The sequence below is a fragment of the Anabrus simplex genome, chromosome 11, assembly GCF_040414725.1.
Source record: "Anabrus simplex isolate iqAnaSimp1 chromosome 11, ASM4041472v1, whole genome shotgun sequence".
NCBI classification, from domain to species: domain Eukaryota; kingdom Metazoa; phylum Arthropoda; class Insecta; order Orthoptera; family Tettigoniidae; genus Anabrus; species Anabrus simplex.
In genome coordinates, this window is record NC_090275.1 from 16,371,077 (window position 1) to 16,443,165 (window position 72,089).

A 72,089-nucleotide genomic window follows, 5' to 3' on the forward strand; every position below is an offset into this window, starting at 1 on the left:
TGGGAAGAAGGCGACAGTGGCCTTAATTAGGATATACAGTCCCAGCATTTGCTGGGAAACCACGGAAAAGCATATTCAGGGCTCTCCACAGTGGGGTTCGAACCCACCATCTTCCGAATGCATGCTCTCACACCTAACCGTACGGCCAACTCGCCCGGTACCTGAATTTTAAATGGACTATTCAGTAGATGAGCATTATTCTTCTTGCCAAGTCATAGAGTTACGTCAGAAAGAGCATCTAGCCGTAAAACTGGGACAAATTAACTGCCGATCGCAATAAATTGAGAAAAAGGCCACGAAGATGCTTCTTCTTCTTCTTCTTCCTCCTCCTCCTCCTCCTCCAATACTCCATCTGCTCAATATGTCTCCTTTTCTTCTCCTCGAACCATTTTGAGCCTGTCTTCTTTCTCCCCGGCCTTGGACTCCTTCCATTTTTAACACTTTCTTTCTAAAAATCTCTTCCTCTCTGTTACTTCTTCTTCCCTTATGTTGTTTCTTTCCAAATATTTCTTGACTTCATGAATCCAGATTGCTGCTCCTAATATTTGAAGATATGTTTGGTTAACCAGTTGTCATCCATTCTGTATAAATGTCCAAAAAGTATCAATCACCTCTTCCGCATTGTATCTATTATGTTTTCTATATTCCGATATATTTCATCATTACGTCTTGATTTCCAAAGTTCTGTAGTTCTTATCGGACCGAGTATTTTCCGTACAATTTTTCTTTCCAGTCCTTCTGATTTATTCAGCTTGTAATTCAGTACAATATAGACATTCATTCGCGTATAGGCATTCCGGTTTGACTACTGAGTTGCAGTGTTGTACTTTGAGGTTTTTAGATAAATACATTTGGTTGTAGATATTCCTAGTTATACCGTATGCTCTTTCCATCTCCTGAATCCTTTCTTCTATAGCGGATTTTTCCAAACCATTTTCTTGAATTGTTTTTGAATTTCTTTACCTTCCTTATTCGATCAGTTTCTGTTATTAGAAATTCTGGAGCATTGTTTATATTTATCATACATTTTTCTTTTTTCTGCAGAAATTCTTAAACCTGTTCTGTTGGCTATTTCTTCCAAAGGATTGATTTGGTTATACTTATTCTTCTGCTTCTTCTTATTACTATTATTAGAACCTCCGTGACTCAGCCGGCAGCAAGACGGCCTCTCACCGCTGGGTTCCGTGGTTTAAATCCCGGTCATTCCATATGAGATTTGTGCTTGACAAAGCGGATCCGGAACATGTTTTTCTCAGCGTACTCCGGTTTTCTCTGTCATTTCACCTGTCCCTGTCATTCATTAGCCAATGCCCCTGAAGAGTGCGATAGGCTTCGGAAGCCAGCACAATTCCCATCCTCGCTGCTAGACGAGGGCTTCATTCATTCCATTCCTGACCCGGTCAATGACTGGAAACAGGCTGTTGATTTTCATTATTATTATTATTATTATTATTATTATTATTATTATTATTATTATTATTATTATTATTATTATTATTATTATTATTATTATATTTGTCGGCTGCTTGGATCAATTTTAAACGTACTGGCCTTTGCTTCAGATGGACCCGAGTTCGATACCCGACCGGGCCAGTGATTTTTAACTGCTTGTGAGCAATTCCTCTAGCTTAGGGACTGGGTATTTATGTTACTTTTAAAAATTTCCCTTCATCTATGTACAGTATATCTCACTACCTATCACTACTGAGGCAAGTTATAATGAATATATTATTCGAACCACTGGTTAGGTAAATTCTCTGATGAAGGGGAATTCCCTCCTTATTCCCCGGTTAAATCCTATCCTGCACTTTTTCGCGAGAAGGCTAGAATTACCGGTTTATGTGGCAAAATTGCGTTGAGTTCAGGCATTAAATGGACTGGTACCCGAACAGCATTAGGAACAAGTCATCGAACAATACTACTGTACCAAAATGGCAAAGAAACGTAGGTCTGCAGAAAGGTGGGCGGCGAACGGTAAGCCGGAAGAACTACCAGGAAAAGAGGAGGAGGAAGAACAACTCGAGGGAAAATTATGAGCAATAAATCGTTTAAGTATGCATATCTATGTTTCACCGAACACATTCCTTTCCTCCCGTGGCCTCTCGCCAATACAGTACGTCAGTTCACACATGTGAATGATGCGGCTGATAGCATAGAGAGTGCGTGACGTCCAAACACTCGTTCGTCTTGAAGGAAAAACATAAGAAGAAACTGAAACTGGTTGGAGAGTGTTATAAAGTGGTTGGACCATGACGTCATGGGAACGTCACGCTGTGCTTGCTGCTTGAAGCTGCGCGCCACAGTTCTCAGCCTACTCCACGCGCCGCGCGCGTGTGTTGTTTCCCTGAGCGCTAGAGTCTCTGCACAACGAAGCGACTCTCACTACGGCAAACAAGACTACATCTGCTAACGTGTGTGCTTGTCTCTCTTACGGTAAGTCACATTTCATTAACTAAATCTTAATTTTAAACCAACCAGGCGTGAAATAATATATAGAACAAGAGGTTTAAACAAAATGTTTAGTTGGTAAGGTTAACTTACTATGTTTGATCTCATTGTTGACATCGCAGAATCCCGGAAATAAGTACAAAACGGAAACTACCCGTCTGCCGCGGTATTTTCGAGTTATTTACGATGTCAAACCGCTCTATTTCCATAAAACTAGATAAGAATATGTAATCATGCGTAGATTAAGTTTTTTAAACAATGAAAGGACACAAACTTGTAAATGAGAAAATCTGTTTATAATTGATTACGATCCAACTTAGATCGACTCATGTTTAGACGAAATTCTCTTATTCCAAGTATCAGATTGTATTAATATTTCCTTGGTGACAATAATGAATGGACTAGATCACCTAACTGTGTATTGTGACACGAACAACCGTTCCACGTGTGGACCTGTTTTATAGTCAGATCCCCTTCGAGACCTCAACCCTGAGTACAGCGATGTGTTACTGGTTTCTCTGCTATTCAGTAGCAGGGGTGTATTGTGCGTATGAAGGAGGAGGATTATGTGAAAAGCTACAAATACGTTGTCAGAAAAGTTAACCGAGGTGCGATTAAAATTTCGACCCGACCAGGAATCGAACCCGGGACCTTCAGACCTGGGCGTTGATAATTTAAATCACCGAGCGGGATATAAAACAAGCATTACCAAAAGAATAAAAATCTTTGTGCAAAGTAAATTGCGTTAAAATGCGAAATTTCTTAGTCAACATTTAAAGATAATTTATTCCTAATCGGAGCACTATAGTTATTAAGAAAGACATTTTAATGGGGTACTAGAAGACTACAATAATTGTTTGTACGTCGTATGAAGAGTGAAAAACAACCCTTTTCTCTGATGTCATTTATAAGGTAAACAATAAAAACTGAGGCATTGTGTAATATTAGTTAGCTCAGCAGGTACAGAAGTAGATGCTGATTCTTCAAACCTTCAGGAAACAAAGTCAATAAGGCTTCGTAGCTATTTAACTTATTTTATTCTTGTTCTTATAATTACTTGAGGTCGGTCCTAAATCCAGTTTTACTGTCGGATGCCCTTCCTGCCACCAACCCTATGTGGAGGTATTGTACCGTATAAACTGCTGCGTGATGTTTCTGTTGTAGTTGGTCTATACCTGTTTGTCTTAAAGCACACCCCCATGTACAAACACCCAGCGATCTCTTCAGACGCGGCTAAAATTCTGTCCCGGCCGGGAATCGAACTCCTGGTTCTCTGAACAGAAGGCCTCCATGTCGACTATTCAAGCAAAGTGCAGGACTAGTTCTTACTACTTTACGCCTTATAAAATGAACTGTGTCTAGCACTCAAGGCTGTCGAGGTAATAATCAAAACAAACAAAATATATGTTTGTTTCCGAGAAATAAGGAGAACAAAGTTAAGTACAGTTTAGATCACGGACTTGAACAATTCTATCACCCTCTACTTCTGTACCTGCTGAGGTAACTTGAATATTAAACAATACTAGTTTTTTTTATCGTTTACCTCGTAAAACACATCTTAGAATTAATTGTACCGTTAGACAAGGAAATTAACATGCGATATTCCAATTTTTATTGTTCAGGTGTCTATATTTTGTTGTACCGTTAGACTGTGGGTGGAGTTGCTGTAATAATCTACATTTTCGGTTGCGCAGCTGCAATATCCGGAAGCTCGGAAGACCTTATCCTTCCCCTCCACGGAGGTCATACTGAGTTTCCCCACGGTTCATTCCACGTCACTTGCGACAGCTGCATATTTTACCTTACTTGTAATTTAGGGGGGAAATTTCCCTACCTTAACTTCGAAATAAGTATAAAAATAAAATAACATAATTCAAACCAAAATCCATTAAGAATTCCGCGTAAGCTTTCTGATATAATGTGTTTTTCGTGTACAATAGAAAGGCTGTCATATACTTATAAATTAGACTGTTGACATTAAAGTTTAACTGTTGGGGCCGTACTTCTGCCGGGATCAGAATTACGAACAGTAGGTCATGAGTGGTGTTGAAATACCGTAAAAAATGACCTTGTCGTTTTATATGACAGAAGTCAAGGACTCGAGACCCACGACTCTAATGGCACCTGAGTATGAAATGAAGTGAGATTAATATTGGGAGCGGTTTACTGTAACTTGGAATAAAATGTTATCCCACAACTCGATGGGCTTGATAAACTCAATTCGGACCAACCTCTGTAGGCCTACGCCCAGTAAGCGAGTCACCACAAACACGGTCAAGGTCACAGGTCATTCTACCGCGGGCGAAGCAGTGGAAGAATTCGAGATATCTTATACGTAATAATATTGAAGAATAAAGTAAGAATTTCAGCTCACTAACTAAAATTATATATTTATTCTTCTAATAAAATGAGATCGCGTATCATCCCGTGTTTTTTCTTCAATATGCTTGAAGTCACACCGACACCGATAGGTGTTATGGCGACGATGGGATAGGAAAGGGCTAGGAGTGGGAAGGAAGCGACCGTCGCCTTAAATAAGGTACGGACTAGGTGTAAAAATGGAAAAACATGGAGAACCATCTTCCGGGCTGCGGTCAGTGGATTTGGAACTCACTATCTTCCGAATGCAAGTTAACAGCTACGTGTTCCTAACCTGTAATATCCCAAATAATAATATATAAGCATACTGAGAGAAATTTCAAAGTATTCATGAATATGACAAACAGATTCGAGCAGGGTGACATGGAGCGCTACATCAAAGCAGTTTATGGACTGGTGATTAGGACCCGATTGTTTAGGCAGTAATATGTTAGAATGCAAACTAATTTTGTTATTAGAAATGTCGTGTAGCTCTTTTTTCAGTTATGTTGCAGGAGTAACAAATTCTAGGGCTTCTGGTGGCCTTACCCCTTATGTTTATGAAAGTCCCATAGCATAACTGTTGTGTAGGGTAGACTATACTTGTTACCCGCTTTAATAAATTTGCATTTTCACCTACTGGATTACTGCCTAAAAATTCGGACCCTACCGATGACCCAAGCAACAAATCTTTACCTACGACGGATTTTAACTTTACCCTTATAATACTCAACAGTTAGAGGAACATACATGTTTTCAAGAAGTATCCTCGGGTTAGTAATGACCCTCGGAGCACGACTAACGCGTCGATGTTATTAAGGATATTACTCCCTGCCGTAATAACACTTTCTGGCCCGGTGAGAAAATCAATGACAAACTACCTCGCTCCTCATCTTGTCTAGTGTGTCTCATTTTGGAGCCGCCACTGGAGTTTTGGAGCGGTATTTCTTTAATCACATAACCACCGGTGGTGCTATTTGAAGATACAACCAACCTTCGGGCTGATGACCTGAAGAGTATAAACAGAACACTAAACCTTAGAATGCTTACATTTTCCACATTGTAGGTACAATTAAAAACAACAGGTTCGTTCACAATAAAATAGATTTCACAAAATGAGATTACGGAGCATATGTGATAATTAACATCCTTCTCGCATAAATACATCCTAAATAATTATGAATGCGTATAAATAACAGATAATTTTCACACTATTCTGGAAAGGGAGGTTGGGAAAGGGGATAACTTGTGTTTTCTAGCCTCGTCTTTTAGATCGTTACGATGGGAAACACATGAAGTACACTGTGAATCCTCTAAAGGATCTTTTAGACGAGTTAATATTGTCGCAGTAAACCAGCTGTGGTATTAGATCCAACAATTAGTTTTGAAAGGGATCAACTCAGGCATCTGAAGTCAACCAGTAGAAGAGGTTCATCTACGAACCCCCTCTACTGTACCTCTCGGATCACTATCATGTTCCACTGAAAAAATACTATTATACATGGGCGCCCGCAGGAACATTAACGATTTTCTTGAATATAAAAACCAATATAACGTCAACAACATTAAACATTAAATTGTTTACAGAAATTTCCGGTTATAACAGATGCTAGATGACTGTCAGTACGTTCAGTTTATGAAATAGTCTGGTAGGATATTAAACAATTGAACCTTTTTAGAATTCCAGGGGGGCAAGCGCCCCCTTCCCCCCACCCCCCGCTTGATGTTATAAGACTACTGTTCTGCAGTAGGGGTGCTGTGCCACTGTTGACCTGGAAACATACGAAATCCTTGAATTTTCTTTAACGTGTGCAAATGACATCGCCTTAAACATGATTAAGGTTTCACTTAAAATTCTCCATCACCATTTGTATTTCACGTGATAGGGAGTCAATCCTACTACTGTGGTGATTTCTCTCTAAAGAATAAAACAAGAAAAGATTTGACAATTTGTTGTATACCTCTTATTACAAAATGACAGTAATACTAAATAAATATCCTTCCGTAGTCGCAAATAAACAATATTTTACATTTTTAGTCACTTCATAGAAAACGCAGGTGAATATACACTAATGAATAGTCCTTGAAAAATAAAAAAATAAATAGAAACACGTAAGTAACTTTTCTCTTGTCTGTACCGCGCGAGTTTACTACTATAAATTGTTTGGAGTCCACAATTTTTTGAATACTTAGTTTTATATTCAAGGAAATACAAATTCTTCGATTACTCCTTTATTTGTTGTCAGTGAGGTTTCTTCGGTAACGATTCTTTAGCCTCTTCATAAGAGTGAAGCTCTGTTCACTGTGTTGCGCGGATTGCCCATCAAACTAGCCACGGCTGTGGCAAATTAGAGTGTACCATGACTGAATTAGAGACAGTGCATGTCTTGGATTCAAATCTGCGTGTGGCTGAATAAATGAATTAATGATAACAGCCTGGGCTTACTGCGACTGGAGCACAGACATCGTAGTGTTATGTGAGAGTTGATGTCTGTTCAGTGAATTGTTTTTGTGACTGAGATGTTAAAAGAAATAGATAATGTAATGGACTTATAACGACTGACTTTTTCCATGCCTTATCCCACTGAAATGGGGTCGGTTTTTCTGGTAAATCTCCTCCAATAACTTCGTCTCGTACTCTATTGGTACTGCGCTGAACGTGACTGAACTACCTCAGTCGATTTTCCCTTCAGTTTATCAAGGATTTTATTGTTGCTCCCAGATTGGCGAGTGGTGCCTAGTCTGGTTACTCCACGGACCCATCGGATCTCAGCCACATTAAGTTTTAACATAAATATGTCTTCCGAAAATTTATGTAACGTAACGCGACAAAATGTGTGACAGAAGTATAACTATAGCAACCGAGCAGGCAGTGATGTAAAGTATTGTTACCTAGCAACCGAACAGGCAGTGATGTAAAATAATGTTACCTAGCAACCGAGCAGGCAGTGATGTAAAGTAATGTTACCTAGCAACCGTGCAAGCTGTGATGTAAGGTATTGTTACTTAGCAACCTAACCCAGCACTCCGAACCATATAGAATGGCTGGACGGACTATCCTTTTGTAGATTTTGCTCTTCATGTGAAGAAGGGCCTTCCTGTCATATAGAACTCTGATAGGCGCCCGCCACTTCATCCAGCCACTATCGACTCGATCGGTAATATCTCTGTCGATGTCTGCATTATCCCGTATCACTGATCCAAGATATTTGAAAGTATTGATTTTTTGCTACCTCCTCATTCGGAAGTTTTAATCCAACCTGACCATCAAGATCACTCATGAAGAAACTGTAGTGGAGTCCGGTCTAGTCCTGCTTATCTTGGGCCCATTTATTTGTAACATATCGTGCCAAGAGTTCAGAATATGCTGTAGAGTCCCTGATTTTTCAACCATAAGCACTAAATCATATGCAAACGCATTTGTGAACAAAATAATTTAAACTTTATATTCTGTAAAGTTATTAGCTTTTCTTTTTTGCAAATATATATCTAACGGCGCCGAAGTTAGAGGAGATTGTCAAGAAAATTGATATAGCCTACAGTCTACGCAGGAAGGTTTACGAAATGAAATCAATTTCAGGAAATATAGACTAATATTTTAACCGACCCATGTCAAGAACTGAAAATGCCTTTGGTATGGCTATTCTTAAACATAGGAGAATATGGTATTCGCGCGAACTACAGGAGAGGGGGGGGGCGTAGATGGCATGTACCCACAAGGAAGTCGTCGCTATTTGTTTAGATGAATACTTGAAGCTATTCTGTGAGAAAAGAACGCATTATATCAAGTGATCACTTTATATTATACGTGACGTCTATATCGCTGAACATTCTTATGCTGATGAGGAATACCAAGGAAGGCATAGCGTTTAATAAAGCTGCAGAAGATCGATAATAATAATAATTAATAATGTTATTGGTTTTACGTCCCATTTCGGTTTTCGGAGATGCCGAGTCGCCAAAATTTTGTTCCGCAGGAGTTTATTTACGTGCATCTAGGGACAGGGGGTTGATATATCTGAGCACCTTCAAACATCACCGGGCTGAGCCAGGATCGAACTTGCCAAATTTGGCTCAGAATGCCGGCTCCTCAACCACCTGAGCCACTTAGGTGGCTGTAGAAGATCGTGACCGCTGTGGACAGTTCTTATGAAAATGGAATTCTTTTTTCCAAAATCCCAATAACAGCGCTATTATGAAACCTTGCTGTGAAATCAATAGATTTGCACAAAGTGCTTACTCAGGAGTGCTATGTCCACCTGTACATCAGAATTTCCCTTCTCTACTCCGCGCTGTTTAAAAACTTTCCTACAATCGGCTACGAGTTAAGATTCCGTAAGTGGTCCCAGGCATGTTTCGTGTTGACCGTGAGATAATGAATTCTACTAACGTTTAACAAACTGCTAATGAGTTCACTGACCGGAGATCGGTACTGCTGTATGTCGGAGGTAAACATCAACTTTACAGGCTAAAATGGAAAATTAAGGTAAGTTTACACGTGTGAAATACCATATCATAACTAGCTAAGGGTACCCAGTGTTGTACTTGGGCGGGTACGGACCGGCATAGATAAAATCTTGCGGTTAACATACAGGCAAACAATAAAATATATTATTCAAAATACTTCATTCATCTTTATTAAAAATGGATTTATTCCTCGATGTTTGGAATCGTTATAATTAGGCTAGAGTTGTTATGAGACGGCGGATTTTTAGGCTGTAATAGGTTACAATGCAAACTAATTCGGTATTTAGGAAGTGTCGGTTCTTCTGTTATATAACGAGGGGTTCTGACGGGCCGTACCCGTAAAATTTATGCAAAATTCGTAGCATAACCGTTGTCCAGGCAGTTCTGTATAGGCTTGCTTGTTACTCGTCTATCCTCTTACGGCCTAAAATTCGGACTCCATTAGGTTGATTTTTTAGTATTGGCAATTATTTATTTTCTAGATCCCCAGCGTACATTCAATTTCGTAGATATGACAAGCCACCAGCGTTGGGTTCAACCCGGAAGGCTTATGGATACCGTCAGCGCTGTCTTATTTCCGAATGATCGGAGAGAGCGACCGATTGCCTGCAGAACGTCCTGTTCGGAAGCGAATCCTACGCAGTGGATCCTTCAGCTAGGAACTGGGTCGATGTCGCAACGCCTCAAGAATTCCGCTGCTGTAATTCGCTTCTTTCAAAAATTGTCAAGGCGCCGGGCTGTCAGGTTGATACAGACGGAATGTATTCATTTAGATCGGCACGCGTACGCAGCTTACAAACTTCATCTCAAACCAGTATGAAAAACATCTACAAAACACGGTGTACATTCCGAAGACATACTGCATGTGTGCGAAGACTCATCGAATTAACAGATATCCATAAGCAGATACTCCAAGATTTAGGTTATACGCTACTACAACAGAATGGAGGAATACAGTAGAAAATTGTGAACGTATAGTACGAAGTGAGCTTCATTCAACTTTTCAACTGTTGCCAAAATAATATTTGGCCAAATCTGTCCATTCGAGAGAAGTAGTGTATTTAGCCGCACAGTATATACTGTATATTCAAACGTTCGTTTATCTCTTCAGGAAAGATATTTCGACATTGCTAATAATGGAATTCAGTCATTTTAAATTTAGCAGTGGCTATTTTATATATGAAACTGTTGGCTAGCAGAGATCAGATTCGAATCCAGCCCAAACCAACTACATGATGTCAACGAAGAAAAGAAGAAGAAACTCTACGAACCTACTGCCCCCCCCCCCACCTACTGCCAGAAGTATGGTTAAAGAAATATGGCATTGGGGTGATGATAGCAGCCAGGGAATGATACAGAAAAGCCGTGTCCCTTTCTCTCTGTGGCTGGAACGGATTTAATTATTTATAAAGAGTGCCTATAGTATGCTTTGCCGCTTTTAGCAGCCTCCTCGTGGTGGAATTGTTCCTTCACTTCTGAATAAATGTGTATATATATAAATAAGCGTAATAGATGTCACAAAAGAAGTATGGAGAGAGTCCATCTGGAGTCTCCTCCGACAGGATGCTAAGTGACTTTATAGTAACTACAGTATAACCCCTATTATTTTTCTACTCAGGCACTGAAGGTACCCACAGTATTTCAATACTATAAGTCCCATGTCTTAGAGTCATGATTTTTTTTCCGCATTAACGATAAGCGCGACAAGAAATATTTTGAACCGATTTTGAGATATATCAACGAATCACAGCATTCTGATTAAGAAATTAGTGATTTTGTTTTCGCGAATTAAAGCGGCAAGGCCAGTTTAAAACGAAATTCAATTTTGCGATAAGTGCGAAAATTCAGCTAAATTCATGGAAAATTAAATTTGTATTCCAATATGAAGGGAAACAGAGACAGAATAAGGATTCCTCATTTCGACAAAAGTATTTCTTCGTATTAATATTATATATCCCTTCAGTGGGAGCGAACCCGCGGAAGGGGCTTATGCCTGTTTCTTAATTCAGTAGCTGAAGAGTGATTTTACTTATTGATAAAGCTACAGCACACAACACACTATTATTTGTATTACAGAGGGTTATTCCAAACTTAGCCCGCCGTAGTGTTGAGCTTCATTCGTCACTATGAGTAGGGTAGTTATTTATGAAAGAATGTGGATTTCCCAACCTGTTTAAATAATAAACATCCCTTGCTGGCAACTCGCAACAATCAACAAGGCTTTTGAGGTAATTAGCTAGTTCTGAGAACCCAGCAGTCAGCGAAGATGCGATAACAAGGACATCCTCCTTGAAGTTTGGAGCCTGTTTATAACTCTCGGCAGTCAGTAGGCCCACGATGGACGGTTGAGTCGTAAATAGAGTAGTAGTAAATTATTTAGTCCCAGGAACGATATTATTTCTTAATATTGAGGTCAGCGTGTTTTGGTTACTAGAATTGGAATATGCATTCCGTATGTGTGTGTGTGTGTGTGTGTGTGTGTGTGTGTGAGTGAGAGAGAGAGAGAGAGAGAGATTATTATCGCCGTTGCTGGTCTTTGTATAACCTTTTGCTACGAAATAAACTTGTGACTTTCCTTATCAGGAAAGGAGGGGCCCAATTTTCAATTATTGCGGGGGGAGAGGGCCCCGTGCTTCTTAGCGCCGCTACTGAATCCCTTAATAGTATGGCCATGTAGGGTGAAGGAGTAATTTGTTATGTAATCTTGATTAAGGCTATATACTGTAGTTCTAATCAAGATTGCATAACGAATAGTGAATGGTTATCAATATTGTTTCTCTTTATCTTTCACATAAATAATTCACAAATCTCACAAATTGAGCCTTTTATGAATAATTTTAGGAAACGATTAATGCGAAATTAAAGCGACGCAGTCAGACCTCTATCGCGAAATAATGGGAAAAAATTATGCCCCTACTCATGTGCATTCAATATATTCAGTTATCTTGAGAACAGTTGTTCCAAGGGAATTTAGAAAACTCGGCACCTATGCAATGGGGGCGGGCCTCCTAAAGAACAGCCCCCCCCCCCGGCGGCATGCAATTATTCGAAGAAAGTTAAATAGACTCTGGCGTGTGATATCTGTTACGAGTATGACCTCGACAAGATTTCCTTCGTGGCCACTTAAGCGCTGTTGCGATTGGAATCTTTAAAGAGACACACATCATGAACAGACACACTTTGTTTTCATAAGAACGTAAATATCACAGAAAGCCTCAAGTTATATAAGTGAGGAGTATGATTCAGAGGGTACAACTAGATCTCTGGTTTCAGGAATGTATTGTGCAACAGACTCCGCAGTAATTCTTCTGCGAACGAAAACTGGATTGTTAATCGGACCACACCCAAATGTACTGCATGTCCTCCATTGGAGCAGACACTGATTACCTTTCACCAACAAGACTGGAGTTTGAATCTCGGCCATACACTTCCAGGACTGTACTCTAGAATTACACGTTCGACTGTCTTGCACTTTCCGTCCAATTAACTGGCCGTCGTCTTGGGAGAACAGAGCGTTAGGAAATTCAGTCAAGTATGTCACTGGGCTGGTCCAGCATTTAATTCGTTTTCCAGAGGGCTCCAAGACCAGGGGCCTTCATTACCGGAACTACACTGCCCCAGGGTTCACGCTAGAAAATAAGCAACTCGTAAAAATACAGAAATGAAAACTTACATTTGTAGGGATACAAAACTAAATAGTTGGAAACACTGTCATTTCCTTACGAAGAGAAATGTGGAGGTTTAGAAGTAACTAGAATCTCCCAGCCAAGAATATACCTCTATGGAATATTACCACGAGCTCTACGAATTACAAAAGTTCCTGACGTAATTTCAGTTAATTATGTCTTAATTGCCTCGTTGGAGGAGTTTCACCAACAACAAAGAAAAACGCCACATTCTTCATTTATGAGATGATATATCATAAACAACTTACATAAATAAATAAGTGTAGATGGCGAATGCTAGTGTTCATGAATGTGTGCTTCATCATGCAGACAGGTGCACTCATTCTTGCACTGTCAGATGATATAGCTGAACATGGCGCGATTCGAAAGCAGGATTATTACCTTTCATATATATTTTTTTCTTTTCTTTTTGCTAACCAGGGCAATAATTTCGTGTGGTTATTTCTAGCCGAATGCATCCCTTGTAAGGGAGATCCTCCGAGAAGGCTGGGCGGCATCTGCCATGTGTAGGTAACTGCGTGTTATTGTAGTAGAGGATAGTGTTAATGTATGGTGTGTGAGTTGCAGGGATGTTGGGGACAACACAAACACCCAGCCCCCGAACCATTACAATTAAGCAATGAAGGTTAAAATCTACGACCTGGCCGGGAATCAAACCCGGGACCCTCTGGACCAAAGGTCAGCACTCTAACCATGTAGCCACTGAGCCGCTAATCAGGGCTGAATGGCTCAGACGGTTGAGGCGCTTGCCTTCTGACCCCAACTTGGCAGGCGATCCTGGCTCAGTCCGGTGGTATTTGAAGGTGCTCAAATTCGTCAGCCTCGTGTCGGCAGATTTACTGGCACGTAAACTAACTCTCGCAGGACTAAATTCCGGCACCTTGGCGTCTCGAAAAGCCGTAAGAGTAGTCAATGCGACGTAAAAACAAAAAAAAGATTGTCTTCTTGTTTAACACATCGCAGCCTTTTGGGGTCGCAAGGATGGTAGCGGCCGTGGTCTTAATTACGGTACATCCTGGTGTGAAAATAGGAAACCACGGAACAATATTCAGGGTTGCCTACGTTGGGATTCGAACCCACCATATACGCAATGCAAGCTCTCAGCTATGCGACCTTAACTACAGCCAACTTGCTCCATCCTAGCGAATAATAATAATAATAATAATAATAATAATAATAATAATAATAATAATAATAATAATAATAATAATAATAATGCTACCGTGTGCTAGTATTTTGATTTGATATTATTTAACCTGCCTGCATGTCATTTTCTACATTCCGTTTTTACTCTACAAGATATCAGGGAAACGGATCTCTATTGGGCGATGTATAACCGAGTATCTTCAAGTAAACACGAAAATGTGTCACCAGAGATCTTTTACATTCAGACATGACATGGAGAGTCGAAAGGACTTTTTTAAACCCTTCAAAAATCAGACTACCTCTAGTGGGCTTCGAACATGCGTTCTTGGGATCCGAAGGTCCATTTCGCAATGCAGACAGAAGTTTAAAACACAAACAAAATCAATGATTATATGAATACTTCACGTTATTAACAATTTGTGAGATATTGACTCAATTATTTGAAGCAGACGAATATCATAAACGGACGAAGAAGGTGAAGAAGGACCTGGAAGAAATGGGAATACAAGGAACGGAAATCAGCACCAGGGATGCTTACAAGTCGAGGATCAAGGCCATGAAGATGTTCCAAGAAAGTCAGATCCCGTAGTTGAGCGCCGTGGGCAGAAGAAAGCAGGAGATTGCAGAGTGAAAGGATGAAGGAGAACAGGGCGAGGACTAAAGGCTACCTTACACGGTCAATATTATTGAGTCAATATCGATATTGATCAATGTCCGACTCGTTGGCTGAACGGTCAGCGTACTGGCCTTCGGTTCAGAGGGTCCCGGCTTCGATTCCCGGCCGGGTCGGGGATTTTAATCGCTTCTGATTAATTCTTCTGGCTCGGGGACTGGGTGTATATGTCCGTCCCAACACTCTCCTCATCATATTCAGACAACACACTACACTACCAACCACCACAGAAACACGCAATAGTGCTTACATCCCTCCATAGAGGGTTGGCGTCAGGAAGGGCATCCGGCCGTAAAACAGGGCCATATCCACATGTTCGACGCAGTTCGCACCCGCGACCCCACAGGTGTGGGAAAAAGCGGCAGGAAAAGAAGAAGAAGATCTATATTGATCAATATATTGACCGTGTAAGGAGCATATTGAAACAATAATATTCAAGAAAATAAAATCCGTCCGATTTTTATTGAACGCCCGTCATTATATTGAGGCTGCTTCAATATTATTGCCACGTGTGAGGGGTATATTGCCATATGGTGCAATGAAACGTCAGTCAGTCTGTAGACGCGGAAGAGGTTGTTTCTATTTCGTGCATCACAGGTTTCTTCAACTATTTCATTTATGGTAGTTGCAGCCATGTAACATGAAAATTTCAAATCTTCAAAGCTGTTGCCTGTTGCTAGAAATCTTAATGTGACTGCAAGTCGATCCGCCGGTGAAATGGCCTTCCTCGTAACCGTATCCTGCTTTATTATAAATGGTGAAACCAATGCAACTAGGTGTTGAAACAGCTGTTCATCCATTCTTAAAAAAATTCTGTAGTCATCTGGCTCACTGTTGAGTCCCCATATCCATGACTCGTACGTCTATTTAACCAGCTTTTTGTCCACACCGTTTTTTGCCTCCTTTTCCTCTTCTTGGTGACCAAAGCTGACGCGATTAGAACCGGTAGATCCATCCTCCCTGACTGCACAATTGAAACTGACACTTTATTGATCAATATTATTGAGTCGTGTGAGGGCTACAGCTTTTTTACCAATATTGCGTCAATAATATTGATCGTGTAAGGCCCGCTTAAAGTAAAGAAACACACGAAGCTGAATTAACGTGGTCCATAGTCGGCAAAAACAAAAGAAGAAGAAGAAGAAGAAGAAGACCGGGCGATACCTATTTTTATTTTTTAACCTTTTTTTGAACAGGCACACACATTAACAAAACTTTGCTAGTAATAGGACAATTCAGCCAAACAACCCGTCTGTATTGTTCTTTGTTCATTTAATATATTTCTCACTTTTGTTTCCAGATTACCAGCCTCCCTCTAGCTCCTGCATTCTAGATAGATAAAATAAACAGCAATTTCCGTAATTTGTCTGTACTTCAAGAAGCAGAGTTTCCTGTTAACTTTTTGACATCACTTCGGGGAAATCAGAGACCTGAACACTATAATACAATTTTATTTTTAAGGAATTACTTACCGGTAATAAAAAAAATGAAAGCCTCCGTGGCTCACGCGGAGTTCCGTGGTTCAAATCCCGGTCACTCCATGCGAGATTTGTGCTGGGCAAAGTAGAGGCGGAACAGGTTTTCCTCCGGGCACTCTGGTTCGGCAGCCGGCAAAATTCCTATCCTCGCTACTAAAGGGGTCCTTCATTCATTCCATTGCTGACCCGGTCAAATGACTGCACTTACACAAACAAACAAAAAGAGCAAGCTACCACGTAGCTATAAAGCTTGCATGGTCGGTGGGTTCGAGCCCTACCGTCGGCAGTCCTCCCAACAAATACTGTAACTGTATCTTAATGAAGTGAATGGCGACATTTTTTTTTATTTGGCTACCAGGCTGTGCCCATTTTGACAAGACTATATGTTACAAAATTAAAAAAACAAGACCATCAAAGACTTACAATATTATAAGAATAATTGAGTCCTTCGTTTCAAGATACACCGGAAAATAAACAAGACAAATAGAACACAGACTAAAAAGGAGTCAAACTGATAACTGCAGGTCTTGTCAAACTACGTATTAAAGCCCATGCGTTTGCTTGTTTAATCCAGCCAGTAGAGATGTAGTCTTGTTGGTAACGTAATGAGTAATGGCATGGGGACTTCCTTGTCGGTCTTACCCATTTCCCATCCCATTGTCGGAGAAAACCAATGAGAGTTAGTCGCTAAATTTTACAGGTGTTTCAGTTTTGGTCCAGTCTTTTGCCAGGCCCGGTGATAGGATTCTCGGGCCCCTGGGCAAATGACGGGTGCGGCCCCCTAAACCCTGGTTACTCAAGCCACCCCCCCCCCCCACTTAATTTAGGCCCGAACTGCGAACTTGCAGGTTATTCTATAACCAATACTTACCTGATTATCAGCACCTTGAGGCGGAGTTTGTACCAAAGACTGGTGTAATAATGGTGCAAAACCGGTGCAAACCTGGTGTATTTGTGGTGCTGATTTGGTGCAAAAGCGACAATCAATGCACCGATTTAACACCAATGAAAGATGCACCACAATCACACCACATATTTTTTTGACATTAATTTACACCATTTGTACACCAACTGCAAAAGAAGTGACATATTGTGCCACAGTTGCACAAAAAATGAAATACATTCATCAGACAATTTCTGCACGAAGTTCGCGCCAAAAGTGCACCAGAACTTTTTTTTTTCAACCTTCTTCATTGACAACATCACGGTTGAACCAAATTTACTTCAAAAATGCACCAAAGTCACATCAAGAATTTGGGTGCATTTGTGGAATCACCCTTGTGTCATTTTAGTGCAAAATTTGTGAAATTTCTTTCTTATTTACCCCACAAATATAATGGTTTAAAATTGGTGTAATCTTGTAAAGTAACCTTTGTGTTGCTTTGTTGAAAAATTAGTGCGTATTCTTTCACATTTACCCCACAAAATTAGCATAAAATTAGTAACAACAACAACAACAACAACAACAACAATGCTCCTATATTTGCCTTCTCTGCACCCCTTGTCACGGCCCTGTGTTTTGCTCAAGATTCGAATTATGTTACAGCATTCGGGTGGTTTTCCACTGCACGTTCCCTGGAACTTAGCATGCAAGCCACAATCGTTCGCCTGCAGTCAGTCACAAATTTATAACCAGTACGGATAGCAGAACCACACCCAATGAACAAAGTTCACAGTCCTAAGACTTTCAATTGGAACAACAAAGCTAGTCTCCGGAAGAATGAAGCGGGCTATCGAGAACGCACAGTGAGTTCTCGAGTACACACAAACAAACAGAAACCTTAAGCTTAAGACAAGCTACTTGAACTAATCGCCAAGGGTCAGGCGGAAAGAACTTGTAGTGTGTTGTGGGTGAGATACAACACGCAACAGCACCTCAAACATGGCGTACTTGAGTGCGTTCACCTCTCAGAGAAACAGGCAACAGTAGTCCTGACATGCAACATTAGCGCTGTGGTTTAGACTCCGGACGTACAGGTTCGAATTGCGGTGAAATTTTACAGCAAAATATGACGTGACGTCAACAAGGCAACCTGCCAAAATCCGAAAAGAGCCTGGAGGGCCCTCGTCGACCTCACAAATGTCTGGGATAAGCTTAAAAAAGAAAGAATAAACGTATTTATTTAGATTTAGTGGAATTCCATTTCGTTCCCAAGTTGTTTCCAAGAAGTTCTCGCCCGTCAACTGGAGATAGGACTCTGTTACTCACACAGTTCCGAGGTTTGCTTTAAACATTCTGAGCTCTGTAGTTCCAGTGAGAACATCTGCTCTAATAGGTTAGGGGCAACCGGTGGACGGTATTCTCTAAACTCCATCAGCATAAGGAAGGCCAAGACTCAGAAAAAACTTAGCACTCTTATTACATTTTCGCCGCACCACGAGAAAGCATAGACTAGTGGGTTTAGAGTACTGGTTCTTTGGTTGTTAACCTCTTTGTAACCTCTTGCGACAAGCAAGGGGTACTGATGATAAGGCATCTTTTGACTCCGCCTTCAGTTCCCATTAATCGAAATAACGAGTGAATCCACAAAAATACGTTAAGGCCCATGAATTGTCCACGGAAAGAGAAATGCGATGCGTGCTGTTGTGTGTGTCTACGGAGTTTTTTTTATAAGTTAGATGAATCTTGTGTCGAGTTTTTTCGCCCGGTTGCCCTTCCTGATGTTAACCTCAGAGTAGTTAATGACATGTAATAAATGACGTGATATACGACAGTAGGAAGGGAGAGGGTGAAACCCCTTGCTGGCACATAGCCTAATTCTGTCGAATGGTACCAAGGCTTAACGTCTCCATCCGACTGACGAATCATCATCAACAGAGTCATATGCGCTCACTCCACATGAACGCTGCGAATAGGTTTGGAACTGAATCGAGGATTTTGACATACAATCTAGTGATTGCAAATTGTGTACCACCAACTCTCCTACCCCGCTGACCAAAATGCTGATGGAAAATTATTTTCGACCACCGGAAGTCGAACCTGGTGACATGGTGTCAGATTATAGTGACTTGACACTTTAACGATCACGGCCATCAGGCCAGAAACATGATGTATTACATGGATTTGTTTCATTTTCTTTAGTATACAGGCGTCTGTAAAATACCCTTCAAAATGTACACTGCTCGCTTGAGTGGCTCAGAGGGTTGAGGCGATGGCCTTCTATTACCAACTTGGCAGGTTCAAGCCTGCCTCAATCCAGTGATGTTTGAAGATGCTCAAATACGACAGCCTCGTGTCGATAGTTTTACTGGCACGTAAAAGAACTCCTGCGGGACAAAATTCCGGCACACCAGTGTCTCCGAAAACCCTCATAGTAGATAGTGGGACGTAAAACCCCTACTTTATTATTATTATTATTATTATTATTATTATTGTTATTATTATTATTATTATAAAATGTACACAATATAACAAAGTTGTTGAAATATCTTCCTTCATGGTCTACATAAAATCATTGTGACCCTTTTTTCGTATTCGAACTGGACATAATCACCAAATTAACGAGCGAGTAAGGGCCCCATAGCTGTGTGCTTACATTAGGGAGATGGTAGATTCGAATCCCGTCCGTAGCCCTGAAGATTGTTTTCCGCGGTTTCCCATTTTCACACCGGGCAAATTCTGGGGCTGTACCTTAATTGATGTCACGGCCGCTATCTTTCCACTCATATCCCTTTCCCAGCCTTACGTTGCTGAAAACCTATGTGTTAGTGCGACGTTAAACCACTAGCAAAAAAGTCTGATTTCCCTGTGGAAAAATCAAATGATCATAAATATATCTCTCGGTCGTGGCCATCCTTTAACGGTCATTAATTTCAGCTGACTGCCAGCCATAAGGCATAGCCTGCACGGTTGCTGGGTAACAATACCTTACATCATAACCTGCTCGGTGGCTGGGTAACAATACCTTCCATCATAACCTGCTCGGTGGCTGGGTAACAATACCTTACATCACTGCCTGCACGGTGGCTAGGTAACAACACCTTACATCGTAGCCTGTACGGTTGCTAGGTAACAATACTTTATATCACAGCCTGCACGGTTGCTAGGTAACAATACCTTACATCACTGCCTGCACGGTTGCTAGATAACACCATACATCACAGCCTGCACGATTGCTAGGTTATACTTCCGTCACACATTGTGTTACAAAACATTAATTCGTTAAACAAATTTTCGAATGACTCACATACTTATGTCAAAACCAAAGCATCTTTGTGATAGGGGTACGTGTTAAGGCAGTGATACAATACAGTAGGCCATGACCTGTGCGATACAATGACGTTATTACACGGTGTCCAGGTAATACGTAGTTTTTGGTGTTATAGTAGTAGATAAAATATATCTTGCTGCAAAACTTGCGAGTACTAATATAAGAAACCACACCGCCGAATGCTCGCTATGTGTCGAAGTGGTAGAATAAACGGAGAATGAATAAACAATTAACGAAGACGATTGAACACAAAAGTAACCACAGTATTCACTCAACAGCTGGCCCTTCTTTCCGAGCATACGGATCAGCAGAGAGAGAGAGGATGGTCGGCTCCTTTGCTTTGTGAGAAAACAGGGCTACATTCCTCGAAATGTATACACGGTGAGCCCACATGAAGAGCCATTATTTGTTTTGAAACTTTAATGACAATTCAAGGTCTAGGGGGAATAATTTTAACTCCAGGATTTCCTCTGCGCTTCATTGCAAGGCTACAAGCGATGTACTAAGAGATGTCATGTCAAGGGGCGACCTCAAGTTCCAATTTTACTCCTCTACTGCGAGCATTTTGAATAAATATTTACACATCACAGGGCACTGATATTTTGACGTCCTGAAGGAGGTGTTAAAATTTAATAAAGTATATAGTAATACAAGCTAAGGTCGATTCTGAATATACTCCAATAATTCAAGAAATTAAACTTCTTTTACAATGTCGCCAAAAATATACGTCCTCGAAGTGATCGTTTAGGAGTGATATCTGTATATAAGCTGGAATGTAGGGGTTGTTTCGTATTAATGTTGGAGTCAGGAATTCTGGGTGAAGTCTTGCCATTTTCGTAATTTTTTAAGATTCCTTGATGACGTCATGCAGGATTCCAAACAACACCCGAAATTATTCTGACACGTATACGAAAGTTTTAACATTTCCAGAGTGGCGTACATGGTACACAATATGATGTTAGGAGTATTGATGCATAGCGGTGTCCCTAAGCCTACTGTAGGGATCTCTATGAAGGAAGTCCATTTCTGTACATGATCTTTGAGTACTAAAGTTTTGACCTAAAGAAGAAACATAACGGCAAGGGCGCATGTCCGGTGTTGGTCCCCCATCAACGGTTTGTATAGACGATTTTAATGGTAAAAACACTTCTTATCAGACAAAGTAGGGCTCCCCCATACTACGAAATTCAGCAATAGCCTCAATTAAGCCGAAAGTTGAAGAACTAATGGGCCCGGAAAAGTTTCAAATTTTGAGTCTTGGATGGCTCTACAACGATAAAAATAAGAACAAATTTCGATAATCACTTCCGGCCTAAATGCAGTTCAGAAAAACAGCAGAAAATCGCTTGTTTCTTTACTCGTTTTTTAATTTAAATCCTAGACAAATTAACTCATTTACGTAATGTGTTCCTGGTTCAGTACCCTCAGATGTTTTTTTATATTCTATAAAATGCCCACACCGAATGTATTTAAAAGGGCTTAAGCAAAACTCTGCATTGACTCACATTAGCGCTCGTAGTGTTAGGAAAAGGCACCTGCTAATCTAATCGACCAGATAACTGTCATTAAGAAAAGGTTTATAACTATTAGGAATAAATGAAGAATATGTTCTCATACTTTATTAGGCTTTACTTACTGTAACATTCGTAGCTCATGTCCCTAGGATGTTAACAATTTTGAGTTGCTTGCCTGAAGGGCTAGAACTGTGGATTTTTGATGACCACCAGCCACTGAGGTGATGGTGGTGGTTGTGGTGGTTACTGTTTTAAGAGGAAGAACAACCAGGCAACCATCCTCTATTAACACTAATCAGAGGGAGAAAGTGGATGGGATCCGAAACTTTGAACAATGAAAAAGACAAGGGCGACGAATGCTCTAATTCCGTCGGGGTCGGAAAAGAACAAGAGTTGATTAAGGGAGGTCGTATAGGATAGATGCTAGTGAGGAGTAAGTGCAATCAATGCCAGGACTCAGCTAACAGCCCTGTGATCACTAACCTCCGCTCCCAAGTCAATAGTCCCTGGGGTCTCTTTTAGTCACAGCTACTGCATGTAGTTTCAGCAAAACTTTGTAATCTCTGTAACTCAAAAAATCGGACTTATGTTCTTAGGAATCTACAGCGTTGTTTTGGGGGTACTATAAACGCCCTGAGAACACCAAAATGTCTCTTGAAATTAAATCTGAGCTGGTTCCTTAAATTTAAAACAAAGGAAAGTTAACAACGTGAAATAATATGAGACACGAGAAAAGAACTGTAACAATGGGGAATAATGCAGAAACACACACGCACTTCAGTCATTTTCACTTTGCCGGGCGGAGTGGGTCGGCGTTCTAAGCTGTAAGTGGCGGCTTGGACCCCAACTCCGTTCTGCGCTGTTCGAAGTTGCTAGAATATTCCAGCTATTTCTGAGTAGATTTGCCGACACCTGAAAGAACTACAGTCGAACAAAATTTTGGCAGGTCGGCGAAACGTGGTGATGTAACCTATTAAATGAGGATGGGACGTCAAGATTAATGTATAACTCGGCTAATTAAGAAGAACGTATTAGCACATAAACACTACATCATGATCGTACTGCCACACATCTCTCACACAGTTACATTCTCCAGAAACGAATTCCGTGTTCGCAACACGGAAAACAGCGCTCCTTGATGTGTTCCTTAACAAGCGCAAGAAGGAGAGAACCGAACATAGAAAAAGAGGGGTGATGTCGGAATGATGTAACACTTGCCCAATAGGCCAATGTTACGATAGCCCATCACTTAAAAACCTTAAACTCTAAAAGGATAAACAGAATAATCAAATCATCTCGCAGTCAATATTGCCAACTGAACATCCTTTTCCCTCTACAGCAGAGCACCACCCACATGTGAGGTCGAATACATGTGTAATTACTAAATCAAATGAAATGACATCGTGTTACGCAGAGTTTTCGCGAAACTTCGCTTGGAGAGCTGCCACAACACTTTCACAATACTGACCCAAAATCTATTATTATTATTATTATTATTATTATTATTATTATTATTATTATTATTATTATTAAACATACGGCACACCTTTACGATTTATAGGAAAAAAGTATGTACAAATATCGCGGAATAGCTTAAATTGATATTATGTCAGTTTCTCGAACTCGCCAAAATTTCAATGTGCATTGAGCTGAAATTTTGTATCAATCAATCAATCAATCAATCAATCAATCAATCAATCAATCAATCAATCAATCAATCAATCAATCAATCAATCAATCAATCAATCAATCAATCAATCAATCAATCATCTGCATTTAGGGCTGTCGCCCAGGTGGAAAGTTCTCTATCAATTGTTTAACCAGTCTTTTCTTAAATTTGTCCAACGTTTCTCTTGATAAATTATTCCATTCCTTTACTCCTCTTCGTATGTAAAACGATAGTCGACATCGCTTTTAACGGCGTATTGGATGTAACGGCGAAATCTAACGGTCCCCTGTATAAACACTGTATTTAAACACTCGCTTATTACGACGTCGCTTATAACGACATATAGTATAAAGCGACGTATCTGGATCACATTTTCGGAGAAATGTGTCGGCTATAACGTCCAGTATTGATTTTTGTTTGTTACCTGTTTGGGTATTGTTGACAACAATGTTACGGTTATTGTAGATTTCATAATCAGTCTGTGTTAAATAGTCAAGACAAGCCTCGCTGCGAAGATTTCGCAAAAGGAAATTTTTTAATATCGAAGAAAAGTCACACAAGTGTCAGCATCGCGAGGGAATTGGATGAACGGTTTCTACAGTTCTTTAAACATCAAGCGGGGCCATATCATCTGAGCAGAAAGATATTGGCGAATCTCTACTTAGATGCTGGCAGTCCCAATCCACTAATAATGTCCTTTAAATACAATACTTCTTTCAGTTACGTTTTTTGAAGATCTAACTTAATTCTGTTAATTAACCACGTTAGTGTGCGGTCTAAAACGTACATATATGACATGTTTATAGCAAAAAACAAGAACAGCACGGTTTTTGCTGCATTTATCCTCATTTGCTCGCCTGAATTCAATCTCAATCTTCCTACTTTTAAAAGCTCACGCTTAATGGTCTATTAACGTCTCTCCACTCACAGCTTGGAAAACATCGCTTAGGGCAAGAAATATCCTCCTCCTCCGAATGGTGTTTTACTCGATCCATAACGCACCGCATGCTGCGGACAAAATGCAATGTTTAAACCTGGCAGTGACGTTCAATTACTCCGTATCTAACGTAATGATCTCTGATTTTAGCAGGAGAAGAAGAGACTACAGCTGTAATAAAGCGGACAGAAATAAGAAAAAAAAAGCAGTTCCTGTAAATTCTTAGATACAGTACGATAATACCAATGATTAATGGTTTCCAAGAATTCGCTGTTTCGCGAAACCGCAGTTAACTCGAAGTATGCGCTGAAGGACACGACATATATTAGACAACAAACAGTCGAGAAATTAAACAGACATCTGTTAGGGTACGAACATGCCGAGTGGATTACTCCTCGCTCAGCGCTCATCACTCCTGTGTCTTCACACAGGAAGCTGAGAGATGCAAAAAAAAAAACCATACATTTCAATAGTAGCGTTCATGCTGGCACTTCACTCATCCCTCTTCTCTCCGCTCCTCCCTCAAGAATCAAATCGGTTTGATTTTGGAGCGATGTGCTTCTTGAGCGCTGTTCTCTGATTGGTTGGCTCAAGGCCACGGCCGCCTACTCATAATATTATCGGCCTGCGTTCACTGAAGGTAAAATATCCATGTTGAATATTATCTTTATACTCGGTAAATTTAATCTTTCGATGAAGTACAGATTGCTTTATTGAAGTGGAGAATAATATTATATTACTACTGCTTACGTTATTGTAATGACCTGTTCTTCAATGCAAATATGACTGACATGATAGCTGCTGTACTTCCGTGGTTTCATATTGCCTTCAATTCCTTTCAGCAAATATTGAAATGTCTGCATTATTCTTCTTCTTTTTCTACCGCCTTTTGCCACACCTTGTGGGGCCGCGGATGCGAACCGTATTACACATGTTGACTGACGCTGTTTTACGGATGGATGCCTTTCCTGACGTCAACCCTATGTGGAGGGATGTAATTACTATTGCGTGTTTCGGTGGTAGTTTGTAGTATGGTGTGTTGTCTGAGTAGGAAGAGGAGAGTGTTGGAACAAACGCAAATAACCAGTCCCCGAGCAAGAAGAATTAATGTCGCCAATAAAATCTCCAACCCGGCCGGGAATCGAACCCGGGATTCACTGAACCGAAGGGATCAACGTTGGCCATTCAGCTAAGGAGTCGTATACTGAAATGTCTGCATCGACTTTCTTCAATACTCGTGACATTTCTGTGGGTCTTTCTTCACTCCTTGGTATAAATGATGGAATTCGCCCAATCTCTGCCTTCTCTTATTAATTGGATGTGCGCTGTATCTTCTGTCAGAACTTGAAATCAAGTACAGTTTGCTTGCTATCATATGTTCATCATCACTTCTGCTACTATACTTAACTATTATGTATGCTATTTTGCTTTACGTCGCACCGACACAGATAGGTCTTATGGCGACGATGGGATAGGGGAGGCCTAGGAATGGGAAGGAAGCGTCCGTGGCCTTAATTAAGGTACAGCCCCAGTATTTGCCTGGTGTGAAAATGGGAAACCGCGGAAAACCATCTTCAGGGCTGCCGACAGTGGGATTCGAACCCACTATCTCCCGGATGCAAGCTCACAGCTGCGCACTCCTAACCGCACGGTCAACTCGCCCAGTACTATTATGTATACAGAGGAGTATGAACATTTTCACGAAACAAAATTACATTTAAAGAACACAACCCTATCTTCTCGTGAATGCTGCACAATCATAACTGGATGGAAAACTTTTCCTCATTAATGAAGAAAGAGCGAGGGTCTCCTACCCGGCATGTACGCCTTTGAATGATGAGTGATGAGTGAAGAGCACTGCTATGAGCACTGAGTGAGGAGTAATCCACTCGGCATGTTCGTACCCTTACTGTTCACAGAACTTTGGGCAAGGAAAGCAAACGTATCGTCGCTGTTTCTGCAAGTTGTAACTTCAACCACCATCGAACTGTTTTTAAGATGCCACGCCACTTATTACCAAATGTATTGTAAGAATATACACTTTCAATTGGTAACAAACACTTCTTTGATTTTAAGCTTAACGACAAAGTTTAAAGCAAGAAAAAAAAAGGGTGCGCCTTGAGTATTCTGAATAAAAATGACATAATTCCAAAACTAATTGCTCAATTTAAACCAAATTTTGAATGTTTTCTAAATTATACTTTATTAAACTGCCCGTCAAATTTTGATCTAAATAACGCTAATATTAAAAGGTCAGAAAAATCAGTAAGTAAACTCGTGTCCTCATCCCGAGGTGGTGCAGCTCTTTTCAGGCACACCCCCATTGGAGGTGAGCTGCATGTACCATTTCAACCACACACCAGCCCTCCTGCCAGTTTTAAATTCCTGGCAGTACCGGGAATCGAACCCGGGCCCCCGAGATAACACTAACCGTTACGCTACGGAGGCGGACAGAAAAATCAGTATAGGATCCCTATGAATGCAGCTCTGGCCTGTTCAGTCCAAGATCATATTGAAATGAAGCGGTAAACTTGCACTAATGTCGTACAAGCGACTGGCAGCTTAACAGGGGAAGATGCAATGCAATGTCTAATGTTTTGCTGTTTAGATACAAGCCTGCAGAAGCACTGCATTTTTCCTACCCAATTTAGCAGCCCTTGTAGAACTTCAGAACTAATTCCAGAAGGAGCCCATAATATTGTGCATTAGATAAAAATGTATTATTGGGATTTTTTAGTATTATATGTACAATTGCTCAGACGTTTCGCATGTGGTCGTGCAGTGGCGAGGTTAACATTACCACAGCCCAGAAGTAAGGAGCTTGCGGTAACTGCTCTAAGCAGCAAATGTCAAACAAAGGAGTAAGAACAGGAAGTTATTTTTTTAAACTTCAAAATGGGAGAAGAAAAATCTACAGAACATATTGGTACGAAATGTCATCCAGTCAGCTCTTCCGTAATGTAGCAAGAGTAACATAACTCCAGGGTAATTACTCTAAGGAGCCACCGGATCTCTTATATCAATATACAGTACTCAGAAGGTGGAGTTCGACTTCACCCTGTATAAGTAAACATTAGATTTGATAGTGCATCTACAGGTTTCCAGAACATTTTGCCATTATTCGTTTTATAAGACGTAAATGTTTATCACGTTTAATACCAGCTTGAAAAGGTCAGCAGTGTGAAAGTAGGTTGCTTGCTATCTTCTTGTGTAGCCTTGACCGCTATTAGACCAGCAACGAAACGTTTTACGATGCTGAGTGAAGGTTGTCTTTAGCATTCCGACTGCGAGCTGTTCGCTCATCACACCGGATATCCTCGCTCACTGTGAATGACTTTCCTGCTAATTACCTAACTTCCTCGTGATAATGCTCTCTTCACCGGAAGTAATACGAGTCGTTATCAACGTGGACAATATGACAATCAGCTTATAACATAACATAATAGTGTACTGTAGTTTTCTCAGGCACTCAGACCTGGATACCATCTCAACAATATTTACTTGACTACAATATATGAAGTGTTAGTTACAGGGGCTTCGGAATTAAGATGAAGTCTTCATTATATGATGAGGTTTGCCAACAGCTGCAAATGGGAAATTTACTGATGCGTCGCAAATGTGCTCACGCAATGTTCGCATAACAAATAGAATAGACTGTATGCAGCTCCTGCAGCTAATACCACTTCGTGTTTCGCCACGAAACACAAGACACAGCGTCAAGTGGAGAACTGAACCACCACAGGAGTTAATGCAGTCACTGCGGACACTGAGCAGTGTTGTGGAATCTGTGAATTGCTTCTGTTCTGATATAAAGACAATCAGTATTACATACTGCAAAATAATAGATCTCTATGCAGTATTGTAAGACGTTAATTTTTGAACATTATATAGTAGTTCGTGATTATTTGTAAATATGCCTTTGCTGGCGAGATGTAGTGTTTACAGTGCACTAACTCTTCTGGCATGCGCTATATCAAATTTGTTACTTTCATTGATCTGTCTCAGTCTTATCCTTGGCTTTGACAATATGAAAGTGACTGAGGTATGAGTGATGCTAGTAATGCCATTGCTTATGCAGCCAGTCCCTGTTATGAATGGTGTGAAAATAACGCTCATATGGTTGGTTGGTGCATGCATTTCAGTGGGCTTGGCAGACTGTTATGTAATAGCAACGGCTGGCTCGGCGAGGAAAGCAACGGGAAACTACCTCACTCCTCATTTCCCTAGTAGGCCTCTTCAGTCACGCCTAGGCTATTTATGACAGCTGTTGGCGGAGCTGCAGAGGATCAAACCAGCCTTCGGGCTGAATACCCAACATACAAAATACAACATAAGTCAGTTATAGGGAATAGACTATAGGTGTAGTACACCTTCCGTAATTGGTAACAACCTTTTGGTGGTAAATATATCTATCTATATAACGTCTAAAGATCTGGAGAAATTGCTGAATGGTGTGGAGACAGTCTTTGAAAAGAAATACAGGAAAATAAATAGAAAGGAAAGTGATAACATACTATTCAACTAAGTCAGGTGATGCAGGAAATATTAGATAAGGAAATGAAGTAGCTGAATATTGTTACTTGGGAAGGTAGGATAATAAATAACAATGACAGATGTAAGGAAGACACAAAATTCGATTAAGGCCTTAACTCTCCAATTGGAAAATGTCTGATATCAGGAGTTCATCCATTTCCCCGCGAATGTTTAACCAACAAGCAGGCAAGCAAGCAAGCACACAAAAACTGAAATAAATAAACTTTTGACTTTTATAAGGTGTACCCAATCCAAATTAAAACGAAATATGAAACAAAAATGTGAAATTTAGACAAGTTTATAATTTTCTAATTCAATGCAGATTTTGTAGCAAGTGTCTGTACTGAAGTAACACTGCATTGTTTCCTTTACAAACAAACAAACAAACAAACAAACAAACAAACAAACAAACAAACAAACAAACAAAAACAAAACAAATATTTTTTGTATAATGGAAGTCATTTTTCTTCCATTTCGACTTTGTTAATTTATAACTGTGAGGTTCCTCATTCTGTTGAAACTAATTCAGTATAACATAAGTTTTGAAAACAGGTGACAAAGAAAACATTTACGGTATTAAACGAGTTTAACTGAAAAAAGATATCATTAGTTAAAAGTATGTCATTCTGTTTGAAATCATAGTTATATACAAACGAACAAACAAACAAACAAACAAACAAATGGGAGAAAGACAATACGAACATTGAAAAACTTAGTTTGTATGCACCGTTTGTATCTCTATATTCTTATGTTCACAAGAATCCGACGGACAATAAATACATGGAGTTTTTCAAAATGTTGTTCTTTCATCAAAGGTTCTTCTTTAGGTCATGAGTGCTCAGACTAGTTCGATACAGCTACCGATTTCACTCCTATTCTTTGCTGATTCCTTGATCTCTACTCAGCTGTTTGTGATATTCATGTGCCGGGCTAAGAGCGCTGCATTTATGGCCCCAAGTTGGTAGGTTCGATCCTGGCTCAAAACTCCAGCTTCCTATATTATTATTATTATTATTATTATTATTATTATTATTATTATTATTATTATTATTATTATTATTCTGTTCCGTACATACATTTCAGTTCATTGTGTTCCATGTAAAATGTTTGTGTAAATGTGTGTTTGAGGCTGACTCATTATTTTTTGATTCTATTTTTGTTTTCAGTATTCCAGTCATGGTCACCGTTGAACGGTCGTGCTGCGGCTGCAGCCTCAAGACGGGAAGTGTTCTGATCGGAATTTTACAGCTGGTATGGGTCTTGTGATGTCTGCCACACTTAAGTACTATCTCGGCCACTGATGAGTTCTGAGCGTCAAATTACAAAGCTATTCCTGTTGTGAATCGCATAGCAGTATAATTGTCTAACCAAACTGTCACTCTTACGAGAAAAATATCCCCTCCCACATACACACAATACATTCAAGTCTTTTTCACAGTTCTGTTCTTAGGCTTAGCGGAAAAAGTCGAACCTCTTCCTGACACCTGCAGGAAAAATCAAATAGTCATAAATATGGCCATCAGTCAGCGGTTGCTAGTTTCAGATGTCCGCCAACCATAAGACACAGCCTGCACGATTGCTACGTAACAGTGCCTTACATCACAGCCTGCACGGTTGCTAGGTAACAGTGCCTTACATCACAGCCTGCACGGTTGCTAGGTAACAGTGCCTTACATCACAGCCTGCAAGGATGCTAGGTAACAGTGCCTTACATCACAGCCTGCACGGTTGCTTGGTAACAGTGCCTTACATCACAGCCTGCAAGGATGCTAGGTAACAGTGCCTTACATCACAGCCTGCACGGTTGCTAGGTAACCATAGCTTACATAACAGCCTGCACCGTTGCTAGGTAACCATAGCTTACATAACAGCCTGCACCGTTGCTAGGTAACCATAGCTTACATAACAGCCTGCACCGTTGCTAGATAACAGTGCCTTACATCACAGCCTGCAAGGTTGCTAGGTAAGAGTACCTTACACCATAGCCTGCGCGGTTGCTAGGTAACAGTGCCTTACATCACAGCCTGCATGATTGCTAGGTAACAGTACTTTACATCACAGCCTGCACGGTTGCTATGTAAGAGTACCTTACACCATAGCCTGCGCGGTTGCTAGGTAACAGTGCCTTACATCACAGCCTGCACGGTTGCTAGGTAACCATAGCTTACATAACAGCCTGCACCGTTGCTAGGTAACAGTGCCTTACATCACAGCCTGCACGGTTGCTAGGTAACAGTGCCTTACATCACAGCCTGCACGGTTGCTAGGTAACCATAGCTTACATAACAGCCTGCACCGTTGCTAGGTAACCATAGCTTACATCACAGCCTGCACGGTTGCTAGGTAACAGTGCCTTACATCACAGCCTGCATGGTTGCTAGGTAACTGTACCTTACATCACTCCCTGCACGGTTACTAGGTAACAGTGCCTTACATCACAGCCTGCACGGTTGCTAGGTAAGAGTACCTTACACCATAGCCTGCGCGGTTGCTAGGTAACAGTGCCTTACATCACAGCCTGCACGGTTGCAAGGTAACAGTGCCTTACATCACAGCCTGCATGGTTGCTAGGTAACAGTGCCTTACATCACAGCCTGCACGGTTGCAAGGTAACAGTACTTTACATCACAGCCTGCATGGTTGCTAGGTAACAGTGCCTTACATCACAGCCTGCACGGTTGCAAGGTAACAGTACTTTACATCACAGGATGCACGGTTGCTAGGTAACAGTACTTTACATCACAGCCTGCAAGGATGCTAGGTAACAGTACTTTACATCACAGCCTGCATGGTTGCTAGGTAACAATGCCTTACATCACAGCCTGCACGGTTGCAAGGTAACAGTACTTTACATCACAGCCTGCATGGTTGCTAGGTAACAGTACTTTACATCACAGCCTGCATGGTTGCTAGGTAACAGTGCCTTACATCACAGCCTGCATGGTTGCTAGGTAACAGTGCCTTACATGACAGCCTGCACGGTTGCTAGGTAACAGTACTTTACATCACAGCCTGCACGGTTGCAAGGTAACAGTGCCTTACATCACAGCCTGCACCGTTGCTAGGTAACCATAGCTTACATCACAGTCTTCACCGTTGCTTGGTAACAGTGCCTTACATCACAGCCTGCACGGTTACTAGGTAAGAGTACCTTAAACCATAGCCTGCGCGGTTGCTAGGTAACAATACCTTACATCAAAGCCTGCTAGGTTACACTTCCATCACGCATTTTGCTACACTACACTACTTCGTTACACAAATTTTTGGATGACCCCCTAGCCCTAACACATATTTATGTCAAAAGAAGGATAAGGATAGGCCTACATCTTTTAATTCGCTACTCTGACATAACAGAAATGTTTATTTTTTTCACAACACTTGCCAATAGCTGAAAGTCTGCTCCTGACAGCACTCCTGTGGTCTGTATTCAACTTACACCCCGCTATAGATGGCACTGTATTTCAGAATGCTTGTGAACATTTTTCAAAATCTATTTAGCCTATGGCTTTTAGTACTCCGAATGCATGTCTAGCACTAGTAGTGGAATTCCTTCTGTTTGACGCCCTTGCGCTATCTGCTCACCTGGTTGCTTACCGTCCGCATTCAACGATGAACCACCATCAGCGGCGTCATACGGTATCACTCCATATGAACACCGAGGAAAGGTTTGTAATTGAATCCAGACCTTTGGCACGCAGTATTGCGTATCACCACCTCTCCTGCCCCACAGGCCAATGTTCTGATGGTGAAATTGTTTTCCCACAACAGGACTGGAACCGGCTAACCACGGCTCATGGCCACTAGGCGGGCATTTAAACAACATCATCAGGAAATTATTTGTCTATTTCAAGTGTCACAACTCGATGGCGACTTCTTGTTGCGGTTTTTCATAGTACGGATGTTTAGACAGTAATAAGTTGGAATGCAAACTTGTTTGGCTAGTAGGAAGGTTCGTCTAGTCCACTCTTCCATAATGTAGATAAGTACCATAATTGTAGGGGTTCTAATAAACAGGGCCCCTACTGTTTATGCAATTCTCAAAACAGAACTGTTGTCTGTAACATAACTTCTAGGAGTTCAAATAGGTCGGCCCCTATAGTTTATGCAAATCTCAAAGCAGGACTGTTGTCCGGACTAGAGTACAATTGTTATTCTTTTCAGTAAGTTTGTATTGTGAACTGTAAATGCCTCTAATATCAATCCACGGTGTGCAGCCACAACAAATGTGGAGAATGCACGCGCTGTGGGAGCCAAACAGTAGCAGAGAGAGATGAGTAAAAATATAATCCACTTCATCACAATTACATCCGGAGAGCATGACGTACTGCACAGATTACTATTTTTAACTCAGAAATAATTAAAAAACCGGCTCCATTAGTCAGCGCCCAAGTTGTCTTCTCTGATTACTTTTCCACTCTTGTGATTGCTGTAACACTGTTTACAGATTAAAAAAACAATCTATGCAGTATATGCTCACTTAATTTGAGGGGATATTCATAAAGGCCGGCACAAACTAAGTATAATGCATGCCAGTTGTGACAGGTGTGGCTTTCATCTCTTACATCTTCCTCTGGTGGTTCTGTACTGAGTTATGGATTTATGAAGGGGCGTCTAGCTGAGGCGGTAAAGGTGCGGTCGTTTTTTCTTGGAAGCACGTGGGTTCAATTCCGCGTCTGGAGGTGGGGGCGAAGATAGCCGCGTAGCGCCGAGGTTTACCGTCCTCGTCCAAGAGCCTCCAAAGAGAGATTGATATTCAAGAACTTAACATTATTTTATTGGTTACTAAACAATTAACGTGTGCGAGTTCTCCTAAGTTTCAAATATTTTTCCTAAGAAAGTGATTCTTTTCTACTTTTTTTCTCACAGCTGTAACTTTTTTTTAAATATTCCATTTCCTACGAGTTTGTACCTTCTCATTCCTCCTTTTTGAAATATGGCTGGAGATAATCTGAAATTAGTGGTATAAAATGTGTCTTGTCAAAGAGGCCTCATCTCATCATCATCTAGAGAACTGACCATTTCATTTCATAGGCCGTAAGTCTGTTCCTCCCTTTCGACACACTGAACCCTACGCTTGTCCACTCCCCACTTCATATAGATGTCCCTCGAAAACGATTCGTTAGATGCAAATTAATTAATCGTTATCTATTTGAGTTTCATTTATTGAAAGACATACTTATGATCTCTAAGAGAAATTTGACACCATTTTATACCATATATTTGGAAATAATTGTAATTAGTTTCATCCGGTAATCAGAACATGTGTCACCGGAAATCTTAGTTACATGCCGACATGGAGTGTCGAATGGACCCTTTTTCCGTCCTTCCAAAATCCGAATACAACTGGGATCACGAGTTGTACTTCCTCTTAAAACAATAATCACCACCATACACATGACCGATTAATAGAAACAACACTATTGGGTCTTGCGGACAGAACACAACCGTTTCACTGTGAACTGACGGTTTTACTTTCAATATAACCGAGAAAGCGAGCTAAGTAACGTTTCTATGACCAAGAACCTTGTAATTAGACGCACGGTCGCTCTCACGGCACGACACTTACTAAATGGTTGTGCTCATTCTACAGACTGGGAATGTCAATCCAAATATAGCAGCATAATCTCTGACTTTTGCCTGTACTTAAGGATACCTCTTGATAGATGCAGTATTTCTCAGCTAGAAAGGCATCTGTCATACGGGTGTTTACTTATACATACTCCTAGGCCTTCTGAACAATTCCAGCCCAACCAACGTGCTTTCTTTGGTCACCTCATATACTTACATTACAGGTTTTGCTCGGCATTTATCAGTCAATCAATCAGTCTTCTACTTGGCATACCGGTATTCTCTATTAATTTATTACCAAGCCTTTTCTTAAACGACTCCAAAAAACTTGGAAATGTATCGATAATTTATTCCAATTCCTAACTCCCCTCCTGTATGTATGTATGTATGTATGTTGGGTATTCAGCCCGAAGGCTGGTTCGATCCTCAACAGGTCCACCATTAGCTGTCATAGATTGCCTAGGTGTCACTGAAGAGACATACTAGGGAAATGAGAAGTGAGGTAGTCTCCCGTTGCTTTCCCCACACTCCCCTGCTATAAATGAATATTTTCCCCAACTTGTCCTCTTGAATTCTAACTTTATCTTATTATGATATTTCCTACTTTTAAAAGCTCCTTTCAAACTTATTCGTCTATCAATATCATTCCACACCATTTCTCCTCTGACAGCTTAGTCGAGCAGCTCGTCTCCTCCCAGAACCAATCGTGGTGGGCGGCTTCCTCCTGGTTATCTACTTCTAGGAAGTTTTCTGTCCCATCTCATCAGAAACTCCTCGTCCAAGCTGGTCATCGTTTAGGCTTCAAACCCATGGGTTACAACTGTACTCCCAAGTGCATGCAGTGCTGCAATTATAATTATTTTTAGGGGGAAGTTTAAAAATCACTTACTGCAGATGGGTTCGGACGGTGACATTTCTCCCGACAGCATGCGGCTTCACAATTTTTAAAACAAGCGAATGAATGCAGCGGAATTCTTGAAGAACACACGGAAACTTTAGAGTGAGCTAGCCAATTCAAGAGAAAGCCGAAAAATTTTGAAATTAAACTAGTTACATCACAGGAACTCCTGAGAGGGCAATCCATAAATTTCAAGCAAGCAAACAAATTTTTAGTGTTTGCAAAAAAAAAAAAAAAAAAAAAAAAAAAAAAAAAAAAAAAAAAAAAAATTTTAAAAACTCAACAGCCTGTTTAAAATGGTTCTAAACAGCTAAGAAATAACGTAAACTTTTAAAAAAGATGACGGATATTTCCTGTTCTATAATTTTTACCCGGTATCGCATGTAAACCTATACAGTTCAATGTACGATAGTTTGAGATTTCTACTGAGCGTGTGATATGTGAATACTTTCTGCAAAGCACAATCACTTCTATAACCAAGATCCTTTCTTTGTCGACATCGCACGACCTGCACATTTCTCCACCCTACAAAAATACGACTAACTCGGCCGGGTTTTAACCCATGATCCTGGGATACAGAGGCCTCCACTCTGCTAGTGATCCATAGAGGGTGCTGTTGTAATGATAGCCACGAGATTATCAGTTCTTTCTTGTGTGTAATTTGCGACACTGATCCAAAACTTCACTATGGGAGGAAGAAGTAGTTTTCTTTACTGGCTCTGTTTAAAACTCAAAACTTCAATTATTTTCATTCTAAAATAATAAGGAAATTCTCATTAATTAGTTTTAATATTTAACATTCGGAAGCTTCATCTTTTTCACTTTTAACAATAAGTTAATTGCAAATAAATGTCAAACTTGTACTCCCTGTGTCCCAAAATAATGTACGTTAATTCTCACATTTCATCAGATTTTGTTTTTGAGTGTCTAAATAAAAAAATATATATATATGTATTTCCAGAATTATCCTATGGACTAAGATATCCTGGGCTGTATATATCAACGTCTAACTCTGAGTCACATGCTGTTAAAATACTTCGTAGTCGATTGTCAAGCATTTGAACATATTTATAAAATGTTAGACATGAATTTAATTCTTGTGTGTGTGGTTTCTTCTTAGGATGCGAGTCAGAGGCTTTCGTGAATAATCAAACATTCAAATAGTTTGACCTGTATCACAAGATGTGAACGCATTTAGGTTCATTTGAGATTTTATAATTCAGGACATAGAAACTGAACGTCCTAGCATACAGGTTTTCGGGAGACCTTCAAGGCAGTGAACGTATCATCTTCGTGGTCAATGCTTCTGGTATGTTTGCAACTGTGTGTGATCTTCAAGAAACGGAAGTTACAGGCATCCACTGTAGATGGTACTTCTGTTGAAAGAGATTTCGTCACCTTGAAGAAATGTACATTAATCCTTCAAAGGCATGTTTTAAATCTACTTTTCAAAATGTCGGTTAGTAATTTTCTTCCTCAATCCTAAAAAGTAAAATTTGTTGATCCTTAATGCGTACAGCCGCATGGTTTAGGGGTAGCGTGCCTGCCTCTTACCCGGAGGCCCCGGGTTCGATTTCCGGTCAGGTCAGGGATTTTTACCTGGACCTGAGGGCTGGTTCGAGGTCCACTCAGCCTACGTGATTAGAATTGAGGAGCTATCTGACGGTGAGATAGCGTCCCCGGTCTAGAAAGCCAAGAATAACGGCCGAGAGGATTCGTCGTGCTGACCACACGACACCTCGTAATCTTCAGGCCTTCGGGCTGAGCAGCGGTCGCTTGGTAGGCCAAGGCCCTTCAAGGGCTGTAGTGCCATGGGGGTTGGTTAATGTGTAAGGAAAAGTGCTATTTTTTAATAATAAGCATAGTGTTCCTGATCGCCAACTTTATTATTATTATTATTATTATTATTATTATTATTATTATTATTATTATTATTATTATTATTATTATTATTATTTTTATTATTATGTCTTCGTGGTTTCATGTCACACTAACGCATCGACAGTTTTCGGTGACGCAATGATGAAAAAGGGCTAGAATGGGAAAGAATCGTCCATGGCTTTAATGAAGGTACATTTGCCTGGTGTGAAAATGGCAAACTACAAAAAGCATCTTCAGGACTGCCGACGGTGGGACTCGAATCCGCCATGTCCCAAATGCAACCTGACCACGCGGGCAACTCGCTGAGTCATGGCCAAGTTACCAGCAGGTCACTGTGTTCTAAACAATCGACTCTATCTTACGAAATTCCAGCAATAGAAATTTAGTTTTTCTCTTCTAACATGAATAAGTTGTTATAAATTGATGCAGATTGTTTATGTAGCCTCCACCAGAATGTAGGTCGACTTTTTGAACATCGAGCCATGTCCTCAGACTTCGGAGGTGTAGGCAGTAACACGTTAGAATGCAAACTTACTGAGGAGAGTAACAGGTATCACAACTGCCTGCACAACGGTAATGCCACGAGTGTCGCATAAACATTAGGGGCACAGCCCATCAAAACTCCTTGAATTTATGTTACTGTCGCTACATCGCGGGAGGACGGGCTAGACGGCACTTCCTAATAACCAAATAAGTTTGCAATCTAACCTGTTAGAGCCTAAAAGGCCGACGTCTAATGGTAGCTGAAGGAATGTGACTTATTTTGGGACACAGGGAGTACCCAATCGAGAGGCTCCATACACTGATGTGTGCTTGTGTGATATTGTAGATCTGGTCTGCCTCCCTCTTCTCTTCCAGCATCATTATCGCCTCCATCCCCGAAGAGCCCAAACTGACTCGCTACAGCAGGAACTTCACGCAAGAAGAGCAGCAGATCATACGATACTACGTGCACAGTAAGTACAACAATCATTTTCTTTTTTTGAATTTCCACCAGACTCCGTTCCTCTCTCTAAGGATTTCGGTATTGTTCTTCATTTCAGTCCAGCTTATCCTCTGTATTCGCCTCCACATCCACATTTTAACTGCCTCTAACTTGTTCTTTTCCTTGTCTCCGAATGCCCAGCTTTCACAGTCGCACAGAAACACAAGCCTTCAGATTTCCAGTACATATATGTTCGCTGGCCAACAGGTACGTTTTATTTTGGAAGGTTTTTATTGCCATTGCTATCTGTTCCATGACTTCTGGTAGACTCCGATTATCACTCCAAGCCGGATTTTCAGCCAGTAATAGGTTAGAATGCAAACTTACTGAAGAGGGTAAGAAGTACAGTCTGTCCTGCACAATGGTTATGTTATGGGATTTGCATTAACAAAAGGGGTACGGCCCATCGGAACCCCTAGAATATATGTTTCTCCCGCTACATTACGGGAAAACAGGCTGCACGACACTTACTACCAACCAAATTACTTTGCATTCTAATCTATTACTGGCTAAACATCCGAGGTGTCCAATTATTTTATTCCTAGTTCGTGAACTGTGAACGACGGCTGAGTTGTCTAGTAAGTGGATCTGAGAGTCTGGATATCACTTGCTGTGGAATAGACCGGGGAGTGGGCATCTCGGAGATATTCTGAGTCGTAGCCCTCCGTATGCTCAGAAAGCTAGGGAAGTCTCCAATCTACCCGTGGTCTCTTACCCGTCCTCACGGGCACTTCACAGAAACTTACAGAGCACGCTCAGAATATCTTGTACGTTTCTGATTTTAAAAAATGTTTACCAAGATTCATTAACCTGTACGATTACTACTACACACAGGTAATATTAACACAGTAAGCGCCGTTATTTAGTATTGTTTGAATATGCGTCAAGCACTTCGCGAGCATTCCTTGTGGGTGCATCTCGGGCACAGGAAATTGCTCGTTAGCCACGACGACCAACGACCATGAACTCTGGACACTTACTCTTTGAATCCACTGCTAGTCAATGAAGTGATCTTCCCATTTCATCTCAAAACACAAGATATATTTTCAGTGTAAATAAAAAAAAAAAAATAATAATAATAATAATAATAATAATAATAATAATAATAATGTTATTTGCTTTACGTCCCACTAACTACTTTTTAAGGTCTTTCGAGACGCCGAGGTGCCGGAATTTAGTCCCGCAGGAGTTCTTTTACGTGCCAGTAAATCTACCGACACGGGGCTGCCGTATTTGAGCACCTTCAAATACCACCGGACTGAGCCAGGATCGAACCTGCCAAGTTGGGGTTAGAAGGCCAGCACCTTAACCGTCTGAGCCATTCAGCCCGGCCCAGTGTAAATACAATACTCAGAAGGAGTTACAGTACTCGGGAAGATTTCTTGATTGCTTCCTAGGCTTGCGCAATGGATGATGAAGTTAAAACAATCTACTGTACGGGACTATGTGATTAAAAAGCCTCCTGATTTTATTGCACTGTGCATTGACACGCACTGAAACCTACCTTTAACGGAACGGTAACATCTATGGCCCTGTAAAACTAACGCAAGAAAGCGCACTCAACGACACCTGCCAATAGCAAAACTGAAAGCGAGCTTTGTTATGAATTTTAAAAGGTTTGAAAATTATTACCCTGTTTTTCCGTCAAGAAAGTCTTTACAGTGTAGAATACTAGTACTTCAAGGATTTCCCAAATATTGGGATTATGGAATGAAAAGGTTCGCACAGAATTCTCACTGCTTATCTATAAATATTCATTCATCTCAGTTATTTTTAACTCCGAAGATGTTGGATCTACATGCTGTGGAAACGTTAACAAACCATCCTGCAGTAACTTTTCCTGTTTTGTGTTTCCTCTATCGCAAGTGTCAGAGGTTCCAAGTCCATGACAATTATCTCCGCCCATATGAAAGTTTCTCTCCTATGGTCAATTGTGTCAGGCTGTGTTTGTGATTGAAGTAGGGTGCTTTTCGCAAGATTTTCCAGCTTATTGGTCTGCATACATTTATATTTCAAAAGCCTAACAATAAGACCTAACTCATGGATTACGCATATGGTTGTGAATGCCAGAAAGCCGTATACTGAGGGAAGGCGAGTTTCTCTTTGTCCGCGACTGCACTAAGAGATTCCCATTCAGAAATCAGTACATGATTAGTTCCACAATTAATTGCGGTTGTTGTTTGTACACTAAGTAAATATCTTGTGACAGTATGGACAGGAGACTGGTAACTCACTATGCGGTATGTTCCTTGTGGTCAGACCTATCAAGTGTAATGGGTGTTGTGGAGTCATCTCTATATCTGAGTATGACTCATCAGAGTATTATGTGAATATCCTACGGTACCGTACATGACAGGTACGGAAGCTGTCCCATAAATTACCTTTACGTCTACTACAGGGAAGCATGTGGTATTGCACCATTCCGTTATGAATTTAAAATAATACGTAATACATTAGTTAATATAAAACCAATTCAGACCAATAGTTTTAGTTCTCTATCTTTTACCTTCGCCGTTCATTTTTCGTGTTAGTATCCGTGGATAATTCGCCGACGTTGGTAAAAGTGTTCAGTGCATTGCGAGCTGCTATGTTGGATGTATAACCTATAATTTCATTTCTTCGTTCTGAAGACCAGTAACCACTAGAAACCATGTCAAAAGAAAGTAAATACAAGTCTTCTACTTCATCAGTTGATATTTGGAGAACCAACTTTATAAATACAGCGAATATAAGTAATTTGCAGAATATGCAATAGTATATGTATGTGTGCATATATTCCTGATTTTATTGCATTAGTTTCCGCCCTTTAGTAATAACGCTTTCTGGCTCGGTAGAAAGCAACGGGAAACTACCTGACTCCTCACTTCCGCTGCACGCTCCAGTAGTAACGCCGGGGCTGTCTGTGACTGCTGATGGCGGGGATGTTGGCGTTCCACCAAGATTTCGGGTTGATAACTGAACAGAAGCCTACATCTCTCGCGGTTATCTGATGTGTAATAAGTACTCTTTGAACGAACTGTCATTCCCTTTTTCCCATAATTTCCTTCTCCAGAATTTGTTATCAAATTATCCCCTTCTCAATTCTTCGTAACACTCTGAGTATTATCTAATCATACACAGATAAACAAAAGCACACACTCACCCAACAGGACCCAGAATGACAAGGTTCCAGGATAACTCACCTGCAAGAGGATAAAACACACAGATTAGAGTATTGGAATATGTTTTCAAAAATACTGTCAACACTTTATCTTACAGCCCGAACATTTTTTTTTGTTGGCAGTAATAGGTTAGAAAGCAAACTAATTTGGCTAGTAGTAGATGTCATGCGCCCTGCTCTTCCGTAATGTAGCGAGAGTAACATAACATGAATAAATAGGGGTCCAAACAGATATTCCTTATGTTTATACAAATCTCACAGCAAAACTGTTGTGCGGGCTAGGAAATACTTATTACTCCTTTTAGTAAGTTTGTATTCAAATGCATTAGTGACTAAACCTTGTACGATAATCATTATAAAGGAATATTTTAGGATAAATGTGAGAGATTTTTTTAAATAACAAAATTAAAACACTTTTGTTTGCTCCCATGGTGTTGAAAAGAACTACTTTTACCGTTCTTTCTATACACAGTGTGGGGTCGCCAGTGCGAACTATATCGCATCTGTGGATTTGGCCCTATTTTAACGCCGGATGCCCTTCCTGACGCCAGCCCTATGTGGAGAGATGTATTCACTATTGCGTGTTTCTGTGGTGGATGGTAGTGTAGTGTGTTGTCTGAATATGAAGAAAGGAGTGTTGGAACAAACACAAACAACCAGTCCCCAAGCTATAAGAATTAATCACACTCGATTAAAATCACCGATCCTGCCGGGAATAGAACCCGAGACCCTCAGAACCGAAGGACTCAAGGCTGACTATTCAGCCACGGAGTCGGACTGATATTGAAAAGAAATAATTACAGAAGAATGTACGGCCCTTTTGTTGCAAAAGAGGGTAGGCAAATTGAACTCACTTTCGCCATTTCATTACAGGTGTAGGCCTAAGTAATTAACAGCGCACGTATGTCTAGTGCTTGCGTCAGCTTGGTTGAGTCCCAAACTTGCATCTTGCTCAGACTTGGATCAAATTCATTCCATGCTCAGTCGGCTCAACAATTCCAACGGGCTTGTTGGAGCTGTCTCAGTAAAGCAGGCTGTGTGTGAGCCGCGGCAGTGTGTAGGCAATCACTTTCTATACCCACTCCCTCCACCTGGCACCTGAAGTAACGCAACACAGCGAAAAGGTCATGATGTACTTTTAATTACCACCACTACATGTTATAGTTTTCAAACACAATCTCTAGCTACACAGGTATGAATAAAATTAATTAAAAATTATGTCAACACAGAGAACAAAAGAACAGCAGCTAAAAAACCAAACAAGGGAAATATAAGCTAAGCAACACGTAATATATCTCCTTATCGATCTCCCTGAAATAGGAGCAGGAATTCCTCTCTGTAGTTTCCATTTAAACTTAATGAAACAACATTCTGTACTAATATCAAATCAACTGAACAGTTTTGAGTTTTTATTTATAAATGTGTTCATAGAGATGTAATGTTTAATGATTTTTTGTACAGCGCTGATTAAAACGATAAGGACACCGCTCATCTGTACTATATTGATAATGCACTGATTTATAATTATTTATAGAAACTGCGGAGAATGAACAGGCTTTTAGTAAAATAAACATGGATTTCGGTTAAAAAATAAGGAAGTTACGGAATTCTTAAGGTTTTAAGTACAGTTTTTATTTTTACAATTTTGAGTATGGAAACCCCATTTTAAGAAAAACCGGTGGCACTAAGATACAAAACTTGAAATCTGGCGTATCAATAAGCCACACAAACACCTCTAGCCTAAAGCAATTGTGGGTAGGGTTGGGGGAAATATATTGAGGAAATCCCCGAATTTTATTATCTGCTAAAAATATAAATTTGATATCAGCGATTAATTGTTGTCACGACATGCTTGATACTCGTCTCTTTAGGTGGGGAAGGAACAAGAGTTAAACTCTGGCGTCAAATATATATTTTTTAACAGACCACGAAATATTTTCTATATCTATGACTCAGCGTCACATTTCCCCCCAATTATTTCAGTCTCCAAGTTTGATGGGTTTTTCTGAGGTTTATTAATACGCCTTATTTAAAGTGTCCTAGTGCTACTGTTTTCCACTCAACATAGGGTTTTCATGCTCAAAAATGTTAATACTCTTTCTGTACTCAGAACTTTAAGAATCCTATAACTAGAAAATTAATTTTAGGCTCTAACAAATTAGAATGCAAACATACCTAATCAAGAGGCAAGTACCTTCTACGGGCACAACGGTTTTGCAGTAAGACTTGCATAAATATTAGCAATGTGAACTATCAGAATCTCTAAAATGTATGCAACTCACCTACATATCTGTAGAATGGCTAGCTGGTACGTGAGCCTTGTTCACATACGTTCGCATTCCACTTATTAATGCCTAACAATCATTTTCCTATCTGTAACTTCCTTATTCTTCAATTAAAATCCATTTTCATTTTACGGAAAGCCTGTTAATTTTCTGTAGTTCCCGTTAATAATTCAAAATCAGGACATGAGGAAGAAGTCGTTTCATGAGAGATGTCGTTACTGTCTTGACCAGCACTGTACGTAACTACCCTATAATAATTACATGGGATGTAAAAGTACTACATACTTGTTCTTGTATTTCAAATGAATGTTTCCGATTCTGTTAAGTTTGTCATTCTGGTCTTTGTTTCAGTATTTTCAAAAATTAGTATCGCCACTGTGCTGATCCAAGGGCTCCAGTTCATTCTATCCATTATGATGATGTATGGGGCTAAAAACGTAAGTATCAGAGTATCAGAGGAAATTTGACATTCACTGTACCCAATCTTTACAGGTCAAAAAGTCCCCTCAGTTACCGACAACGTTTTATTACTTCTCTGAAAGTTACCGGCAATAAATTTTGTATACATACAGAAATGTGGAAATATTCCACTCCACCCTTCCAGCCCGTTCTCCTTTAAACAATAATAACCATGATAATAATAATAATAATAATAATAATAATAATAATAATAATAATAATAATAATAATAATAATAGACCTAAACGGGGGAAGGATGGTACATGGAAGAAGAGAAGACAGGCAGACATAGAGACCATACGTAAGGGGAGACTGAAGTTTTGCAGAGTTTTGGAAATTAAGAAGTAACAATGAAATTTACCAGAACGTAGAAAACATATCAGAAACAATAAGAAAAAGGAGATTGCTATTTCTTGGACACATTTACAGAATGGATGACAATAGACTAACTAAACGAATCTTCAAGTACCTTTGGGAAAAGAAATCAACTACCACCTGGATTCAAGAAGTCAAGAAAGACCTGGAAAGGAACAACATACGAGAAGAAGAATTATTGGAAAGAAAGATTTTTAGGAAGAAAGTCTTACAAATGGAAGGATTCCAAGGGAGGAAGGAAAAGAAAACAGGCACAAAGTGGACTGAAGACAGGAAAAAGAAACACAGTGAAACAATGAAAGAATACTGGAAGAAAAGGAAAGAACTAAGGAGGAACAATTGAAATTGTAACGTGGTCCTTAGAAGGACGGAACGCAAGAATAATAATAATAATAATAATAATAATAATAATAATAATAATAATAATAATAATAATAATAATGTTACAACTCCTACGGGCCTGGCCTACGAAGCGACTATTGCTCAGCCGGAAGACCTGCAGATGCGTGGTCAGCGAATAATCCTCTCGGCCGTTATTGGCTTTCTAGACCGCGGTCACTATCTCACCATCAGGTAGCTGCTCAGTTGTATTCACGTAGGCTGAGTGGACCTCGAACCAGCCCTCAGACCCAGGTGAAAATCCCTGAACCGTTTTTTTGTTTTTGATTCAAATCCTAGCCAAATTAATTTTTTTCTGTAATGTGTTCGTTGGTTCAATACCCTCTGGCTTTTTTTTTGTATTTTGATAAATGTCCACGCCGAATGTAGTTATAAGGGTTTAAGTGAAACTTTTGCATTTACTCACATTAGCGCTCGTAGTAGTGGTTAGGTGAAACAATGCACTGACTCTTATTAACGTTCAGTGGTAGAAAAAGACAAACTGTTAATCTAACCGACCGGATAACGATGGTTAAGAAAAGAATTGTAATTTTAGGAATAAATAAAGAATATATTCTCATACTTCATTATATTTGATTTACCTAAAATTCGTAGCTCATATTCCTAGGATGTTTTCAACATTGAGTTGCTGTCTATTCTTATTAGCTTGATGTATTAAACCATCGCCCAAAACCATCTTCCGATAATATCCAGAACAGTCACTTGGAGGAAGTTCGAATTCTTTGAGTTTGAGGTCAACGCACTACAAAAGACCAGTCTGGTAATGTTACATCTATGATAGGTCCCACAAAATGGTGACCTCATGATTAGACAGTAGGTTGCCATAGTTACGACCATGACGTAACTTCGGCTTTAACCTTTTAGTTCAGGGGGCTGTGGCTGCTTCTCTGCGGTACGACTGATGCCTCAAATGCGAACTGTTGTCTCGAGATAAACGCAATTACTGAAGGAATTCTTTCTGACGCACTGTAACGGAGAAGTCAGCGGATATTTTTGAAGGATGGGTGCGCGCAACTTCTGAACCAAGTTCACGCACAGGATAACCTTTTGCCACCCACTTGTTCGGAAACATATCGCGTGCCGAAGTACTCTGTCATCAGATTATTACCCGCCTCAAGGCCTGAAAGTTGATTTCCAGCCCAATGTATATGCACTTTCTCTAGTCCATTCACTTATCATTGTATTGAAATATAGTTTTACATATTGTTACGGTTTACACACTCAGATTTGTGTCCCACAAGAGTTTTTTAAGTGGCAATAAACGTACAGACACTAGGCCGACGTATTTTTACACCTTCAAGTATCACCAGGCTGCGCCGGGTTCGAGCCCGCCTTGAGCGCAGAGGGCCAGAGCTAAATCGTATTCTGGTGCATCAGATCAAATCTCACGTGATCTCTCGTAAAGTTCATGTATATTATACATGCATTGCATCAGTGGCCAAATTAAATGAAACTATAAATTAAAATATTAAATTAAACCACCAAACAAACAAACTCCAAATTTCTCACCAACAGATATTTTTTCCCCCACCGTGTGCTATCGAAATCCCAGATTCAGTGGAAACCTCTGCCTATACTCCGACAGGAATGCCAACCGATCAAGTATTTCTCAGTGGCGTATGCGGGATTGTCGAATTATTAACATTTTAGTGGTTGAGTGCGGCATGAGGTTTAGATTTTTGTGAGATTTTACCTATTAACTCAGAATATTTCTTCTACTGAAGCGATCCTTACGAAATGGGATGATTTCTTCCTGAATGAAATGTTTCGGTGGGATACCTTGACAAAACCATCCGCAGGGAGAGCAATGGATTCTGGTTCGAGGCCCATTCTGAACTTTACTTTAATTTCAATTCTCACTGTAAGTTTAATGGTTTTGTGAGATTTTCCGTGTGGAGATAGGAAATACTCATAACAGTTATGTTAATAATAATAATGTTATTTGCTTTATGTCCCACTAACTACTTTTACGGTCTTCGGAGACGCCGAGGTGTCGGAATTTAGTCCGGCAGGAGTTCTTTTACGTGCCAGTAAATCTACCGACACGAGGCTGTCGTATTTGAGCACCTTCAAATACCACCGGACTGAGCCAGGATCGAACCTGCCAAGTTGGGGTTAGAAGGCCAGCGCCATAACCGTCTGAGCCACTCATCCCGGCAACAGTTATGTTGTGAACGAGTACTGTACAATTTTGTTACGATGCTCGTAGTGTAGCTGAGCCATCAGACAAAAAGTCCAACACTACTACACAGGTCAATCACACAGTTACATTGATTGTAGCATCCCTGACCTATGTACAGTATTGTGTTATCTCGTCGTTCAATGTGGGCTTTTCATCCTTTCTATCCAATACAACCCGGATGACGAACACATCATTAGCTTGAAATGAGGCCATATTTGAACTATTTTATCTAAAAGTTACATATTTTAACTGAACTTCGTATGAGCGAAACATTTATCTGGACAGTCACAATGTTATTTGCGAATCTTTTTTTTTTTTTTTTTGCTAGAGGTTTTACGTCGCACCGACACAGATAGGTTTTATGGCGACGATGGGATAGGAATGGCCGAGGAGTTGGAAGGAAGCGGCCGTGGCCTTAATTAAGGTACAGCCCCAGCATTTGCCTGGTGTGAAAATGGGAAACCACGGAAAACCATCTTCAGGGCTGCCGACAGTGGGATTCGAACCCCCTATCTCCCGGATGCAAGCTCACAGCCGCGCGCCTCTACGCGCACGGCCAACTCGCCCGGTTATTTGAGAATCAAAAGCATACGATATTTCTTATCTATTTTATCTACTTTACTGCGACGGGGTCGTCGATGAGGTGAGATGAAATTATATGGCTTGTTTTTTACCACCGGATGCCCTTCCTGACGCATCCTCACCTGAGGAGCTAATTAGAATGAAATGACTTGTTGTGAATTAAATTGGGTAAGAAGGTGGAAGGAATCGGATGTGAACAGGAACCCTCCCGGCATTTCCATGGAAGTGAAAATAGCAAACCACGGAGAACCATTACGAGGACTGCCAACGGTGGTGTTCGAACTCACTCTTCTCCCGAATGCAGAGCCTGGATCCATAGCCCGGCCACTCTGCTCGGTGTAATACGCATTTATTTATAACAAGTGAACACTCGAGGCTATTTAGTTTCTTGCTATTACAAAATTCTGTGAAGTATATACATATGGAATTTATAAACAGTGGTTCCACAATTACATCGTCCTCATTCTTCTGTTTATATGTAGAACTCCGAGTGACTCACTTTCAAAAGACGACTCCATCTGCGCAGGTTGCGTCTGTCAGTCACATTTACATGCGGCACAGAAATCGAAATCTTATCTTAATTCTCGAGTGTACTTCACCATTGTTATCAGCTCTCGACTCGGAAACAAAATGGAAATCGATTTCTACTTCGGTAAATAGTGATATAACGAGATACGTTGACGAGCGGGACCGTTATGTCAGTTTGTACGTATTTGAAACACAAAATCCTGGTAAATGAACCTGTCAAGTAGCTTACGACACACGATACCAAGCAGCAGTAGTCAAGAAAGGACCAAATCGCCGAAATCAAACCCTTCTACTTGAGTTCAGTCAGCCAGCACTCTCGCATCTGAACTACGCAGCTCAGCCACATAATATTCAAACGAGATATTATTATATGCCAATAAGCCCATTAGGACTACGCAAAGTACTTACAGGCGTGCATTTGACATCCTTTGTCCCCATATTTCTTTCATTCTTTTACTGAGCGATTCCTTTCTGTCTTAACACCAGGTTGTTCCAGTCTTCTTCTCTGGTCTTTCCTCTTAGTAAACTTGCCATTTGTAAATTATGGATCTGAAGATTACCCTGTTCTGGACATTTGCTGGTGTAATTCCTCCTTGTTTCAAATCGGTTTCGATATTGCCAATCCATTTCATTGTGTATGTTTTGGCTTTACTCCTGTTTTTGTCTGGATGCATTGTTTTAATATGTCCGCCTTTGAATCATGGACCAGCCATTCCTCCTTATTATCTTCATTTTACAGGATGTTTTCTGTACAACTGTCCGTCTTTAATCTATGCAACGCCAGTTACAAAATATTTTACTAGTTTTTGAAGTGTTTCCTAGTGTAACTGAATATTTGTGTATTGCTAGATTTCGTGTCTGCCTCTAAGTTGGGTGAGTTTTTAGCCAATCATTTTCTTACGATTTTGGGTTCCATTTTCTCCATGTTTTCAATGTCTGCTGATTTTCTGATTTATAAAGACATTCTAGTTCAATGACTTATTGTAGTAACTAATTTTTGTGTGCTTGGAGATGCATTTTTTGTTATAGATATCTTGGGTTATTATTACTGCTGCAGGCACATGGAGTGGAGAATAGCGCGACGTTTTGTAAGGCAGCAGCGCATTATCCTGTTGCTCTTAGGAAAGGTCTGCAGTTTCTTTCAGCTAGCATCGAACCGCATTGCTTGTTTGTAGGCTTCCTAGCTCGTGTATTCCCGCTGCTTGGCGTTGGAGCCGGCAGAGCAGTAAATTAGTTAATGGTATAATAATGCTGCATCCTCGAGTAGCCGTCATGTGATGTTGAGCTTATCTAAGGCTCCGTAAGACCTCACAATCAGCCAAGAGGTCAACTGCGCTTAGATGAGGGCAGTCTCTGGTCACGTGCAGAGTTCGTCCGCTCTACAACACGTACATAGTTCGCTAATTAATTTGACCTTAAAGAAATAAATCCACAGACGTATGAGCACGTAATTTTTGGATCAGTTCTTTTAGTTAATAATCTTTGGGATAAAAGAGCACATTTGGACGCTTGAAAGAAAAGTCATTAATAGATTTCACAGAGTTAAAGTAATAAGTTGCATTTTTTCAGCTCGTTGCCCTGTGATAAACAGGGAAATTAGTTTGGACAGGTGACAAAAACAATAGAAAATCATCCATCACATCAGATATAAATTACTTTTTGCTATGTCCCACTAAATACTTTTACGCTTTTATGAGACAAATTTTACGTGCCATAATTTTTTTCAATCATGGGCCAGACATTCCTCCTTATTACCTACATTTTTAATATAATGTTTCCTGTACAGCTATCCGTCTTTAATCTATCATGTGTCGCCATTCAGCTCTTCTTCTTGCAGCTTCCGGCATCGCGTTTGATTTCATCCAACCAACGCAATATTGGCCGTTCAGTTCTCTTGCCACCCATCATTTCTAACATGGCATCCTTTTCCATTATGTGGCCAAAGTAAGATAGACGCCACCTCTCTACCATGCCTTCGAGGGAGATTTTTAGCTTCAGGTAGTTTACGATGCTCTTATTACTGATTCTGACGGACGATGGTGTTCTCAGCATACGTCGCCAACACCAAAGCTCGAAAGCATCGACCCTTCCCTGTTGGATTTCTTTAGCGTCCATGTTTCGCATCCGTAGGTGACATGGGGAAGAGTATGGCGCTCACTAGTACCTCTCCTTTCCCCAGTTTTATTCGATTTCGTGGCAACAGTCGCCTTCTAGATCAATTTCAGAGCCAAGGGAGATAAAATCATTGACTACGTCAATTTCCTAGTTGTTGATTTTAATCTTTATATCCGGGTTTTCTGCCGTCACCAAGATCTTTGTCTTTTTGATGTTCAAAAAACAACCCAGCCTTCTTGCCTTCCTCCCTCGCCTTCTGCACCAAATAAGGTACGTCTTCCTTACCTTCTGCCAAAAGGGTGGTATCATCAGCATAACAGAGGTTAATATTTTTGCCGAAATTTTTTACACCAATCCCAGACTCATCCAGACCAGCCTTCCTCATGATAGCTGCTGCGTACATCTTAAAAAGTGAAAGTGACGAGATACAACCGTGAGGTGTTCCTCTGAACCTATCCGTGTCCCCATGTGGTGTTCTAGCTGTTGCTTCTTAATTGCTGTAAAGCGATCTGATTAATCTGATGATGCGGGCTGGTGTTTTCCATTTCTTTCAAGCACCACCATAGATTGCCATATTCAGTCACATCGAAGGATTTTGAGTTATCAACGAAGTATCGAATGATTTTGAGTTATCAACGAAGTATATGTCTCTAGTACCTAGACCTCTTCGGAAACCATCTTGTACTTCCGACATTTCCCTCGATAATAATTCACGAAAATCATGGTAGGTACTGGTAAATCTACCGACACGAAGGTGACGTATTTGCGCGTCTTTAAGTACTACCGAATCGATCCGGGATCGAACCCGTCGACTTGAGTTCAGACTGTCAGCGTTTCGACCGTCTGAGCTACCGAGCACGACAGAAATAAAATCAATACAGTCAACTGACATGAAATATAGAAAAGCATGTAGGAGACCTATTTGTTGAGGATCATTTGCCCATCACGCCCCAGTAATAACTAACTTCAATCAAAAAACTATCTGCATGATTATGATGAATACAAAAATCAAAATTTCACAATCTGGACAAGAACCTTTGAGTTACCTAATGAAACCTAGAGCCCGGGTGTTTAGCCAGTAATAAGTAAACAAATTTGGCTCGTGGGAAGTGGTGTCCAGCCCGCTCTTCAGTAATGTAGCGAGAGTAACATAACTCTAGGCGCTGTATTAAGCCTGGGGGGGGGGGGGAGGATTATGGAAATCATAGCAGAACTGTTGTTCGCGATAGCGCATACTTGTTTCTCCCTTCTTACATTCTAAACATCCGGGGTCTAGTGATAAACATTTTTGAAGAAGAATATGTAATTCTATTATATATCTTTGAGTTTGACCCATTTTGTTTGTTGTTTCCAGGAAAATGCTCGACAGGTAAAACCATGGATCGTGTACTCCATCCTGTCACTGATAGCAACGTCCGCCATCTACATCACACTCTTCACCTTGGCCTTCATCCACAAGTTCTTAGCCATTGGAATTCTGCTGCTGATCGTTGCCGCCGTAACATTAGGTATGTGTAAACCTTCTCCGTTCTAACTACAATGTTAGATGTTCCCTTAATGCCTCCAAGGTAGATCTTTCAATATACACACAATGACCTTGCACTGTGTCATACATTTGCAAGAGCAAACATGACTTCCTTTCTATTTCAAAAGACTGAATGTTTATGTAAGACAGGGCCTCTCAAACGCCCAAAACCACACGCGTGCAAATCGAGGTGCAGAGGTTCTGTGCACCGTGCATCGGTCCAACTCGGCTCGGTTCGGACCAGCGTTTTGTTTTGAGGTGACTCGGCTAAGCTCGTCCGGCTCCACGGCTAAATGGTTAGCGTGCTGGCCTTTGGTCACAGGAGTCCCGGGTTCGATTCCGTGCAGGGTCAGACATTTTAACCCTAATTGCTTAATTACCCTAGCACGTGGAATGGATGTATATGTCGTGTTCATCATTTCGTCCTCATCACGACGCGCAGGTCGCCTACGGGAGTCAAATCAAAAGACCTGCACCTGGCGAGCCGAAGTCCTCGGACACATCCCGGCACTAAAAGCCGTACGCCATTTCATTTCGGCTAAGCTCGCCTCAACTCGGCTCGGATGGCGAGCCCTGCAGAGCGAGCGAGACAGGCGAACAGAAAGAGAGAGACAGCAAGCAATTGCTCGAAATTGAGGAGCGGGGGATCTGGACTCTGGTCAACCTAGCGAAGTCGTCGTATGCACCTTGCGCCGCGCAGTGCACCCGTGCATGCAGTCTGAGAGGCCCTGCTGTTAGATAAGGTAGATTTAAGGAATGGGAGGGTGTAATCAGCCAGTATCTGTTGCAATGATAATAACGGTGGAGTGCACATAAACCTCTACGAGGTCATGGGAGATACTTGATTAATTAAAAACTTACAACAGGCTTTTACTTCTCTTCAAGGATTTCTTAAATAACGCCAAAGAAATTGCTACTGTGCAACATTTACATACGATTGTATTTCTTATAAAAACTTAATATAATAGAGTGGAAACAAATACAATAAACAAAAAGAAACTGAACAAATAAACTGAACTGCCAAATAAATAACAAAGTAAACCCATTGAGAAGAAAAACATAACACAGCAAACAAATCCAATACAAACAAAAAAAGACACGAAATTATGAACAAAGCAACTCCAATCAAAATAATCAATGTGTAGACCAAACGCAAACCAGGAAAGTAACCAAACCAAACCATGGACAAACCAAACCCAATCAAACCTAATACATAAACAAAACAAATGATAAACAAATCTAGTCAAAAAACTGACAAAATAAATAGGGAAAAAACCAAATCCAATCACCAAACCAAGAAACTAAAAATAAACAAACCCAATCAAAACAAAACTGATACAAAATAATAATGAACAAAGCAAACCCAATCATCAGATCAAGAAACTAAAAATAAACAAATTCAATCAAAACAAAACTGATACAATATAAGTAATGAACAAAGCAAACCAAAATCAATCAACCAAAAAAGTAAACAAAACAAAATAAACAAATCGGAACAGAAAAGGACACAAACAAAATAAAAACAGAAAGTACGAAAAACGACAAACAAAACAAACCAAAATAACATCCAATGGAACAGAAGAGGAAATATCCTTTTCCCTGAAATACGAATACCATAATCTTTCATTACCGTGGACTTTATAACTTTTCTCTAGACTGGCAATACGAACACGAAACCATCTCAGTACGCGGAGTTAACTTCTATTGTCGACGTTATCTGGGGACCGCCCCTTGTGGAACAAAGGGCTGACTTTTAACATATCTTCACGAATGTTTTAAACGCCTTGAGGGAGAGTCTCGTCTTCTATTCATCGAACATTTTATCTCTCTCATCAGCTAATACCTTATTCTTTTCTTGTTTCTTTTTGTTGCGGTTTCAACTTCCCGTCATTAAGACTTGTATACCCTGTTTTCTTCAACCAAGTTCACTGTTAAAATCATTTCCTTCTTTTTGCGATTCCACCCTATTCATTAAGAATTTCGCGGCTGAATGCGATTCAGTCACACAAAAGGACATGGAATGACGCCAAATGTCTCCCTGTGCATTGTCACTATATACGGTGGTGTGAAAATATATTTTATCGTACAGAATGATGCACTTGGCCGAGATATTGGTTTGTGTCTTATTCATAAAATGTGCCTTGCTATCTTATCAAAATAATACCTCAACCCTCTTCAGAATTTCACTATAATAGCTTAAGACACAGAGAACAAAGAATTATCTACAATCTGTATAAAAATGTTTCTTTCAATTATTTTCATGTACCCTAAATGTTGTTTTCGAAAACTTGTATTATGGTTATTCTAAAGAGAGCGTTAATTTTTCTACTCAAAATAAATCTATTCTAGTCTAATTTCCCAAACAATATTTGCTCTAATTTAGTTCTCTGTTTTCCTTTTACAGCAGCGAACAGTTACTTCATCATCGTAGTTCACAGTTTCCACCGGCAGCTGCTGTCCAGAAAGAGACATTCGAGTAGACTGTGACACTGAACCGCTGACATCACCATCCCAGCCTGCATTTAATACGTCGCTTTACGGGGGACAGAACGCACTGCTAACAGGGAGATTAGTGCTAGAGGAGATGTTTTTTATATTATACTAAGTTTTTTATCATGGAATATATTTTGCTACAATTTCTGTACTGGACAACTAATGTATGGAGATGTTTTGTGAACACATGCAGTATTCGTGACTGTCTTACTGTGATTGTCATTTTTTGTAATAAAAGTATTGCTTGAACTTAGTGTCAAAAGACGTTTGAATATTTTAGGAAACATGCCTAGGAACGTGCCATGGCGGCTGCAGGCACTGGGACTGGGAGGGCTTGATACTTCGACAGGTGTTTCCTCAACGACTATACTGTATCAGTGAGAGGATGTCAGAGTGTTCAGAGCTGTAGAATTTATAAACATTGCAATGAGCCCTCCCTGAGCCATTGGGACCAGTTGCCGCTGCTGGTATGTTTATTATTTTAATAAAAAGAAATTACTTTTCCCTTTGCGAAAATCAAATTATCATAAATTAATGTGTCTCCCGGCCATGGTCATCCATCAACGGTTGCTAATTTCAGATGAACAACATCCACAAGACATAACGTGCAAGGTTGCTAGGTAACACAGTCTGCACGGTTGCTAGGTAACAATACTTTACATCTCACGGTTGCTGGGTTACATTTCCGTCACGTTAACTTCCATAACGCAAATTTTCAGATGACCCCCAGCCATGACATATTTATGTTAAGATACCGAGAACGAAGAATCATCTACAATTTGTATAAAACAGCTTCTTTATATTATTTTCATATAAAAGTTGATGTGAAAGCTTTTATTCTGGGGTCAACTCAATGCTGAAAACAACCTGAGGATATGAGCTACCAATTTTAGTTAAATAAAATATAATTATGAGAAGATATTCTTTATTTATTCCTAAACATTACAATCATTTTCTTAATTATCGTTATCCGGTCGATTAGATTAGCAGTTTGCCTTTTTCTACGACTAGGACAGCTAATGAAAGCCAATGCATTGTTTCACTTGAGCCCTTGTAACTAGATTCGGTGTGGACATTTTCCAAGAAACAAAAACGCCTGAGGGTATTGAAGCAAGAAACACATTACATAAATAATCATGTAAATAAGTTAATTTGGCTAGGATTTGAATAAAAAATAAAATTAGTAAACAAACAAGCCATTTTAGGCTGTTTTCCCCAAACTACATTTAGGCCGGAGGTGATTTGCTTCTTAGTTTGACAGAGATGTCCAAGACTCACAATTTGAAACCTTTCCAGGCCCTTTAGCCCTTCAACTTTCGGCACAATTGAGGAAATTGCCTAATTTTACTTTTTTCTTCGTCTGCTTTGTCTGCTAAGAAGATACATCTCCCTCTTGGTGCAGGCCAGAGTAAAATGTAGCTTCCACGAAAGTCTCAGTCCCATTAATAGGTGAGAGAGTATGGAATCTGCTAAGGCATGAGTTATGCTGACGAAGTGAGTTGGCCGTACGCTTAGGGGCGCGCAGCTGTGAGCTTGCATTCGGGAGGTAGTGGGTTAGAACCCCACTGTCGATAGCCTTGAAAATCATTTCTCGTGCTTTCCCATTTTCACACCACACAAATGCTGGGGCTGTACCTTAGTTAAGTACACCGCTGCTTCGTTCCACCTGTTAGCCCTTTCCTATCCCATCTGCAACCTATCTGCAACGGTGCGATGTAAAGCCCATTTTAAAAAACACGCTATGCTGGATAATGATATTCGGAGCACAACCAAAGCGTCTGAATGCCAGGAAAAGTACTATCTAAAGGGTCAGTCATGCTGCCCAGTGCGGAAAACAATGGCAAACTGTCACTTCTTGTTTTGCTTAGTACTACTCATTTTGGCGACGCTATCGTGTTTCAATACTTCTCTGTATAGTTTATGACTGTTTGTTTGTTGGTCTGTTTGTTTGTTTGTTTGTTTGTTTGTTTGTTTGTTTGTAGGCTTGTTAGATCCTCAAAGAGTTATCTAGAACCCACTTTTTGGTTTCTACATACATATATTGAATATCCTAATTCTTAGAAACACTATTTTACAGGCGTATATTAGGTTTATATTTAACAATTTATTATGGGGCATTATGGCAGAAGCAGACGAGTTCTACTTTGTGATTTCTCTGACATTTTATTCACTGTATATTAAAAGTTAAGAATGTTCCCTAAAACACTGTTTAGAGAAGTGCCATTTGATGTTTAAATTTGTAACGATTGCAAGCTTTTGAAAATATGAAATGAATAAACGGTGACTAAAATAAGTGTAAATACCAAGACTGGTAAGACTGTAAAACAATTACAGGAATATATAACTATGTAGAGTAATGAGTAACTCCCTCTCCCAAGGCGACGGTCATCAGGCTGACGAAGCTGCAGACTTACTTTATAACCTTACCTGTTTACCCCTGAAATTAGATTTGGGTAGCATGCCAGGTTCATCCATACTCTACTGATAAAATATTCACTGCAAGTTTCCTTCCATGACTTTACTCCCAAAATAAATAAAAATATATATAAATTACCTCAATAATCATCACTTGATGAGACCAACACCTGTTCGCCGTTTACAAAGGGCAAATATACAGACAACTAAAACCCACATACAAAAATAAATCATTTGACGAGACCAACTCGTGTTTGGCGCTAGCAAGGTCTAATAACAAACATCTTCAAACCACCATAAAATTATCTTCACTATTTACATTTATCATACCTTCAGGTAAGAGTCGCACTGCACTCTACTGTTGCAGAAGAAAAGCTAATTTGGTAAAGAAAAGTACGACGACTTTCTCTACGTACGGATGCAACCTTCTTTACGAAGAGCATCCCTAACCTTATCTACACACTTGTTCATCGACGTCTTGGATCCTTACCGATTGCTGCACCGGTTAGTGTCACGCCTCACGTTTCTCCCACCGAAACAGCATGCTCGGCCGACTTTATGAAGAAATGTAGAGTTGTTCAAGCTGAACAATACAAGATCGCATTGGAAACTCCGCAAAATATGTAGCTCCCGCGCACCGGTCCGAATGAGACACACAGAATCAGCATCAGAATCAGAATTAGAATCAGAGTCAGAATCAGCATTAGAATGACTTGCCGCACACGCGTAAATGCTTATATAGCTTGCTGCACGTGGTTATAGCGTCCACAAAAGTTTATTGGTAGCAACGCTCTCACAGGCACATCTTCACGCGTCACTCAGTCAACCCAACCTCGCTTAAAACAAAGCCCTCGTATTGGCTATCGTGCGTCTGATGTGACATCGAACGTCCACTCTCGTACATCCACATTGATCCACTCCAATCTTCAGCCTATACTACCTGCCGTACCCCGGGCTTCCAAGCCACTTTGTTGCAACACATTCAACTGACCTCAACCGTCCTTCCCGATATAGACGCCGTTTTCCCGGTTGCACAATCCTTACGGCTAGGCCATATTTACAGACTTTTACCCAAACGGAAATTTATACAAAATGTAATGATGCACATATGCAATATTCCCTAATTACACATTCTTCTTATAATATTACGTTTTTACATTCTAAATAAAAAAATACATGATTTTAACATTATAAACTATATACGAAATTTCCTAACCTAAAAATTCGGGGATCGTACATACGTACGGTAACAAATTAAGCGATCTAAGCTATCAGTAGACCTCTGATGTTTGTGCAGTAATAGTTCAGAAAGCTAATTTGATTCCTAGGAAGTGTTGTCTAGCCCATGTTTCAATTATGTAGTGGGAGTGACAAATTCTAGGGGTTCTGATGGGCCTTAACCCTATGTTTATGCAAAACCCAGGGTACAACCGTTGTGCAGGTTAGACTATACCGTACTTGTTATCCGCTTCAATAAGTTTGCATTCTAAACTACTAATGCCCAAAAATTCCGAGTAATTATCATTAAATAAAATGCTGATTTTTAAATGGACCACAATTAACATATCTGCTTTTGCCGAATTGCCACAGAACTAACTACTGGTCGTTGCCACAAAAATTATGAAACTAATTTACTAAACATGCGATGAATGAATTTTTAATAAATGTTGGTAGCAGCAGAATTTTCTGAATACATGATATAACGTATTTGAGATTTCCACATTACAATTAACCAGGTGACATTCAATATCAAATCTTGTACTTTCAAACATGGTGGCACTACCAAACGGCAAATGGTTCGTGGAAATGAGAATATTCACAACAGCCCAGACACTCGTATGCATTATTCACTTTAAGGCGTTCTAAGTAGCACTTATACTTTCGATGGCCAGAGACAAAGTGATTGAGGATGAATTCGGGTGCTAATGTTTTACACTGGAGTCGGCGATGTTGAGAAACAATGGTTCTCTTGGGACAGACCTGTTCGTACAGGTCTAGAGATTTTTCCTTCGACATATTAGATATTTTTTTATTTGACCTTCTTTAGAGTTGGGGTGATTTATTATAGGTAATGTCTATGTATATTGGATGAAGAGGCTGTTTTTGCGCTGATGTCTGCTTTTTCGTTTGCGGGAGAACCAGAGTGTCCTCCGATCCCGGAAAAAAATAGACGTGGGGGCACTGCCGTGCTGTAGACCATACTGAAGCACAAAGCAAAGCCATCTCCATATGGAAAGGAGGCGGAAGGAAAAGGCTTCCACTATCCGTAACCTCGGCACTTGCTGCGGTGGAGTCGTTGGTTCTACGCCCGGCAGCCTTTGCCCCCAGGAATAAACCTGGTACTCATTTTTGGTGAAGGCTGAGTGAAACTCAGCACCATATCCCATACAAGTGAAAATTTAGGGTTTTTTTCTGACGGGGTATTGAACCCAGATGAACCGAGTACGCCTTCCACTCCCTAACTACGTAGCCCGTTCCTAAGACAAACAGTATTATAAAAGTAACCCTAATACACATACCTCCACGAGAGAAAGAAAAGGTTCCATGTGTGTACTTTTCCCTTATATTTATAATTAATGCACTGTATGGGAAACTGGAGCGTTGAGTAAGGATTGTGAACTACATGACAGGTGATCGTAAACAGCAGTATGTTACTGTATCAGATCAATATTTGTGATACGTGACCTTTCACAAGTGTCTGTTCAATATTTACTGCTAAATGAACGCCATGATTTTCCTAGTTCATACATCCATTAGCCCGTTACTCGACTATCGGTACAGTACGTAGATAAATACAAATTAACGAAATGGGTTTCTGCTCTATCAACTACATTAGATCTGCCGTATCTACAACATAGATGCTAATTTATTTCGTTGTTTTCCCCTGCTATAATTAACTGCACCTATAAATCAGTTGTAATCTCTCTGAATAAACAAACATTTAACAGATCTGAACAGGTAAACCGAGGGCGGAATAAACGCCTTGTTGGAGCCCCGGCTGGAAGAAAAATATACGTGAGGACTCCTACCACATATCCTATAATAATAATAATAATAATAATAATAATAATAATAATAATAATAATAATAATAATAATAATAATAATAATAATAATAATAATAAAGTCGCCGAATTTGAAGTCTCAAGTAATACAATGATTCAGTCTTTCCAACCAGCAAGCATGAATTTATCATTACGTACTCTCATTGAGGAACATCGAAACTTGTTCTTGTGTTTCTTGTCAATTTTTCGAATCACTCTCAACTGTACTGTACTCAGTACTGTTTTACGAGGTTGCTAACAGTGGTTATATGCAAAACAATGTATAAATGCGGCAGTGACATCAACTCGTCGCTGAGTCATTATGCAGAGTTCGGAATGCACTGTGCAGCCATGATGACGTCACACACATGACGACACTTCTCCAGCTGTTCCTCCGTGTTAACGACTACTCCTTTCGCCTTATTTCCTTCGTCATCCAGTTCACCCGTAACTTAATGTAGACTTTAACCTTCCAGCCGCAATGAACTATATCACACAAGAGCTCAACGAAGACATCCACAAGTATGTAAAAGATGTAATAACCACCACGTAACTGATTCCAAGATGAGAGTACGTGGTGATAAATTCATCATCGCAGCACCATCGTACTGTATAACGATTATGACTCATTATTAGGGGCGGTGATTTTTAGCGTCTTGAAATGATAAATTTATCGTTTTGATGCGTCGTGGCTCAGGCGCAGCGCGCCGGGCTCTCACCGCTGGGTTCCATGGTTCAAATCCCGGTCACTCCATGTGAGAATTGTGCTGGAGAAAACGGAGGCGGGACAGGTTTTTGTCCGGGTACTCCGGTTTACCCTGTCATCTTTAATTCCAGTAACACTCCAATACTATTTCACTGCATCTGTCAGTCATCAATCATTGTCACAGAGGAGTGCGACAGGCTTCGGCAGCTGGCACCATTTCTATCCTCGCCGCTAGATGGGGCTTCATTCATTCCACTCCTGACGCGGTCAAATGACTGGAAACAGGCTGTGGATTTTAATTTTTTCATAGTTTTGACAAGTACATTTAGGATATTTTAGCGTTCCTATATTTCTAAGGTAGCATGCAATAAAATTACATAATAATTTATTATCTTATTTATTATTTATTTATTATTATTATTATTATTATTATTATTATTATTATTATTATTATTATTATTATTATTATTGGAATGTAGCATTTGAGATCAGGAATTTGGATTCAAATTGGGCCTCTGGCTTGCATTCCGCCTTATGTGAGGGTTGGCAGCAGTGAATTAGTTTGTTTCCGCGTGTAAGACTTGAATGAGTGTGGTGGTATTCGTCAGCAGCAAAGATATATTTGTTGGAAAAAGTACTGTGACCAACTCCCCCCGATCTTAGAGTCTACCGGCCGCCACTGCTTGAAACAAATCTTTTGTTGGATCTGAACCCATAAAACCCTGCAGGTTTGTCGTCCAGGTGCTGTCAATACACAAAAAAACATTATCTTCCAACATGTTATCTTTGCTCGCGGGCACAGAAAATAGCAAAACTGCTTCCACAGAATCATCGTAAGGATATAGTGCTGCGATAAGGCGAACCGAATGCCTTCTTCAGTCGGCTCTGTCAGATGGTACCACCTCGTGGTGAACAACGGAACTACAGCGTCTGATTAAACAAGGTCTGTAACATCGGAAAATCCAGGTTAACTCGTTGTTCGGACACCGAAATACGTGTTGACTTACAAGTTAACTCGGATATGGAATACAAAAAATAAAATCTTGACTGTTCAAAGTGTGTACACTACTAGTATGCAGGACTGGACAACCTGAACAAGAGATTCAACTCGAACACGCAGAGTTCACTGGAGGTAGGCAACTTATTTTACACTGTAGTCGTGCAGGTTGCATTCTACGCGCACTGCTACGTTCACTCGGGATAACGTACACAAAACTACTTCTAATCTTTATATAACTGGCATTTCCTCACGGCAACAAGAAGAGGAATGAATAAGTGCTGTGTTATTGTACAGGTATTCCACGCAGTTCAGGATACTCAGCGTAAACTGAGAAAGACAGAACTACGAAAAATATGGATACAGAGCAGTTATCGTTTCAATGTTAAGGAAGTGAAGACCGTTCTGACTGTATCGCCCCGTAGACGATGTAAATGTAGACAATTTCTCTGACCATAGAATGCGCACCGCATAATTTGCATTAAACTTTTCAGGATTTAGAATGAAGAAAATGGCCTTTCTCTGCATTTAAAAAGACGAAACTAAGACTGCAGTCGTGCCAAATGGGCGGAAAAACGAATATATGTGAACGTTCTGTGTCAGCCAAGAAGTTGTCCTTCATATAACTGAAATTTTCTCTACACAGTGTATCACAAACAAGAACAGCTGTCTGTGTATAGTATTTAAATTAAAATTATACCTAAAAACGAAGAAAACATAAGGAGAGTTTGGCAGATAATATGGCACGGAGCAGTGGTGGATGTGCCATTTCAACGTATAATAAGCTGTTAATCTATATGACGATGTACAGGCAATACGCCAGCTTTAAGCGCACTTACTGACACAAAGTTCTCCTTCTTCTTCTGGTGTTGTATTCTCACAGAAAGTTGGCAATCATTATGGAGTTTTAAAAGTAAAATCGTGTCCTTATCCCGAGGTGTTGCAGCTATTTTCAGGCACAACCCCCAATGGAGGTGAGCTGCATGTACCATTTTAAGTACATACCAGTCTTCTTCCCAATCTTAAATGTATTGTAGTACAGTGAATCGAACCGGGGCCTCTGAAGACGGTAGCTAATAGCGGTACTAAGGAAGCGTATTATCGTATTTTTCGTCTTCCATATCAGAGTTGCTGTCGGACAATCATCTCCGCCCACCTTTTGTGATCACTTCTAACAGGCTGAGTTCGTCACGTCTAGGGTCTGTATCCTTAGGTTTTAGCCTATTTTCTTCCCCTCACCTTTATTACAAAATTTCAACATTTGTTGTTGTTTGAGTCATCAGTCCATAGACTGGTTTGATGCAGCTCTCCATGCCACCCTATCCTGTGCTAACCTTTTCATTTCTACGTAACTATTGCATCCTACATCTGCTCTAATCTGTTTGTCATATTCATACCTTGGTCTACCCCTACCGTTCTTGCCACCTACACTTCCTTCAAAAACCAACTGAACAAGTCCTGGGTGTCTTAAGATGTGTCCTATCATTCTATCTCTTCTTCTCGTCAAACCTAGCCAAATCGATCTCCTCTCACCAATTAGATTCAGTATCTCTTCATTCGTGATTCGATCTATCCATCTCACCTTCAGCATTCTTCTATAACACCACATTTCAAAAGCTTCTATTCTCTTTCTTTCTGAGCTAGTTATCGTCCATGTTTCACTTCCATACAATGCCACGCTCCACACAAAAGTCTTCAAAAACATCTTTCTAATTCCGATATCAATGTTTGAAGTGAGCAAATTTTTTTTCTTAAGAAAGCTCTTCCTTGCTTGTGCTAGTCTGCATTTTATGTCCTCCTTACTTCTGCCATCGTTGGTTATTTTACTACCCAAGTAACAATATTCATCTACTTCCTTTAAGACTTTGTTTCCTAATCTAATATTTCCTATATCACCTGCCTTCGTTCGACTGCACTCCATTACTTTTGTTTTGGACTTATTTATTTTCATCTTGTACTCCTTACCTAAGACTTCATCCATACCATTCAGCAACTTCTCGAGATCTTCTGCAGTCTCAGATATAATAACAATATCATCGGCAAATCTCAAGGTTTTAATTTCCTCTCCTTGGACTGTGATTCCCTTTCCAAATTTCTCTTTAATTTCCTTTACTGCCTGTTCTATGTAAACATTGAAAAGGAGAGGGGACAAACTGCAGCCTTGCCTCACTCCTTTCTGGATTGCTGCTTCTTTTTCAAAGCCCTCTATTCTTATCACTGCAGACTGATTTTTATACAGGTTGTAGATAATTCTTCGTTCTCGGTATCTGATCCCTATCATTTTCAGAATCATAAATAGCCTGGTCCAATCAACATTATCGAATGCCTTTTCTAGATCTACGAATGCCATGTACGTGGGCTTGTCCTTCTTGATTCGATCCTCTAAGATCAGACGTAAAGTCAGGATTGCTTCACGTGTTCCTACATTTCTTCTGAAGCCAAATTGATCTTCCCCCAACTCAGCTTCAACTTGTTTTTCCATTCTTAATTTCAACATAACTTTGTATTAATCGAGCCTGATACGTCTCACTAATGATGGAAGAACAATGTTTTGTCAAGCCTGCCAAAAACAAGTGTCTGTTAAATTATAAATTATAAATTTGTCATATAATGTCTATAAAAGGCTTAACGATTTTTTATAAACCTAAAACTAATAATCTGGGATAATAAAACTGCTTTCATGAAAACCTAAAAACACCCGGAGCTAGTGATTTCTGAAGACGAGACCGAAATGGGTTGCTTACACAAAAGTTTTCGCCAGAATATGTGTAAGTCCCCGGGTAGAAATGACCAAAATGAAGCAGCACATTTACACAGAGATTCAATTACTAATACTTTGAATGGAATCATGAATAGTCGAAACCCTTGTAAGATAAAGACCTCCTGTACAGGGAATAACAAATAGGCTGCCTTTACAGGAACGGCTGACGAGCGATCGACTCGTTTTACGTACTAACTACCCGTGCGAATTTTGTCCTGCAGCAGATTATTTACGTGACCAACTCAAGACTGAACACTTTCAAATACCACCGGTCTTAGATGGTTTCGAATCCACCAATCTGCTCTCAGAAGTCCAGCGTTCCACCGCCTGAGAACTCACACATTTATCTACTCTTTGTAGCAAAAGCATTCAGTTTTATGGTTTTAAAACGAGTTTAAGTGGATTTCCATGCTGTAATAGGTTATATTTCATGAGTCGAAGCCGTGCTCTATCTCGTAGGTAAGTTCAGCATGAAAAGTTGCATTAATATTAGGGACTTTAAGATCCTTGCCCTTAATGTTTATGCAATTCTTTAAACAGAAGCTTCATGCTGCTTTGAACAAGCTTTCTACTTCTTGAAGTCCAAGCTTACACATCAGCTCTCTTTTGATAACATTCGCTACCACTGGTTATAAACGCTGCTTGCTTTTTTCCTAATAAGTGATCTTGGATAAATGTATAACAAGAAAGAGTAAAACAAACAATATTTTTTATTACAAAGGACCATAGCACGGGCAAGACACAGAGAGCGTACAAGAGTTAGCTGTTTGTGTCACGAAGTGGAGATTCTTTCCCCACTTGTAAGATCACACCACTGTACGGAGAACGCAACCCGCACAGCTACAGTGGTCAATAAGTTGCCTAGCTGGGCGAGCTTCGCGTTAGTAAATTTGATCAACATGAGACTCAGCACGTTATCAAGGGAATTACCACAAGGCAGTGACTCATGTTGATAACAAGTCTGCAAATATAGTTCATTTCACAATCACACTTTGCACTAAAGTGTCTGTCCACCGATGTTAAGGAGTAAGATTTCAAAGCCGATGATAGAAATTCTCTAGACTTAGAACAATGTCTTTAGAGGATAGTTGCTGTTAACAGAGTCGCGATTGTCACACGAAAGAGTTGACAAAGAGGGCCGCGATTCGAATCATATGTGGTAGTTTTTTAAATCAGCCTAGATTGAGGCACTACTACGTACGCTACGAATATCCACATTTACGTAAAGCTCTACATTTCTTTAGACTAATGAACAACCATCACTGACGTACAGGTTCCAGGTATTTGCGACGGAGTCACAGAAGGAACTTACGTAGTGAACAAGTCATTAGTGGAATTCTCCACAAATAACTGACGGTGTTTATTACGAAGTCTGTTCTAAGATAAGAGTCTACGAATTTTGGTCCACCAACAAGTCTGTCACAATAATCCTTGTACCACTTCCGGCAAGTAATCCTTGGTGTGTTTTCCTGCATTGGCTTCACTTCGAGCTGTAGTACTCGAGATCTCTCGCCTGTATTCCTCAGGTATCACACACCTCAGTTTAAGTGAGGTAGAGTGGCTGGTCCTATTTTCACCTTGCGTTATCTACTGGTCGATTAAGGAAAATAAATTACTATATTCTACTTGCCTCGTATGGAGAAGGTCTGAATGTATGCGTCACTAGATTTACTCACGTTCAGGAATTAGTTTTAAGGGCAAATTTTCGCCAAAGTACCAGCTCTTGAATTATATTACTTGAAGGATATCAAAAAAATATTTATAGATGCATAGGCCTACCTATCTGTAGTCAGTTGCTGCGTTCTGTAGCCATGTAAGAGGGATCGTACCACCTCCGGCGGGGAGAAAGGGGCAGTCTCTCCGTTTGCGTCACCATGAGTAAGCTCAGTTCGGAGGACATCGTGTTACAATGTGGTCAGGATTATGGCGTATTGCTTGTGAACTTTCAGGCTGTTTTCCGTCAGGGTAGTACCCCGCTGTCACTATGGAATAGCGATGTGGTCATCACCATCTGTTTACCTCTCCGTGCGGCCAAAGATCCTAGCAACATATTTTGTACGTACGTACGTACACCGAATCAACTGGATGCACGGTCCGACTAGTGTATCTGTGGGAGCTACCATCGGCTTTCCGTGGATTCCCATTTTCACACCAGGCAAGTGCTAGGCCTGTATCTTCAATAAAGCACAGGCCAGTTCCTTCCCAGCCCTTTCCTATCCCATCGTCATGTCGTCTAAAAGCCTATCCGAGTAGGTGCAACGTACAACCACTAGCAAGTAAATTCACTCAATTAGTCCACCCAATAATAATAATAATAATAATACATTATAAGAAAGATCATAGGACGAAAATTTTAGGATAATAAGATAATATATATATAAAAACGAAATACTACACGAAAATTGAAAAACTCTTAGAAACTATTTGAAGAAAAGGATAAACCTTTACGGTCATCTCAGGATAAACTCTAATAGATTAATTAAACAAATTTTTGACTTCTTCTGTAACAGCAAAACAAAACCCAACTGGTTTAAAGAAACTGAAAAAGACCTAGTAGAATTAAAAACTACAGAAAGCTCACTATTCGATCGAACAGTTAGAGTCAAAGTAATAACTAAAGACGAAAATATAAGATTCCACGACACATCTACATTAAACCCATTATCTCGGAAGAAGAGAGGAAACGAAAATCAGAAAGAATGGAGAAATACTGGGCACAAAGAAAAGAACAACAGAGAAATTATTGATTCAACGTACCCAAAACAGGGAGGAACGAAATGAGAAGAATATGACCACTGTCTACTGTGTGCGGATATTTTAATTTGATGTCATTTAGTCTGCTTGTTTGACAACTGCGACGTTACTTTTTACTCTACCAGGTAGGAGAAAAATCTGGAGGCTATTGGGCGATCTAATGACTGAGTTTCACTGTGTCATGAGAGAATTTTCACCTACTGACTTGGAGTGAACAACGAACAACCTCCACCGAGTTTGATCTGCGATCTTTGGATCCTAAATAATAATTCTTCTTCTTGTACCGCTTTTACCACACCCTGTGGGGTTTAAGGGTGCGAACTGTGTCGCAGATGTGGATTTGCCCCTGTTTCACGACCAGATGCCCTTCCGACGCCAACCCTATTAGGAGGGATGTAATCTCTACGGCGTGTTTCTCTGGTGGTTGGTGGTCTGGTGTGTTGTCTGAATATGAAACCAGTCGATTACGTCTCAAAACTCATGAGTCTCAATATTCACGAGCTAAAATTTGCAGAACATAGTAACTTAATGATGGGATAATCGAATACCTTTAATAATCGAATAAATAATCGAATGAGTTTGAAATATCATTCAGTTGTATCTCATAGAATATTCGGATACGTCATGAATCAATTTTTCGGTTTAAGTGAGTCAAATGGATGAACTCATATATAAAAAAAATAGGAATACACGTTTTTCCTAACGTATCTCTAAATGTTGAAACTAAATTAGTGAATTAACTGTCTTAGTAAGATCCCTTTCAATTCGATTATTTCGATGGCATTCATTATCGATTGTTTCATTCATTCGAATAAATAATCGAAGAAAAATCGAATAGGAAATATAATCGAATAATCGAACAAGTGATTACTTTCTATTCGATTACCCAATCACTAGAACATGGTATTAAAATTCACGACTCCGCACAGCAGGTGCCTGCGGGAGGGATGAGGTGCGCTGCTCTTCAAACACATGATCGTCCACCCAGTTTTACAATGGGATATCCCATGTACTGTTGACAGGAATTATCACTCTACCACTGACCAAATTCTCCAAGTATATCACTGACCTTTACTCAGTTATTCTGCATGGTGTCATCGAGCAGTACACGAATTTGTTACTTCGCAAAAGCGTTAACTAAATTTAGTGTACAACGGTTATAGGTTTTATAAGCAGAGAGAGAACAAGTCCGGCGAAACCGTATAGTTTTGTCTAAGACTGTCACACGCGTGTGCCGGTGAAGTTATAATTTCAAGTGGCAATAGCGTTTTAAGTGAAGCAGACCACCTGTGTGTACCTGATGTCCGTGGGTTTCTCAGCCCCCTGTCGCGAGGCTCTCTCTTGATGAGAGAGATGCCAGTTACAAGACACGCAGTTCCGGCTGGGCGCAAACACTGGATCTTTTCGTACAATTCCGTTAACATTTTCAAATATCTACAATCGTTATGTAAGTAAGGTAGACATTTATCCATTCAAAGAAGAACTGGACCGCCTCCTGAGTTTTGAGACTTGTCCGGGTAAAGAAACCTACTTTTACAAATCGTCTTCCCGGTAACCGTAAATTTTGATACTGGTGAGTTTCAAGACTCGTGAGTTCTGAGATGACACGCGATTAAAACCCCCGACACGGTGCGAATTGGCCGTGCGCAGCTGTGAGCTTGTATCCGGGAGATAGTGGGTTCCAACTCCATTGTCGGCAGCCCTGAAGATCGTTTTCCGTTGTTTCTCACATTCACACCAGGCAAATGCTGGGGCAGTAGCTTAATTACGGCCACGGCCGCTTCCTTCCGATTCCTAGCTCTTTCCTATCCCATCGTCACCTTAAGACCTATCTGTGTCGGTGCGACGTAGTAAAGCAAGTTGTAAAAAACCGACCCGGCCGGAAATCGAACCCGGGACCCTGTGAACGGAAGCTCATTCAGTCAGGGAGTCGGGCTGGATCCTGAATAATAACTAATAATATTTATTTCAAATCCCACTAACTAGGTGCCGGAAATTGGTCCCGCAGGAAATCTTCTACGTGTCGGGAAATCTACCGACACGAGGCTGACGTATTTCGGCACGTTCAGATATATCCGATGTGAGCCGCGATCGAATCAGGTCTATTCCATGTTATAGTACGATGTATGGGAATTTGAAATGCAGATTTTGTACACCTGTCACGGATGGTGTTCATTAATTGAAAGATGTGATGGAGATATGTGGAATATGTCAGGTCTTCTTGTGGTCACAGCAGCTGGGAATTTCCTGTTAGCTGAGGGAAAGCCTGAGCTTCTGCCCTTGTTATTGCTAAACACAGATGCGACTGCTGATGACAACACAACATGCCGGAGGGGAAGCAGTGAGAGTCCTCCTCCACAGGGTGTACACGAATTGTCGTCCATTAACAACAGAGTGAAGAACAGGGGATCAGAACAATAGGAACACTTTTCATCCAGAGTGAACTGGGGAGATGAATGTAAATACAGTTTTGACTCTGAGTCTCATGCTTTCTTTTTTACGTCGCACCGGCACAGAGGTCTTAATGCGACGATGCACAGTATACCAACCAGCTTCAAAACCTGGACATCATAGAAAAAAGATATACAATCCTACAGAACCGTGTTCTTTTTAGATTTATGGGGTCGCTGATAAGTCTAGAGTCCGGATTATTAGGTGCTGATAGGTTAGAATGAAAACTTACTTAAACCAGTAGCAAGTATATCCTACACTGTACAACGGTTATGCTATGAGATTTGCATAGATATTAGGGGTACAGCTTATAGAACGCCTTGAATTTATGCTACTCTTCCTACATTATGGTACAAAGGGTTGCATGACACTTCCTACAAACCAAATTACTTTGAATTCTAACCTATTACCATCTACAAATCCTAGGTATACGTGATAACGAATAAGAAGTTTGAATCGCCGTATTCAGATAATTCGATGTTTTCCATTTTTCAATCTAAATCGTAGTCACATTCATCGCTTGCGTCATTGTTGCGAACAGAAGCGTCGCTGTTGGGTTTTCCACTGGGAGAAACGCAGATCTTTTATCTCAGATGGCATCTGTTTATCTTCTTCAAATGCCATTTTCCGGTGTCTCGAGATAAGATGCCAGAAGACAGTCCACTAAAAACGCGCAAATAGAGTGAGTTTCTCTCATTCGTTGGCCGTCTGTTGACTCATCACTCCCAGCCCCGCGGCATAACATCAAGGACAACATTTCGCTCACTTTATCCGTGCACGTCATGGGATAACAATTAAAATGAAGAAAAGGAGCGCGCAGCTGTGAGTTCGCATCCAGGAGATAGTAGGTTCGAACCCCACTGTAGACAGCCCTGAAGATGGTTTTCCGTAGTTTCCCATTTTCACACCAGGCAAATGCTGGGGCTGTACCTTAATTAAGGTCACGGCGGCTTCCTCCCCATTCTTATGCCTTTCCTCTCCCATCGTCACCATAAAACCTATCTGTGTCGGTGCGACGTAAAGCAACTAGCAAAAAAAAAAGAAGAAAATAACCTTTTTCGTTATGACGGCCGATGTTAGAAATGTTCTCCTCCACACATTTCTACCGTGTATGGTTTCAATTTTAGCATTTTCGCAGTCCGCCATCCTGAGCTCTTCGAAACCCCTGCTTCTTGTCTAAGTTGTCTTACGAATTTTCTACGCGCATGTTATAATCTTTCTGCGACTTCATTTACTGTTTCCTCGTTTAAGTACACGTGTTTTTAACAATTCGCTTCTTTTCGAGTAAAGAACGAGTTCTTCTCAATTTGTTTACGAGTTTCCGCCGGGCGTATACTTGGAAATTGCGTTACAAATCGCCTAACTACTTCCCGGCAAGACTCTGTTTTCACATAATTATCGCACACAAATACCCTTCCCTCTACCGTGTTCACGTGTGGAGGCATTATGAGAAGTAACACTTGACAACTCGCTGGAGCGACAGATCAGAACTTAATCACGTTCTGACCACGGACCTGAACTGCGAAGTGCGGACTGTGTAACGGGAAGTGATGAGTCAACGAGAGGCAGACAGGCTGCCGGCCAACCGATGGGAAAACAGATAGGTCCTACAGCGACGATAGGACAGAAAATGCTTAGGAATGATAAGGAAGCGGCCGTGGCCTTAATTAAGGTACAACTCCAGCATTTTCCTGGTGTGAAAATGGGAAACCACGGAAAACCATCTTCAGGGTTGCCGACAGTGGGATGCGAACCCACTATCTCGCGTATGCGAGCTCACAGCTGCGCGCCCCTAACCGCACGGCCAACTCGCCCGGTTTACTATATTGTTAAGGTAGTAGGAGAGCCATTTACAAAAGCGAAGCCATGCAGAATAAAGTTTTTAGCCAACGATTTCGTGTAATATCGGCAGTACTTGAAGCAGGTTTGCACTTTAGTTTTAAGTCTATCCTACCTCATTACACTGGTTAAAATGTTATAAATATACCTTCTGGAGTGCAACCCATTTTATTATATTGTGACAACTGGGCAGAATAGCTGTCATATATTAAAACGGCCACACAAACAAAATATGGCGTGAGACATTTGGTCGGGGATAACACTGGGGAGGAGGACCAGTACCTCGCCCAGGCGGCGTCACCTGCTGTGTTGAACAGGGGCCTTGTAGGGGATGGGAAAATTGTAACGGATAGGAAAGGAATCGGTCGTAGTCTTAATTTAGGTACTATCCCGACATTTGTCTAGAGAAGAAGTTTTTTTCGTGTGGCTATTCCTAGCGGAGTGCAGCCCTTGTAAGGCAGACCCTCCGGTGAGGGTGGGCGGCATCTGCCATTTGTAGGTAAATGCGTGTTATTGTGGTTGAGGATAGTGTTGTGTGTGGTGTGAGTTGCAGGGATGTTGGGGACAG

At 40.4% G+C, this 72,089-nt stretch overlaps 1 protein-coding gene across 1 annotated transcript; it reads left to right on the forward strand.

The window, feature by feature from the left end:
* The first annotated feature begins 2,196 nt into the window (after positions 1–2,196).
* LOC136883235 (uncharacterized) lies at positions 2,197–54,804 on the forward strand. The gene is made up of 6 exons (XM_067155438.2): positions 2,197–2,433; positions 30,287–30,371; positions 38,297–38,423; positions 44,249–44,334; positions 51,892–52,045; positions 54,467–54,804. The coding sequence occupies exons 2-6, from the start codon at positions 30,297–30,299 to the stop codon at positions 54,547–54,549; spliced, it is 525 nt and encodes a 174-aa protein (XP_067011539.1). The 5' UTR covers positions 2,197–2,433; positions 30,287–30,296; the 3' UTR covers positions 54,550–54,804.
* Positions 54,805–72,089: the final 17,285 nt, after the last annotated feature.

Excerpts from the sequence above, each read along its gene's own strand:
- LOC136883235 (XM_067155438.2), top strand. The coding sequence starts at position 30,297 with ATGGTCACCGTTGAACGGTCGTGCTGCGGCTGCAGCCTCAAGACGGGA. Across the intron at positions 38,424-44,248 it reads CATACGATACTACGTGCACA|TATTTTCAAAAATTAGTATC; the intron begins GTAAGTACAACA and ends TCTTTGTTTCAG. Across the intron at positions 44,335-51,891 it reads TGATGTATGGGGCTAAAAAC|GAAAATGCTCGACAGGTAAA; the intron begins GTAAGTATCAGA and ends TGTTGTTTCCAG.